Source organism: Cibotium barometz, chromosome 47, assembly GCF_041138505.1.
Source record: "Cibotium barometz isolate CiBa-2024 chromosome 47, ASM4113850v1, whole genome shotgun sequence".
Lineage (NCBI taxonomy): Eukaryota > Viridiplantae > Streptophyta > Polypodiopsida > Cyatheales > Cibotiaceae > Cibotium > Cibotium barometz.
Genome location: NC_141092.1, coordinates 1599811 through 1671899, shown reverse-complemented (window position 1 = coordinate 1671899; position 72089 = coordinate 1599811). Strand labels below are relative to the sequence as shown.

The 72089-nt window shown below is 40.5% G+C and overlaps 1 pseudogene; it reads left to right on the top strand.

Annotated features, from left to right (window-relative positions):
- Nucleotides 1-50988: 50988 nt before the first annotated feature.
- On the top strand, nucleotides 50989-52194 carry LOC147611257 (RHOMBOID-like protein 2 pseudogene; annotated as a pseudogene).
- Nucleotides 52195-72089: the final 19895 nt, after the last annotated feature.

Here is a 72089-nt window from a genome sequence, read left to right as displayed (position 1 = left end):
CCCACGGCATATACTAACCTGCAGACGCTCGTGAAACCTCGTCGCAATCGGAGGAGATGAAGCGGCAGGTGCCGGTGATGCTGCCCGGGAGGAGGAAGCCTGCTCTGATACCAATTGTTGGAATTAGGGTTGCAGGAATGCACACACAACTTCAAGAAGATGAGGAAGCTTGAGCACAACACAGTAGTGTATTATGAGTGCCAAAAATGAAAGATAACAAGCCCTAGAAGATAATAGGCGTATATACAATGCACGGGGGAAAAAACCTCCTAGTGAGGGAAAAAGTGCCCCGGCGGTCCTAAGTGTGTTCACACACATCACTACTATAATATGGTAACATATCTCAGCGGATGGATTCATATAGAGACCTGGATACATGGATGTGTACATGCCTCACAGTGTGTCCGAGTGGTGATTGTTAGAGAGAGATACACCACCATCTTCAGTGGACATCCCTCACTCTACCATATTATGGAGTCGGCATACCAGCGCAAATTTGGCCTCTTCTTTCTAGAGACACGGCACCACAGAGAGACACTGCTATGGACTCATACCACAGGGAGAGGTGGGCGACACCTCCAGCTCACTGATTTCTTCCAGAGATCTATCCCAGTGCTTATTCTAACATAAGAGGGGGTTACACTTCAGCGCGCTACGGACCTCCGAGCCAGACAAAGACCGAGAGCACCAGCCTACCAGACTCCCAGACTACATCAGAGGGAGATCACAGAGATACGGGCTCGACATCAACACCATATCCAGGAGCGGCTAGCTCACTTACACTCACACCTGGAGATCATGCTCCGAGGTATTTTTGCCTCGCCATCGCCTATGTATCACATATTACACCCCCATTATGGTACTGGTTGGAGCTAGACAGATCTGCATTGCATTATTGCATACCCTGCGCATATAGGTTGCATTACTAGCCGTAGTGCTCCATCCATCACACCCCCCCACTAGCTCAATAATTTCATAGTTTATTTCATGTTCATTTTGTACTTTTTTTTTCTGGACATCTAGAAGACATTAACAATTGTACATTGATTTGTCTCATAGGTCGAGTTTGGCCTCTAGTAGACGTTAATACAGCTTTCTTTCTTTCTTTATTTCTCACACACACACACAAATAAGAGAGAGAGAGAGAGAGAGAGAGAGAGAGAGAGATATATATATATATATATATAGTATCTATGTTAGTATAGTATAGAAGAGTAGTAGTATAGTAAAGAAGAAGAGAAGAAAGGGGGAGTTGCCACATGGGGCAACTAGGAGCTGCCATAAGGTATTATAGAAGCAAGGGGAAAGATTTGCTACCTACCAACATCCACAAATAGCAACCATAGTTGTTAGATTATGGGAAGGCATGTGTCATTGTACTTCCCCATGTGTTTTGGTTGTCAAACTTTGTAAGATTCCTCTCAAGTCATTAAAATTAAAATTGGTTTTTCCTTTTTCATGTGTAAATTCTAGAGAGAGAAAATTATCCCAAAGAGAGAAAGTTGAATTTTGAAAGGAAAAAAATCAAAGCAGTGTGTTATTCTCATCAAGCGGAGTCTATCCATATGTTTAAATCTTAATCAGTAGTAGACAATGTTTGAATGGTAAATGAAGATTCGATGACTTTCCTAATGGTCAACTTGGCCGAAAGGGATCATGCAACCACTTGTTTCGATGGGTTCAATCCAAATAACCTGGAAATGAGGTTTGACCGTGGAAAAAGCTCAAAATTGATTAAGTAATAAAAATAAAAATGAAGGTGTGGTTGAGAGGAATTAAATCTGGTGGATTGGCATTAAAAACTTGGGAATGTTAAACTAACCACCATGTCCACTAGGCATTCTTGTAAGAATGGAGGAATGAAAAGGATTATAAGGGGGGGGGGAAATAATAATAATAAATAAACAATAGTAGCTTACAGGGGTGAAAGGCATTGTAGCTTCTTTTCCTCCTATTTTCACTCCTTGATCTCTTTAGCCCATTTACATTCCTTGCCATCTTTAGCCCCATACCTCCTCATGCCTATATAAAGAGGCCTAAACCGAGCTTTTTTAGAAGGCATTAATCACCATCATTATGTTGTCACATAATCACTATGTTCTCACATAATCACTATGAGAGGCACCAAGTCCTTAAAGGAGGAGGGATATTGTATCGAAATTCCCAAGCAAGTACTCATTTCAAGTATTCCTAACTGCAAATCAAAGAGGTACATTTTCTTTGTGTCTTTTTGTCTTAATTTTGTTGAAATTAATTTATTTAATTAATGGGTGATTAAGCTTGATTAGACTTTAATTGTTGTCAGCCCACCTTTGGGACTGTGTAGCTTCTAAGAGAAAAGGAATTCGACCAAACCATAAAAAGCAAACTTGTAAATTTTTCTAAGATCTACAACATTGTCCCCACAAGCCCTTCCAAAATACTACTTGGATTGTGAAATATATATAGCAGTTGGTTAATTTTTGACAGTTTTGAGCAATTTTATGAAATTTTCATGTTTTAAGGCCCATTTTGACCTAGTTTTAGTCATTCTCTAGAGACCTTCAGTACAAACAAAATTGTAGACAGAGTTATGTAAATAAAACTTTTCTTTTAGGGTCACTCACAAGTTCTAACTAAAAATCAGAGCTACTGTTTTGCAGGAGGGTTGTGGTCCTCATACACAAATTCAATAAAATAATGGAAAAAGCTCACTCTACCTCTCCTAAAACACCACAGCTTATTGAGACACAAACTTGCAGGAATATGAAAGAAGAGAAGATGCACGACACATACATTGGGTAGAATCTCCCCCCACTTGCTTGATGGCTCACGCTTTCACGCAAGTGTATTTAGATATCTTTTTTTTATTGCTTCGTGAGTCAAAAATGACTTTTACACTCCACTTTGGGCCTTTCCCCTAAACTTTAGAAAAGTGTCATGCATGAAGTAATGTGAACCATCTTTGGGCCTTGACTTTAGCAAAGTGTCATGCATGAATTAATATGAACCATCTACTAAGGGTAAACAAACGATTTGAATAAATATATCCCTATAACAAATGTGTATGATAAATATGTGTGCCGCCATTTTATGTACAAGATAATGATAGCCACTAAGCCACTACATAAAATGTCGCATAAATATAATTTTGCCAAAAATATAATATTGCCATGAACATAGTGATGCCAAAATATACATATAATATGCATGCCGAAAATGTGTAACCATCATCATGCCGCCCACACTAGCCCTACCACTAATTTGCTATAAAAAACACATGCACAATATTATATCCAGTGACTATCTACTTAACATGGTGCGACCAGTACTTGGCTGTATAAGTCACTGACCATGTGGCAAATCAAAAATAAATATCCACAAAAATATTTCAGTAATTTTCATAATCCATAACATGCCTCGAGGTTGGAAAGAAAATGACCTCAGTTGGTCATGAAGCTAGGAAGATGCCTCAATCAGCGAGTCTTCTTCCTCTACTCGTGTTGCCTCAGTCGGTGAGTCTACACAAAATCATGGTGCCTCAATCGCAGGTGGCGGGCGAGTCTGCATATAAAGAGTGGGCTACCTCAACAATCGGTGAGTCTGCACATAGTCTATTGCCTCAATCGGCAAGTCTATACACACAAATGGATATATGTATACTGCTTCAATCAGTGAGTCTATGCACATAAAGAGTGTGTCGCCTAATCGGTGAGTCTATGCACATAAAGAGTGTGCTTCCTTAATTGGTGAGTCTACACATAGTGTACTGCCTCAATCGGTGAGTCTGTACACACAAATGGATATATGTACACTACCTCAATCGGTGAGTTTGTGCACATAGTTGGAATCAAGGAGACTGTGAATGGTAGGCAGTAATCAGGGCACAGTAGGTGGACAACGATGATTCAGGTAGCCATTGTGCTTCCTCAGTAGAGTGATTCTTATATTTAATCAAGTATAAATAGTACTTGTATATGCGTGGTGGTCTGGTCATGGTCAAGGATAGATTCTGGGACTAAAATTTCTAAGTTTTTTTGTAAAAGAGGCAGGTCATCTAGAACAGGATAAAGTGGAAGAGTTCCCTTAAATGGGTGTAGCAAACTGATATGGAAGGAGTTGTGTATATGCCAGTGAGGTGGGATGTTCAATCTAAAAGCATTGTCATTGATTTTCTTGAGAATCTTGAAAGGCCCATAAAAACATGGAGTGAGTTTAAGCTTGGGGTGCTTTTCAATGCTCTTAAGTCTACGTTTTTCGATTTTTAACCAAATGATGTTATTCTCTTGAAATTGCATAGGTCTTCGCTTCTTGTTTACTTGTTTTGTATGCTTTTTGAATAGATTGAGTCACTTCATCCAAAATCTGGGTATGGTCACAGCTGGAACTTATGTTCCAATTCTAGAAGTCAGAGTAGGTAAATTTTTACCATAGACAACTTTAATGAAGGGTGTCTTTCTTGTGGCAGAGTGGGTGGTATTGTTATAAGCATATTGCAAAATGTGCAAATGCTCATCCCAATTAGAAGGTTTGTTAATGGTATAGGCCCTCAAAAGGTCCATGATAGTGCTATTAGTAGCTTTGGTCTGGCCATTGCTTTTTGGGTGGAAAGAAGAACTAAAGTCCATCTTAGAGCCTAAATTTGAAAACAAATATATCCAAAAAATGATTACAAAAAGCGAGTCTCTATCAGAAACAATTAGTCTAGGAAAACCATGATGAGTGAAAATAGTTTTAATAAATATCTTTGCAACAACAAGTGGAGCAGTCAATGTCTTCTTGCATGCCACCAAGTATACTTGTTTGCTAAACCTATCTACTATGGTCTAAATTATATTATTATGCGAGGAAGTAGAGGTAATCCCGTAATGAAATCCATTCAAATTTCTATCCATGGACCATTTGGAATTGGCAAATGCATCAATAGTCCATACGGTTTTGACACGTTGACAAACAATGCAATCAGAGATATATTTTGTAACATCTTTTTTCATGTTAGGCCAATTTAAACTTTTCACATGATGTCAAAGTAGAAAGTGTACCACGATGCCCAACATAAGGTGGTTCATGCATTTGTTGTAAAACAATATGCCTAAAAGGTACAATAATGCAGTCTTTTCTCAAAGAATAGGAAACCTTCAGCATATGAATAACTATTGACAGTCACTCACACCATGTATAGTCTTGGGAGTTGGCCAGTCTCTAATGGTTGCTATCTTTTTAGGGTCAACAGAAATGCCATCAGCGGAAACAATGTGCCCAAGATATTCAATTTCACTTTGAAAGAAAGGGCTTTTGTCAGGATTTGCATACAAATGGTTCTCTTTAAGAAGTTTAAAAACAATTCTTAAATGGTTTTTGTGTTCTGTTTTGGAGCAACTAAAAATAAGAATGTCATCAAAAAAGACAATCACAAAATCTTGATGGTTCAAAAAGATTATATGCATCATGTGAACAAATGTGGCCGGTGCATTTGTAAGGCCAAAGGGCATTACATAGTGACCAAATTGAGTGCGAAATGCAGTTTTATAAATATCAGTGGGGTGCATATGCACTTGATGATAACCTGATTTTAAATCTATCTTGCTAAAAACACAAGCACCTCAATTTGTCAAGCAAATCATCATCTACTCTAGGAATAGGATAACAATTTTTGACAGTCACTTTATTTAATGTACGGTAATCGGTACACATGTGATAAGTCTTATTGTTCTTTTGAACTAACAAGATTGGTGCTCCAAATGGTGAACTACTAGGTCATATCAATCCTTTATCGAGTAATTCCTTAATTTGGCGTTAAATTTCTTGCTATTGCAAAGAGTTTTGTCTATAAGGTGCATGATGTGGTTGTTGACTTCCTGGTAAGAGCTCTATTTTATGGTCCTCGGGGCGAGAAGTGTTGAGATTCAAGCTCGATGTCAGTGTGAGCCAGCTATGCTATGTGCTGGCAGATTAGGTAGGAACATGTGTGAGACATAAATGACCGCGTGTCCAGCTGGTCATAGTGTGTGTGGACATTACATTAGGTTTACTTTGTAGTGTGGACATAACACTATGTTGTGTTCCCCTTTGTGTGGGTGAGAGAGATGGTGACTATGGCTTCTCTCCTTCTTTATGGTTGATGATTATGGATTAGGGTTTGCTTCTCTTGTGTGTGTTACATCCTGCTCCTGTTTTTTATCATGGTATCAGAGCCAAGAGCTCATTAGCTGAGTTGTGAGAGTGAGTGAGAGAAGAGAGAAGAAGAAGAAAAAGCTGTGAAGGAAGCCATTGGAGCTTGGAGCAAAGGAAAAGCTGTGGAGCACACACCGGCATCAGATCTGAGAGCTAAGGACCATTGGTGAGTGTAGCAAGACCCCCTCTGCGGATTGCAGGTATCAAAGAGCAAGTTCAGTGAAGATTGAAGTGCATAAAGCAAGCAGAAAATTTCTGGTTTTGAAGCTTTCATGGAAAGCTTGTGAAGGAATGTATTTTGTCAAAAGTATTGGTGCAAATACAAAGGAAACACAGAGTTTCTCATGTATTGTGAAAGGGAACATGTATTAGCAACACTGGAGCAAACCATTGCATGAAAATTGATGCATTACAGGCAATTTGTGAAGAAAAAAATTCTGGTTTTTTGGACTCTACAAAAACAGAGAACATATGCCCGGTGGAGGATCAATTGTGGCAATTCTACTCAAAATTGAGTCAAACCCTTCATACCCATGATAGATTAGGTCATTGCTAAGAGACCTATCCACTCATTAGTGATTACCCCTCTCTCCTAGAGCTCCAAGAGAAGGCGGCGCTTTTTGGAAGGGTTTCTTGAAAAGTTTGCAATGAATTTGGTCTAATTCACTCATTTGGACACCAAATTGAATGCTTTAAAGCTTGGAGAGTTTAGCAAATACATTGCTAAGGCCTTGTGATGCTTGGTTGCAGCTCATTTCATGTATTTGGAGCTCATTGAAGTGATTTATCAGAGGTGTGCAGGTTTGCAGAAATTCTGTCCAGAAACAGAGCATTTTTAATCAAGGCATTAATCTTTGTCTATATCAAATTGGCCAAATTCCTCTGGTACAAGTAGAGTCCTATGAGTTGCTAAACTTTTGAATCAAAAAGTTTTGGATTTGGAGAAGATTTGAAGGAGATAGAGCAATTTTAGTGAGAGGTGGTACCTGACAGGTGCAGAAAACTTCAAACCAGAGGTTACAAAAATTGATGGTTCTCATTCCCCTTGAAGAATTGGATCAAACCCTTCTAGGATATGTTGGAGCAATGTGTTGGGAAGCTAATGCAAGTTGAATCATTGCATTTGGACAAGATTTGAAGGATTTAGAGCATAATCTTGACTGGTTACTGGCGAGAATTTACTGGCGAAAAAAAACCAGAAAATTTTTTGTGAAGGAGTTTCATTTGATTTCAACTTTAATCGAGTGTACATTGTTGGTGAACCATTGTGGGATGTTAATGCACACAATTTGCAAGCATTTGATGTGATTTGAAGAGATTTGGAGCATTACAGGTACTTCGTACATTGTGATCGAAAGGGTACATCTACTCTATTTTTTTGCAACAATGGGAGATGGTCCGATACAGATTGTTGGAGAGAAGCTTGATCGCACTAACTTTCAAGTATGGAAGTTTCGAATGAAGAGTTTTTTGAAAGGCAAAGGGTTGTGGAGTCTTGTCTCGGAGGAAGACCCGGAGCCATACCTACCTCCTCAACCAAATAATGCTCAGTTACTGGCTCACAAGCAATGGGTAGAGCGGTCCTCGAAGGTGTTGCATTATTTTTCAATATGTGTAACAGATGCCTTGCTTATTCACATCCAAGATGCAGATACACCGAAAGAAGCATGGGGTATCTTGTGCAGAATGTATGAGACAGACACTGGTGCCAGGAAGATACAACTAAAGCAACAGATTCACAGTGTAACACGAAGGAATCGGAGTATACATGAGTATGTTCAGGAAATCAAGGGTTATGCTGATTCCTTGTCATCAATCCATGCCCCAATGGATGATGATGATTTGGTTGCACTCACGTTGCGTGGTTTAGGCAAAGAATACAAATCTTTTGACACTTCCATCTCAGTAAGGTTGGGAGGAATGCCAGACTTTAATGAGCTTGTGTCATTGCTCATTGTGGAAGAATTGAAGCTTGGCCTTGGTGGTATGAGTGTTACAGGTGGTGCATCCTCGTCAAGCAATGATGAACATGCAAGAAATCAAGCTTTTTACTCATCTAGAGGCTTTCGAGGCAGGGGGAGATTCGCATCACGTGGACGTGGTGGTAATGGTCGTGGATGGCAGGATAGGCCTCCACAGCAGAATTTTCAGCCTTCATATGGTGCTCGAGGTGGTCGTGGTTATGCATCTCAGCGAGGCAGAGGTAACCCCCGTGGACGAGGACGTTGGCAAGGCCAACAAAATTCTATGCAAGATGTGGAATGCCATTATTGTGGCAAATATGGTCATATGGCGAGAGATTGCTTTCGCAAACAGAATGATTTGAGAGGGGGAAGAGCACAACGTGGTGGTCATTATGGTGGAAACTATGCACAACATGGTGGCAACTATGCATCAAGTAGCAATGATGGAACTGCAAATCATTTGTTTGCCATGAAGCATGTTGTGGGTTCTATGACAACAAATGCTGAGAATGATGATACATGGTACATGGACTCAGGAGCATCAAACCATATGACATGTCATGGAGAATGGTTTGAGCACATGAAGCCAATGGATGTGAAGGGCTATGTGGAAACAGGTGATGATACCCAGCATGTCATTACACATGTTGGAAGTGTACCATTGGTCATGCATAATGGTCAGACAAAGTCTATGTCAGATGTGCTGTATGTGCCTTCGATCACTAAAAGCTTGGCCTCAGTTGGTCAAATGGTAGAACAGGGATTACAGGTTAGATTCAATGAGCATGGATGCTTCGTTGAAGACTTTAAACATGGATGTAGAGTGATTGCTAAAGGCAAGAAAGAAGGAAGACTGTTTAAGCTGGATGCTGGAATTCCTGAGCTAAAATCAGCCATGTTCTCAAAGAGCAGGAATGTGGTACAGGATATTGATATGTGGCACAAGAGGATTGGCCATGTAAATATACAGAGATTAAAGAACATGCAAACAAGAGGCATAGTCAATGGATTGCCTAGGTTCAAATATGATGGACATATGCATGTTTGTGAAGCCTGTCAGTTTGGGAAGCAGGCAAGGTTGAGGTTTCCTAGAGAAGGAAACATGAGTAATAGACCACTTGAGATAGTGCACAGTGATGTATGGGGCCCAGCACAAAATCCATCTATCAAAGGCAGTCTATACTATGTTACATTCATTGATGACTTTAGCAGGATGACATGGATATATTTTCTCAAAGAGAAGAGTGAAGTATTGGAAAAATTCATGGATTTCAAAGCTTTTGCAGAAAAGCAGTATGGCTGTTGGATTAAATGTCTGAGGACAGATGGAGGTGGTGAATACACCTCAAAGGCCTTTGAGCATTTCTTGAGGAAGCATGGAATAAGGAGACAATTGACATGCAGGTATACACCTCAGCAGAATGGTGTGGCTGAGAGGAAGAATAGAGTTATATGTGAAGTGGCAAGGGCGATGCTTAATGAAAAGAGCATGCCAGATTACTATTGGGCAGAAGCATGTGCTACTGCAGTGTATATCCTGAACAAATCACCTACAGCAGCCATTCATGGAAGCACGCCAGAGATGCGGCTCACAGGTTATAGGCCAGACATTGGACATCTTAAAGTCTTTGGATGTGTAGCTTATGTTCATGTGCCTGATGAAAGAAGACGGAAATTGGATCCTAAGGCAGAGAAATGTGTATTTGTTGGATATGCACAGGATCGCAAAGCTTACAAATGCTATAACCCTCAAACTAGACAAGTAGTCATCTCACGAGATGTTGTATTCGATGAGCTTGCTAGTTGGTATAAAGCCAAAGATGAGGGAGTCATTGACACACTTGAGGCGAATGTGCCTGTGAACTTGCCATCACAAGCAAGTTCTAGCTCTACTACTATGTCTGGGCCAGCAGCAGAAGCTGAGAGTAGTAGCAGTGTACGTCCATGGTCAGGACGTCTGAGACATGAGAGTGTGAGCACTGGGAGTAGTGCTATGGATAAAGGCAAGAAGAAAGTCGAAGGAATTGGGATCACAGGTTATGAGTCCTCTAGCTCAGAGAGTTTGGATGAGGAGCTAGGGATACCTGTTGTACGCACACCTGGTGTTAGGCAGGACAGATATGTGCCACCACATGCTCGAGTTACAGGTGTACAGAGTGACCCGCATGCATTGCGGAGATCCCAGAGAGTCAGATATCCAGTGGAAAGATTGACATATAGAGATTTTGCTATGCATTATGCATACATGACATCTATGGTAAAGCATGTGGAACCTACATGCTATACAGAGGCTATTGGAGAGCATGTATGGCAGAAAGCAATGGATGTGGAGATGGACGCATTGGTCCATAATGATACATGGGACTTGGTTGCTCTACCAAAGGATAAGAATGTTATTGGATGTAAATGGGTTTACAAAGTGAAGTGCAAATCTGATGGGTCTATTGAGAGACATAAGGCAAGATTGGTAGCAAAGGGTTATGCACAGACCCAAGGATTGGATTATGATGAGACGTTTAGCCCAGTGGCTAAGATGGGCACAGTGAGAGCAGTCATTGCTATGGCTGTAGCTAATGGCTGGGAAATGCATCAGATGGATGTCAAGAATGCATTTCTGAATGGAGATCTACAAGAGGAAGTATACATGGCACAGCCAGAAGGGTATGTACACCCTAGATATCCCACTCACGTATGCAGGTTGAAAAAGGCATTGTATGGTCTGAAGCAAGCACCACGTGCTTGGAGTGATAAGATGAGCAGATATCTTATCTCACTTGGTTTTCAGACTTCTACAGCAGATTCTTCACTGTATGTGAAGAAGACACAGCATGGGATTGTTTTACTAGTCATCTATGTGGATGACTTGATTATTACAGGTGATCATAGTGCAGATGTGATGCATGTCAAGAAAGCTTTAAGTGGGAAATTTGACATGAAAGATCTTGGTGAGTTGAGATATTTCCTTGGCATTGAAGTGGTGAAAGATCATGCAGGTACTTGGTTAGTACAGCGCCAATATGCCTTGGATATGTTGGCAAAGTATGGCATGACAGGGTGTAAGCCTATGAGTACACCATTGGAGCAAAATGTGAAATTGCGGGCTGATTATGGCGAGGAATTGGATGATCCTTCTATGTACAGGAAGATGGTTGGTAGTCTCATATACATGACTATCACACGCCCAGATTTGAGTTATGCAGTGGGGCTAGTGAGCCAGTTTATGCAGAGCCCCAGGAAACCACATTTGGATGTAGTGAGACGCATCATGAGATATGTGAAAACCACAGCACATTATGGTTTATTCTATGAGAGTGGTAAAAGCTTGGACATACATGGCTACACAGATGCTGATTGGGCAGGTAGCGCATATGACAGGAGGTCTACTAGTGGATATGCTTTTACACTTGGCAGTGCTGTGGTGAGTTGGAGTAGCAAAAAGCAACCTACAGTTGCTTTATCCAGTACAGAGGCTGAGTACAGAGGTGCAGCCATTGCTACTTGTGAGGCTATATGGTTAAAGAGTCTCTTGGCAGATTTATGTGAGCCTCTTGATGGCAAAGTTGTCATACATTGTGACAACATGAGCAGTATGCAGTTGGCAAAGAATCCAGTATTTCATGCGAGGACCAAACACATAGAGGTCCATTATCACTTTGTCAGAGAAAAGGTGCTGGATGGTACAGTTGATCTTCACTATGTGAAGACTGATGAGCAGGTGGCTGATATCTTCACGAAGCCACTTAGCAGGGAGAAGTTTGAGTACTTCCGGACTATGTTGGGAGTACATGGGATGAGCTTGAGGGGGAGTGTTGAGAGTGTTGATATCCCAAGCTCATCTACATCTTCATCGGCAGTACATCATGAGCTTGAGAGGGGCTGTTGAGATTCAAGCTCGATGTCAGTGTGAGCCAGCTATGCTATGTGCTGGCAGATTAGGTAGGAACATGTGTGAGACATAAATGACCGCGTGTCCAGCTGGTCATAGTGTGTGTGGACATTACATTAGGTTTACTTTGTAGTGTGGACATAACACTATGTTGTGTTCCCCTTTGTGTGGGTGAGAGAGATGGTGACTATGGCTTCTCTCCTTCTTTATGGTTGATGATTATGGATTAGGGTTTGCTTCTCTTGTGTGTGTTACATCCTGCTCCTGTTTTTTATCAAGAAGGAGGTAAGCGAGGGTTATAGTCATTAACAAAACAATCATTAAAAGAATCAAGAAAGTGTTGTTGATGTGGATATTGTGGCAAATTACTTCGGCAAGTTACCACCTCCAAAGAAACCAACCGTGGTCCACCACATCGAAGAAAAAGCTCATGAGGTCGATGATGACACCATTCCAGAATAGACGGAGGACACTCTTCATGACAAATCTATCCATTCATTATTACGCATGCAAGGTTCTATCGATGGTCATCAAGTTTGTGTTTTGCATAATGACGGGAGTTCACATGATTTTATTTCAGAAAATCTTGTAAGGAAATTACAACTCCACACATCTCCCTCTACATATAAAGTAAAATTTTCATTCCAAGGAACTCATTACAATGGCACTTGTGAAATTAAAGATCTTGAAATTCAAATTGAGTCATATAAAGAGCATTGTGACTTCTTAGTTATACCTTTACATTCCATGGACATCATTTTAGGAATGTCATTCCATCATCAACACAATCATTTTAGGAATGTCATTCCGTCATCAACACAATCATTTTAGGAATGTCATTCCGTCATTCAACACAATCCTAACATTGATTACAATAGTCATACTATGCAATTCACACATAATGACACATTGATATCTCTTTCTAGTGACTCTTCACTTGAACTTTTTCTATTGATTACACATACACAAGCAAAAAGAGCACAAAGCATACATGATTTATGTGACTGAGGTAGAGAAAGTAAATCAAACACTCACCGGCCTAGCTTCAGGCAATGATGGACAAGTAGGAGCAGGCCTAGGTGCTTTTGATAAGACATCGTGAGCACTATTGTGACTAGGCTTGGGGTTTGAATTCACATTTTTAGGAGGAAATGTGGGCGCACATAAGTGTTTAACATAGCTAGTGTGATTTGAAATGAAAGAATTAGGTTGAACAAATCGTCTAAATGGATGATTATTACCCACAAAAGATGATTGTTGATTTGTTGGACTAGGCCCTTACATAGGCCTAACAAACTTGCCGATGGAGCAAAGCTTCTTCTTTGCATCATAAGCAAGAGAAATAGCCTCACAGCAGAGAGAAGAAGGTTTAAACATATTCACCTCTGCTTACAAGCCTTCTTCAAGACCATCCTCATACTTTTGTTGCAAAGTATCATCATGCACATCTTCTAGCATGCGAAGATGTAATAATGTTTGCTAAAAACGCTCAGTGTATTGTGACACATTGTCATGATCATTCCAAGAGAATTTACTCCATGCACGTCGTGCCTGCCAATTGAAACTGAGGTAAGAAAAGACTCTTTGAATTTGTCTTGGAACTCAAGTTAAGTGGTTGGCTTGTCAATAGCATTGCGGAGTATATTCTATCATAGAGATGCTTTATCAACCATGTGATTAGTGGCACATTTAATTTTGTCTCTTTCGGAGAATCTTTCATCAGCAAAGTAATCATCAAATTGACTTAACCATAAAAGAACAATGCGGCCATCCTTTCTACCATTAAATTTTGTAAAAGTGAAAAGAGCGACGACTTATCTTTGATTCCTTGCATGTGCTTTGGGCTTCAAAAATTGCTTTGAGAATCTTGGTAAGGCGATCATCTTCTAGAGAATTATTGGCTCCGCATGCTTCTCATGCTCGAATAACGATTCTGTGTGCATGCGGCATTGTTGCTCTTCTTGGAGTTCATCTTGGATTAAAGAAAGCCTTTGATCAAGTGTGGGCCTAGGAAGTGGAGAATTGGTGAAGCTATGAGAATCGTCCATATTCAAATCATTAATTGAAGAAGAATTCATTTTGAATTTGAAAGATTGGTTACCTCGTTTGCATAGTGCAGATCACGATCGGGTTGAGAAAAGAGATGCCGAGTGTTAAATGTGGGAAGAGGATCACCTTGCTTTGAATAGATCAACGACAAGAGGTAATACATCCATAACCAATCTGCTTCAATTTGTTACTTTTGTACTACAAAATAAAGATTTGAAGGCATTGTTGATGAAGCAAGAGGGTTGATTTGAGAGCAAAATTGTTAATGGAGAGGCCGACATTCACAAGTGCATTGCTTATGAAGCTAGCAAATCACTTTGCACATGAATTAACAATGATTTTTTTTATTTCTATTTAAAATAAAATAGGGGTATAGTGGCTCAAAATGATGGGGTCGATGAGGTGGAGGGGGGAATTTACAGAGGTGAATTTGGAGGTGCAATGTCGATTTTAGAAGCAAAATAGTATAATTTGGGGAGAAATTTGGGGGAGGTGGGTTTATTGAAAAAGTGGGAGGGTGAATGAGAAGAGGGGAGAAGGAAAAGGACAAATCCTATAGGCCAAAACATGGGGAGTGGGAAGAGGGGTATATATAGTGTGTTAGTTTTATTTGCACGTATCCAAGAGGTGAAAGAGAAGGGAGAGAACTTGTGGGCTTTACTCACTTGTTCCTACTAATGACCTTGATCCTCTACAGGTCCTTGGGGCTTGGGGCCTTTGTGGGCCTTTGTTAGGATATACCTCGCTACCGTTGAGTGTACTTGGTTTTGCAAGCTAGGCGTTAGGGGCCTTTGTAGGCCTATGTTAAGATGTACCTCGCTCTATCATGCTGGGTGTACCCGGTTCTGCAAGTTGGGCACACGAGGGGCCTTTGTGGGCCTGTCATCCAGCATGTCTTTGGGATGCTTCTTTACGCAGGAGAGGAATGGTTCTTTGCCTGGTTGATGACACGATTACCAAGGACTGGTAGCACTTCTGGATGTGGGCTTACCATTGTTGCAGGAGGGTTGTGGTCCTCATGCACAAATTTAATAAAATAATGGACAAAGCTCATTCAAACTCTCTCAAAACACCATAGCTTATTGAGAAATAAACATTGGTTCTTTGCTGGTGGGTGGGTGATACGATTACCAAGGACTGGTATCACTTTTGGATGTGGGCCCGATTGGTAGCACTTCTAGATGTGGGCTTTGGCTCTGGTACCATTGTTACAAGAGGGTTGTGGTCCTCATGCACAAATTCAATAAAATAATGGACAAAGCTCATTCTACCTCTCTTAAAACACCATAGAGCTTATTGAGAAATAAACACTGGTTCTTTGCTTGGTGGGTGATACGATTACCAAAGGACTGGTAGCACTTCTTCTGGATGTGGGCTCGGCTCTGGTACCGCTGTTACAACAAGGTTGTGGTTCTCATGAAAAAATTCAATAAAATAATGGACAAATCTCATTCTATCTCCTCAAAACACCATAGCTTTTTGAGAAATAAACTTGTAGGAATATAAAAGAAGAGAAGATGTACGACACACACATTGGATACAATCTCCCCCCACTTGCTTGATGGCTCACTCTTTCAAGCAAGTGTATTTAAATATCTTATTATTATTATTTTATGAGCTAAAAATGACTTTTACACTCCACTTTGGGCCTTGTCCCTAATTTTTAGGAAAGTGTCATGCATGAAGTAATGTGAACCATCTTTGGGCCGCCTTGACTTTAGCAAAGTGTCATGCATGAATTAATATGAACCATCTACTAAGGGTCAACAAACCATTTAAATAAATATGTCCCTATAACAAATGTGTATAATAAATGTGTGCCATCATTTTATGTACAAGATAATGACGGCCGCCAAGCCACTACATAAAATGTCATATAAATATAATGTCGCTAAAAATATAATATCGCCATAAATATAATGACGCCATAAATATAATGACGCCAAAATGTGCATCCAATATGCATGCAAAAAATGTGTAACCATCATCATGCCGCCCGCACTAGCCCTACCACCATTGATTTCCTACTATCAAAAACACATGTACAAGATTATATCCAGTGACTATCTACCTAACATGGTACGACCAGTACTTGGTGGCGGTAAGTCCCTGACCATGTGGCAAATAATAAAAAATAAATATCCACAAAAATATTTTAATAATTTTCATAATCCATAACAGCTACGAACTCCCAAGTTGTAGGGTTGCCGGTTTTACAGTTGAAGTTTTTTCGAAGTCCCAAGCAACGGCCTAGTGTGACACCTATCCATCATAGGGGTGGCATACATGAGACTAATGATGTAAATAGATATTGTAGACATAAAGTGTAATCTTTAAATTATTTTTTAAATTTACTTAATCATATAATTAGAGGCTAATTAGCATAGATTATACCATATTTGTAAAGGTTAAGAAAATGTTGAGCCCAATTAAGGGAGACCCTAAAGCCCTTCATATGCAAGCTCCGAATGGTTGTAGCCACAACATAGTGATGTTGTCATCCTATCATGTGGTGCTCTCTCCCATATTTCTCCTCAAATATGTAGTTTGCTGCTATTCCAAACTGCCCTATGCTACTATTTATCAATCCTACAATATTTCCATGAGTATAAGGATGACCATATATGTACAAGTAGTTAGCACATGTAGCATCCTCCCTTTGCCGAATGGATGTTGCATCACACTACATCCCATACGTAGACATACTAATGATATAACGGTTGAGCTACCTCCACCTACCATAGGTATAAAGTAGACCACAAAAGCTCATGAGGGTCACAATAATATCCAATGGAACATGTAAATCATGTACAATGCATAGACCATGGCCAACACCCTCTATTGTCGAGGGTGCTATGATAAACTGTAGACTTCAATGTCTGAATTCTTGCCAATCACATAGAAGATCATGTGACAGCCAAGCACCATCTACTCTATGATTAAAAGAAGCCTCCTCGAGATGTGGTGGCAAGGAGTAATCATCGTCGCTCGCTAGTCTCGGTAGTTAGAGCAGGTTGTAAAACCTTGCCCATCCTAAATTGACTCAATCATCATCGTATGAACTGCAATGCCATCTGATGTCGTGTCGTCACAGGCTGTCCACCATGTGGTGAAGTGTCATCATCATCACAGGATGCAAAGTCTACTACATGTATGATCTCTAGAGTAACTCAGAGGTTGTCTTAACACTCCTCCTATGGAGGATATCTACATGATAATCAACATAGTATAACATAAGCAAAACACTCAACTCAAACCCACACATCACCCTTCTCATCTACATTTTGAGATTTACATGTCATCATTTAAATTTTTGTTTTATGCATCACCCATCTCATCTATATTTTGAGATTTACATGTCATCATTTAAGTTTTTCATTTTATGTTTATGATCTTAAATTCAGTTATACAAGCATAATTTTAAAAACTCAGCATACCTGATGATCCACCACATTGGTACAATGTAACACAAGAAGTGAAGTGGCAAAATACAAATGTTGAGTTAGCTAGTGTGACAGCTTGTGTGTATATTTTATAAGAGAGAGAGAGAGAGAGAGAGAGAGAGAGAGAGAGAGAGAGAGAGAGAGAGAGAGAGAGAGAGAGAGAGAGAGAGAGAGAGAGAGAGAGAGAGAGAGCAAGAGCGCATAGGAGCCGTACAGCTAGGAAACGGGAAATGGCTAGTTTTATTTATTTTTTAACATTGACACACAGCATCACTCTAATATTTGACACATAGCATCACTAAAAAACTAATGCATAGCATCAAAATTTAGTGATGCAAAAAAAAATGCTATGCATCACGTGGTTGCAGCAGATTTTAATTTTGACTCTATAAGCCTCTATTCCTTATAGTGATATATTAACTAGGTATAGGTCAAGTCTAGAGTATAGGAAGTCTATTTTGTTGGCTATCTGTGTGATGTAGATTAAGTTTGAGAAATTTTATGTGCTTATAAAGCTTTTTATTTTAGCCTCTACATACACATTGGCACGTATGTACTTTAAATAGGATCAGAATGACATGATCTTTGCCATTGACTTTGTTGCTTAAGTTGAAGGTACATAAATGTGCAAGAACTAAGTATTTAGCTTATGTGTTTTTAATAATAATACTAAAGTTATTTACCTAAAAAAATATGCAGGTCCCTTTTGATGGAGAGCTCCTATCTGTGCTCAGTTATTGGTTGACCTCCTCGAGATGGCAAGTCTTCGGTACATATTGTAATCTTTTGTTGCTAATTATTCTTTATGAAGAAGAGGGTCTTGTTTGGTTCATGCATAAGTGAGTATAAGGGATCTTCTTTTTTTAACAGGTTTATTCCTAAATGTGGATATGTTTATTCCTAAATGTTTATATTGAAAGTCTCTGTACGTGATTTGGTTCATGCATAAGTGAGTATAAGGATCTTCTTTTTTTAACAGGTTTATTCCTAAATGTGGATATGTTTATATTGAAAGTCTCTGTACGTGATTTGGTCTTCGATGGAGAATACATTTCGCTTGGGTTTATAAGGTAGGTCTTCACAGGGTTGCAAGCCTTTGCAATCCAAAAATTGCATCACTGTGCCTTACTTAGGCTATCAAGAGCTTACTGACTAGCAAGCTATTGGGCATGGTGATAATGATGACTATATGTATAGCTTTTTCAGGCCTACCCATATGTTTATCCATGAAATTACTTCGTCAATTGACCAAGGTATGTTAAATATTATTATTGCATAATTGTAAAGCTCTTTTATCTAAAAAATGCAAAGTTTTTAATGGGCTTTTATGTATTATATTACCTAGGTACATGTCAATTTGAGAATAGAGCTAGTAGTTTTGAGTATAGGTGTCATCTCGTAGCATGCATAGGATAATGCATAGACATCAATTTTTTGTACGAAGAAGTAGCACACCAAGATTCTGTGGCACCATCTAATTCTACTTAATCATATTATATCTTCTAGTTTAGGGTCATTGTATATGAGTTTTTTTAATGGTTCTTATATAGGTTATGATGACCTTCATATGTGAAACATTTTGGTTATCACATTTCTGTATAGTCTATTATATTCATGAGATTTTTTGGTAACCACCACTACATAGTTTATGGGGACTTTTGTATGTAAAGCATTTTGGGCACCACATTTTCATATAGTTTTCAAATGTATTGTTTTTTTTTGTGTATAATGTTCATTCATGATTCTAATTTTTGTTTTGGTCATTTACAAAATTTTCAAGTTTTGAGAGAGAGAAAGAGAGATAGAGATTGTACGAGATGATGAAATCTACGAGAAAGATTGGATAATTACCTATTGAACTGGAGTGGATTTGTGCCTATGTCCAATCGATCGTCTTGGGATGAACCTAACAAGTTAGTAGTTTTTCTATACTAGAGTCAAGGGCTGCATAATTTGTTTGCGACTTGGTGATGTAAGTCAAGTTACGATCATTGGTGATGTAAGTCAAGTTAGGATCATTGGTGTTATGATACCAATCATTTAAACATTGGCGTTGGATGGTAAGATTGTTATGAGATTGATGAGAAGACGTAAGATTGCATGCAGCGCAGATTCCAACCCACGAACGATCCAGTACCCAGCACAGGAAAAAGTAATCGTGGGAGAGATGCCCAGCTTAGATAGATTAGCAATGCTTAACATAAATTTATGGGTTAATACAGATAATATGGCTTGTGGGTTGCCTGGTGCTCCAGTCGAGAGGAGCGATCGCCTTCCCTTGTCTTGGCACCATCCTTTAAGCTGCTGCACAAGATGGCGATGGTGGCGGATGCGGCTTATGACTGAAATATCGGCCAAAAATTCCTTAATCTCTCCTTGTGCGGATTAACCCTGAGATACACAATGAGGAAGATTAAGCCCAATAATTAAATTAAGTTGCCCCTTAAGTACTGTGCCGCTCTTCATTGTTTCCTTAATCTAACCAGGTATATACTAATCACCACCATAACTAGCACTAAGATGAGCAGCTAAACCAGCTATCAATTGATCCCACCTTACCAGAAGCCGTTACTTGAATACTACTAAAACCCCATGAATAGAGGGTATGACCTCCGTAGTTCGAGTGGAGGCAAAAAAAATCCAACAAAAACTTTCTCTGGCAAGTAGTAGGATAAGTCGATGTAGAGTGAGAGGAGAGGAGATTGAGGTTCTCTTTTGTCCTCTACATCTCTATATTATTTCTATATCTTATTTGAGAGATGCCATGTGATAGCTCCTAGCTGCCCCACGTGGTAGAGTTTCACACAGCTGCCACATGACAAGAATTTGGAAGTTCGTCGGGGAAGAGGGGGAGGGGGTTTGAGGAGGGGTAGAATTTGAATTTGGAGGTTTGATAGACGTGTGAAGCACGTGCCCACTAGTTCTTTTCAATGATAGACATCCCCTTTCCCTTATCCTAAATGTAATATGCACTGGCAGCAGCACTGCTATGAAACTTCCCTGAGAGAGGGGAAAAAAAAGTAATCGCCTCTACAAACGATTTACAACCCTTTCCCATGCCTAGGTTAAAGTAGTTCACTTGATTCTCTCGAAACTTGGTCATCGATTTCTCAATTGTGCCCATTTTAGCACAGTTTGAATTTTCTATTGAAACTAGGCCATTTCCATCATCGTGATGTCATTGTGATGTTGGTTCTCTTTCGTGAAAATGTAATACATTGGTTATCTTTAATGCTCGTGTAACTTGCATGACCTAGTTAATTAGGCCGTGAGGAAAGCCTATTAGGCTATAAAGGATTGCGTCTTGCGAGTATATTTTTCAAGCATGCCAAGTCATTATCCTAAGCACACTTTTTCACTCATGCATGTTTTCTTGAGAAGCATGTCCTTAAAAAAAAAAAAGACTATGACTCAAGGGATATCGTTCTGGAGACATGCCTCTAATATGAAGGTTTCACCACTTAAATTTCATTTCGGGGGCAAAATGTTAGCCAACAAAATTCAACATGGAGTTATTTTCTCAAGGCTCAATTTTCCCATCTCCTTATTCCAAGTGCAAAATGTCTCAAAAGGAGGGTTGAGAATCCTTCGTTCCTAAATGATATTGTAGACTAGAGAGTTCGGGTGAAATATACAAAATTCAACATGCTAAATTTAAAGAATGGAGTCATTAGTATGCATATTGTTGTGCCCTCAACTTTTCATTGCTTATATCCTCTCTAATTACACACCCACCATCCCATACCCTACCAAGCTGACATTAGGATGCTATGAGGAGAAAAGATTCATATGGCAAATTAATCCCCCATTTGGGATTTCAAGCACCCATTAAGAGAGATATATAAATGGCTATAATTATCTTTAAGGGAATATGACCCATCATGAACTTTCATTATATAAATAAGATATTATTAGATACGATTGAGAGCTCATCGCTCAATTCCTTTGGAGCTTGACATGATGATATGAATAATCTCTTTTGCATTATATATCTTTCTTGGAGTAACAAAATTACACAAAGTGTTTTAGTATGTGGAAAGATTTCATGTCATCAATGTTCAGATGGTATAATTATAACCTATAAGGAAAAACAATGAGGCTATTTTTAGCCCAATGGCTATTTTATTTAGTCCTCCAAAACTTGTTGGTCTATTTTATGTAAACAATTCTTAATAAACATTTTTTTAATACCGAGATTCACTCAGTGTTAGCGAATTCGAAAGGAAAAAATTTCCAAAAGCATATTACATGTTCACACATATGATATGGATTACATGTCCACAAATATAACAGAGATTTTAAACTCAAATCTTTTAAGCAATATATATTTGGGGAAGGATGAGATATTCTCGAAGTCCTCTAAGGATGTTATGGGCTACCGCACCTCCCAAGAGAGAACTCTACCCATTCACAATCGAAAGAAGCAACTATCATTGGGTACTTACCAATGCTTTGAGCTCACGTCCCTTGAGGCTCCCCAAGCTCGCTTTTGGAAGCTCCACTCCTCGAATCTCCACCTCCATGCTGTCACCCCCGTAGAGTCGCTCGCACCACAATGCAAGGCAATCTACCTCTCACCCTCCCACACACATGCATAGAAGAGGTACATGAACTAGATCACACCCTCTCTCTCTCTCTCTCTCTCTCTCTCTCTCTCTCTCACACACACACACACACACACACACACACACACACACACACACACACAAGACAAAGCAAGAGCTCTCATAGCACAAAGGGGGATTGTGTTCTTTCATTATGAGAAATCGAAAATCTTGGGTATGTTTTCTTTCTAAAAAGTCAGATGCTCTCCATTCTTTTCAAACATGGCTTGCACTTGTGGAAATGCAAGCTAGGTGTCAGGTCTCTTCTTTAAGATCAGATAATGGAGGAGAATTTGTAGCATTTGAAGATTTTCTTGCATCAAAAGGCATCCATCATCAAACAACCATCCCCTACACTCCACAACAAAATGGTGTGGTGGAGAGGAAGAATAGAACAGTGAAAGAGATGGCTAGGTCTTGCCTATGTGCATGTTCCTTGCCTTTTATACATCTGGCCCCCTTATTCACACTTAGGTGCCCAAAACTTACTAACTAAGGCCTTGGGTGGCCAGTATCTCAAAATGTACAACTTTTATAGTGCCTTTACATAGCACTTATTAATGTCCTCAATTGCAGGAGCATATTTGTTAATACAAAATGGGATTCTCACCTACCTGATGTAGGTTTTGTCCTTAGAACCTTTACCTAGGTCGAAAGACTTGGTCGTCGACCTTGTGTCTGTAGAAGTTTCGGTGGGATTGAAGCTTTTTAAGGGTTCTTCAGAATGCTGAGTGAGACGTCCAGAACCCAGTGTCTACCATATTTTCGAACGTGACATGCATGTAACCCGAAAGACACCTGAGGGCTCAAAGAGGGTATGGTACATATGGCTGCCTCCGTGATTCCATGTTAGAATATGCATATGGAAGGAGCCTTCTGGTAGGTTCAAATGGTGTGATTTTCATGAGCACCTTGAACATGAGCTTGGGCTTTAAGAGGGGGTTGCCTATTTGGATGAAGTCCCATACTCTGCAGTTGACAAAGACTCAAGAACATTTACATCAGTAAAAGCTTGGATATCATGTTAAGGGTGATGGTCATGTACCTCATCGATCAGCCTTGGTGGAGATAGAGTTGGTGCCGACATCTCCTTGGGGGCAAGAGTGTTAGTGGGAAAATCAACGGGGAGAGAAGAGAAGTGAGAGAAGATATAATCGGCCTTAGTTTTGTTAGTAGGAGATACACTAGGAAAGGGATTTAATAACTTACTGGCGATGGAAGAGAACACTTGATAAGTAAAAGAAGTGGAGTTTCCTGGTGTTTCTTCTTGACCCTCTCTAGAACTTGGGGGTGGTAGGCTTGGCTTGTTAGTTTTCATAAATTCTTGGAGGTCAAGTATATCTATTGTAGTTATATTAGGATATTCTATATGCTCCTTGTCAGGGTTGTAAACCACGTTAGTGAGCATAACCTCCAAATGCTTATGGATATTTCAATAAAGTTTTATAATACCAAAAGGATGATATAATGTGGATTCTAAAAGATTTAAATCCTGATGGGTATCATAAACTTCAGTCCAGCCATGGCTAATAACCCATTGGTAGCTACGTGCAACAACCTCGTAGTAGTTGGCAGTTGTCATTGGGATATCATCTGGTAGAAATAGGTCGAGTTTATCGACACTGTCATCCAGGATGTCTGATTGTTTGCAGCACCTGACACCAACTACAAAGGTTTAGCACTATGGGATGTAAGGGAAAAAAGAAAATATCAGTTGGGTTGGTTAGAATTATATTCCACCCTAGGATTCCCATTATTATGGTTGGGTCTACATCACTTTCCATGTTCTGATGAATTAGGGTTAGGTCTCCTAGACTGAGGTCTTCGGCTAGGTTAATTTTGTATTAAAAAAGAGAGAGGGTTAGTGTAGATAAAAACAATGTTAGAGTCTAAGGAGGGGCCCCAGAAGTTATTGGCAACAAACCTATCTCCGAGGCACGTTTGATGAGTTGGCGTCATTCATTTGGTTGATCAGTTCTTTGAGATCTTTGCTGGAGGGCGAGCTAGTATTCCAGTTCCTATATCCTGGAGTCTTTGGTGGTAAGTAGTGTGGAGATGGCTGCTTCCCGCTGTAATGCTCCTTGCATCAATATCTTGAGGACTTGTAAAACTAGAACTTTGATCCTCCACACAACCATATCCCAAATGGACCCTAAACACATGGTTATATAGGCCTAGGTGATGCATGACCTTCCAACTTCAGCCCCTTGACATTTTAATGGGCCCCAGGCATGGCCCTTTCACTATCCAATGCCTCCTCAACTCCCCCTAGAAGGGGGTGCCTACTTTTGTGACCTTTGGCCTTCCCTTATGTACCATCTACATCCCTTTTACATTGACCTTAATGCCTATTAACCATTGCTTTAGGTATTTTCGATTTAAAATCCCCTGAACCTTATTTATATGTAAACCTTTTACATATAAATAATATTTTCTAGCCTTACCTTATAGTGTTTCCTATCAGTCTCATAACATTTCCTCCCCCTTGAAAGAAAAGTTTTCATCCTTAAAAACAAACTAGGGAAACCTTTTCTTTAGTGTAGCCACTCAGCTTGGAATAAGTTCTCTTTTATAAGTATTTCAATTATAGAAACACTTCCTTTAGTAGAGGAATATTACTTCCTCGTTCATGTGTTCTTAAACTCCCTTTCTACGAGAGAGTATATTTTCTTTTAAAAACACCTATCGTCCATGTAAGTGTCATTACACCATACAGATCTAAGATGGTGTTGAACTTTATGTTACCCTTATAACAATGAGGTTGGCTTTAATATCTTCTTCTAAGATAAATATTTTGTTCTGGTTGATGCTAAACACTAGGACAAACTAATATGATTATGTCCACCAACTGTGCATATGTCCTTGATGAGAGACTTGTATGCAGTTAATGACTTTTCATGCTCTTTTTTACTTCTCAAGTGTCATGATCACTCAAAAGCTTTACCTAGTTACCATCAACCCTTTTCCTAGTGTACACTTGTATACATTAACTAGAACCAATCTTACAGATAACCTCCTTTCCGTGAGACATAATTCCCAAATAAGATTGTTCTATTACCTTTTAGTACCTTACGTACTAGTTGACCGACCTTGCATACCATAAGCAATGAAGAGTAAAGTAACCATTTACTCCCTTGGCCAATTCCTTTTACTTCTCGACTGTCGACTCAATCAAGAAATTATTTTGGATGCGACAACCTCAACCTTGCTCGGTCAACTCTTTTCAATTACTCGTATGTTGGCATAGCACACATCAGTATGTGTCTCATTCCACCTAGTTGCTCCCCCAAGTACCTTGAGTAACTAGTCATTAACACTAGACCCTGCCTTTTAAAAATTTGGAGGTGTTTGAATTTGGATCTAGGTAATAACTTCTTTTTCGTTACATTTTAATAAGTGAAACAATGTCCACATAGACATTTCTTTTTATTTGTAGACCTTTTTCAAGAAACTTATTTACTTGATAACTTTATATGCATATATGGAAACAATTATAAGGTTCCTTGTACCATGTCTACCATTATGGAGTTCATAACCACTCGTAATAATGCCTCTCTTTAATATGGTCAAATTTTCTTTTCACAAATGAGTACATGTCATTACTTTGTTTTACAATCACATACTCATACCTTTACGATGTGGCCAAAGCAAAACATCACTTTATTATATCACCACCATGAGAATTTATAGTCTTTCCTCTTTTCCAAGGATTTAGACTCTTATTTATAGATAGACATGTCGGTTTTACCAGGCATTAATGATCTTTTTCACTTTTGACCCTTTCTTAAGTGATTCCTTTGAACCACTATCTTTTTAAGTGATGCCCTTTTATCACCAGCAGTTGCATTTTCCTATTTGAGAGTTATCTCTTTTAATCAAGTAAGTCCAAACTACTCGATAGCTAGGGTCATTAGCACATTTTTCTTTTAAGTGAGCCCCAGCAACTCACTTTCTAGTTGAGTAAAACTTAACTCATTTATCATGGGTGCTCGACTTTGAGAATCTGTCCCACTACCTTAAACTTTCCTTTTCTATATCTAATTTGAAAATCAAACTCTTGTAGGATTTCAGCCCATCTAGCCTTCCTTTCTTTTAACTCCTTTTGAGTACTTAACCATTTATGTCTTTCATGGTAAGAAAATACCAAATTGGCACTATATAAATAATGACGACACTTTAAAAAAGCATGCCCAATTGCAAATAGTTCTTTTTTAAAAGTTGAATAGTTACTTTGAGCTTTGTTCAACTCTACTTTCAAATAATTTAGTTTTTTTAATACCAAATAATTTATTTTTCCTCTATATTTGAAATACTTTTCTAAGGTGCTCAATATGTTCTTATTCATTTTGTCATCAACAAAAACTACCACATATTTTCCTAAATATAGAAGTAGCGAGAGCATTAGCTAGACCAAAAGGCATAACTAAAAACTTAAAGTGCCAAAAGATGTCCTAAATGCTGTTTTTAGCACATGTTCAATTCTAACTTTTACTTGATGATATCTAGCCTTTAAATCTATCTTACTAAAATATTTAGCACCTTTGAACTGATCAAACAACTCATCTATTCTAGAAATAGGAAATTTATTTTTTACTGTGATTAAATTTAATCTATAATAATATATGCAAAAGCGCATATATATGCATCTTTTTTCTTCGCCAATAATATTGGTGGTGAAGTCTAGAGAGACTTACTTGGCCTAATAAAGCCTTCTTCTAAATATTCAGCTAACTTCTTTTCAACTTCTTATGTTTCAGTAAAACTTATTCTATAAGATGACTTACTAATTGGCTTTGAATCCTTTAAAACGTCTATGAGATGATCTATCCCTCTATTTGGAGGTAAACCTTTTGGCAATGTTTTTGGAAAAACATCTTTAAATTCTTATACTAAATTGTTCAAAGAAGAATTAACTACTTCACAAATACTTGAGTCAAACTTTTCATTAAGGTTTTCAAAATGAGGCATTGCATAACAGAAAAAAATTTGTTCTATTCCATTATCTTGATGAAGCTTTTCGAGCTTAATATTACATATAAAAGGAGAAGATGGTACATTGTGTTCTCCTTGCAATGTAATAAATTTTCCTTTATGCTCAAATGTTAGTGTGTTATGCAAATAGCTTCTTATACAAAATTATTTTCCCCAATGAAAATAATTGAAATGTGCATTCCTTTAGGCTTATCATTACCATTCCCAGTAGGTTCTTGTCCTTGGGACTTAGGACCAATTTCTTTTATCATGTCCCAACTCGAGACAAGAGAAACAAAGTTTTCTTTAATTGCTCTCTCAAAATCTTGCTTTTTTAGAAACTTACTAGGATTGGATTTTTACCTTTTAATAGCTTCTTCCTTTTTAAAGAAAAAAACCTTTCTTTTTTGAGAACCAAAATTTTCTTCATGAGGCTTATATGAATTTTTTAAATCATTTTCTTTACGAGTACCGTTACCCATGGTATCATTAAGTTTTTAAAAAATTTTATAGCCTCATCTAGATTTTTTGGCTCTTTGGAGAGCAAACTTCCTTCTTGTACTCCCTTTTTAGGCCTCTAATGAAGCCCCTTACTTTGAAATATGTCTATTCCCTTAAGCTTTAAGACAATTTCTCTATAGCAAGCTATATATTGAGTGAGATTTAAATTCTTTTGTTCCATAGAACAATTATCCCACTCCTCCCAATTTTAATTTTCTTCATTTTCAAGAAGATATTCCTTTAATAATAATTCCTTAAATGAATCCCAAGAATCGGGTACTTGCCTAGCTTCTGTGCTAAGCTCATTCACCCCTTATAAGGTTTGCCTTGTAAGGACAGGCTAGCTTCAATGGGGCGGTTATGATCAGGCAACTTTCTTAAAAGATGAAAATCTTGCCATTTTTGTAGAAAAATATGGACTAGATCTTTATTTCTCTCCTCTTCTCCACTAAAAGTGGGCGCCTTCAAATCTTTGAATAACATACACTGGTCGGTTATGATCAGGCAACTTTCTTAAAAGATGCAAATCTTGCCATTTTTGTAGAAAAATATGGACTAGATCTTTATTTCTCTCCTCTTCTCCACTAAAAGTGGGCGCCTTTAAATCTTTGATGAATAACATACCCTAGTCTCTAATTTTAGGGCCTTCTTCAACTATGGTTTCATTCAATCATTTTTCTAGAGTTTTATCCCTTTCCTCACATCAATGTTAGTTTTAGATATTTCTTTTACTCCTAATCCTTCCCCTCTCATTAAGGAGCTAAGGAGATCCATCATTTTCTCAAGCTTATTCTCTATATTAGAGATTTTTTCTTTCATTTCATTCATTTCTATATTCTCATACTCATTAAGATCTAAATCTTGCATATCTAAGGACTTGTAAGACTAGAACTTTGATTCTCCACCCAACCAGATCTCAAATGGACCCTAAACACATGGTTATATAGGCCTAGGTGATGCATGACCTTCCAACTTTAGCCCCTTGACCTTTCAATGGCTAGGCATGGCCCTTTCACTATCCAATGCCTCCTTAACTCCCCCTAGAAGGGGGCGCCTACTTCTCTGGCCTTTTGGGCTTCCCTTATGCACCATTTACATCCCTTTTACATTGACCTTAATGCCTATTAACCATTACTTTAGGTATTTCCAATTTTAAATCCTATGAACCTTATTTATATGCAAACCTTTTACATATAAATAATATTTTCTAGTCTTACCTTATAGTGTTTCATGTCAGTCTCATAACACCCATGTATCTCGAGTAGTGACCAGCTCTTCATATCTTCTTGTAGGTTCCTCCTTTGCCATCCTAGAAGTGGTGGCTTGTAAATCACATATTTTTTCATTGTTTTTAAAATTTGGTGTGGGGGTATTTAGATTATTATTTTTTAGTGTGTGTGTGTGTGTGTGTGTGTGTGTGTGCATGTGTGTGTTTTTTGTAGCAATTTGGATGTTCATATCCAAATTGCTACAAAAATTTCACCTCTTCCCAAAAATAGAGGGTTCTTTTTGTATTGCTTTCTGCCTACGCCCTTTTGCGCTGGAGCCTCTGCCTTGTTCTCTCCTCCTTCTCTACGCATGACACACCCATAACGTCAGTCGATGGGTTTAATGCGCTAGATTCTAGAGATGGCTAGGGGCTTGAATCCAAATCAAGACGATGATCCAGCTATTGGAATAAGGGAGGTGCTGAAGGTGGACGCATAGGACTGCTCTTTGCAGGCTTCACAATTTCAGCCAAAAAACTCAAACTTCTGTCTAGCAGTCTTTGAAGCCGAATTGATGGTATCTTTGTTGGGGGTGGACATCGGGAGCAGCTATTGTGATGATGTATGGCATGCCAAAACCTGAGGCTGAGGCCTTAGCCAGCTCGAGGTGGATCAGATGAGAAACTAAACCAGAGCGGTTGTGTGTGTGCTTAGGCTGTCGTCCACATCAACAGCACAACAATGGTAGGAGAGGATAGACAATGTAAATAGTTAGCTTCTCCCGAAGGGCGACAATAGTCTTAGTCTTCGATTCCATCTCATACACCATGTTGAGCACATCTCACTGCAAAATTTAAGGTTGCTAATTAAGGTTATGTTTTACTTTTTTTGTTATGCTTGTTTTGACCGCTCTTGTGCATTAATTGAGCTAAAACTTCATGAGGAGATAGCCCTTATGAAGTGCTTTTCTCACCTAAAAGGACTTCACTCAATTATGAGGGGAAGTCGCTTTCTGTGTTTTTATTCAAAAAAGTATACTGGTTTGTGCTAATTGTTGTTGTCACTTGTACATTACAAATCGGGATGAGCCCTTCAAATTGTGGATAGAGTCGTAAAAGAGATTCATTTTGATAAAAAAAGGTTTTGGATTTAGTTGAATATGAAGGGAGATATTAGCAAAACATTGAAAGCTACATTTTTAGTGAAAGGTGAGAGGAGGGCTTTAACAGGAACCTTGTGCTAGTATAAAAGGTGAGAGGAGGGCTTTAACAAGAAGCTTGTACGATATCAAGAAAAGAGTGATGATAAGGTTAGTGAGCTCTATAAATCGAGAGGACTAGGATGTAGATGAAGGCTAGGGTTAGGATACATGGCTCTAATAGGTCATGTAGGAAATTAGGGGAGGGGGGTTTTTGGAAGGGGGAGCTTAAACTTATAAGTTAGAGGGCAAGGGGTTTTTATGGTGGGTGGCGGGGAGGGCGAGGAAGAGAATGAAAGTAGGGAACAATTTTTAATTGTAGTTTACCATGTGTGATCTAGTGGTATAGGTTCAAGACTTGATTAGTTTATTACTCTTATAAGATGACCACCCATATATATAAGTTTATGAGAATACATCTTTGTTGAAATATACAAGTGAATAGGGTGTATGCGGGAACAAGCCCTTGGTTAGAGGTTATAAAAGAGAATCTGTAAATGTGAGAGAACCTGTGAAAAGGTGAGAAGAATCTACTGGAAGAGAATAAAGGGTAGCATAAGAAGATTTAGGAAGTGTGGAGATATTCTGGGAGAGGTGGAGTGAATCAAGAGAAATCAATGGGATTAGATGCTTGGATGTAAACTCTATAAATTGAGGCATTGGCCTAATGAGAATTTGCTGATTTTTGATTATCCATGCCTACATTAAGCTATTAGTTAATTACTCTCACTAATCACATCTTAATTATCATCTAATCACTTTGTTAATGATGTTGATTCTAGCATTTGATCCACCATCGCTCATCACATTGCTGTAATTTTAACATGGTATCAGAGCCAAGCCTAGAATCCATCAAGTTTATGAGCCCATTATCTAGTTAATTAGGATTAGTAGATAATTAGGAAATAAATAATTTTTTAGTTATTTTCAAGCACCTTTCTGTACCCCCAGCTAGTTGGAGGAGCTCCCTCTCCTTGTAGGCTCAAAATTAGCCCAAACCTCTTTAGCCACACATAGCCAGCCTCTCCACGATTCAGCCAAGCTAATCAGAAGCGCAAACCGCCAACGCAAACTGCAAAAATTCACGAATGAAGAGGCATCGTTTTTTTGAGGTGAATTTGATTTCTCTACTGCTCCAGATCAAATGGGTCTAATTCCTCTTAGCCTCAGGGGTTTTCAAGCATGCTCTACAAGCTGGTGAAGTCAGAATTTGATTTGATCAAGTCTACAGTGAGATCCAAGCTCTTCATCAAATCTGCAGGTGACTTTGGTAAAACAGAGATTAAGCATTCAATATTTGGTCAAATCTTATGTTTCTTGGCTTAATCCTCTACTAGACTAATTGCTATTGATGTCCTTGAAAGGATTTGAGCTCATTTGAACTCTAAGGCCTCAGATCTGGGCTCCCCACATACTCTGTTTTTTGCACACAAAATAGAGGATTAATTTGCTAATCAGTGCTAATCATTGTATTTTGGTGCAATTGAGGGTTCAAATTAATTAGTTATCTGATACAGATCCCTATAACTTTAGATTGCAATTCGGAGTTGGTTTGATACTCCAACCATTCTGTACAAATTGGTTACCCTTGATTTAATGTAATTTGGTAAAATTATGCTGATAAAATTATGGTAATCATCATTTTGCATTTAACCCTTGGTTAACGCCTGCAAATCACACTCAAATTCAAGATTATTCACAGCCAGAGTTGCATTTGGGAATGTGCATAAGAATGAATGCTATATGCATTATGTATTGGGCACATTACATCAGTGTAAAAATGGGATCAGACACTGCTCTTGTCTAGAATAAGGCAAGAGGTAAGACCTCCCGCATAGATTTGTGTTTGCATTGCATAGTGACACAAGATAAACATCAAAAGCCCAAAAGAACTGTCAACAAAACATTTAAACATGCTGCTCACATGGAGCAAGAAGAACTGACAGACAAGCTCATGGCCCCAGCCATGAAAGAAGAAGAACATCTCTTTCCAAGAGGAGGATCCACACCAAGAAGAAAAGCTGAAGGAAGACATGGACACGAGAAGAGAAGCTGCCACAACAAGAAGACTGAAAGAAGAGGAAGACATGGATGCGTGGAGAGAAGCTGCCATGACAAGAAGAATGAAGACAAGAGAAGATGTGAGGCTCCAAAGAGTGAGGAGCCACGTGAAAATCTCTGAGAGAGAGAGAGAGAGAGAGAGAGAGAGAGAGAGAGAGAGACCCCACAACCCAAAGTAACCTGCCCCAACAAAGTAAAAACCACCTCTGAGCCACCGATGATGTAGGCCACGTGGTAAATGTATGTGTGAGTACTTTAGTCAAGGTCGTGGGCACTTGTAGTAAGCCTTGGACACATTGAGAGAGAGAGGGTCAAGGACTACGAGTTTAGGGACTTGAGGCACTGGTCGTCGTCTCGCAAGCTATCAAGTAAGAGAGAAACTTGGTACAGGGTCTAGGTGTGCTAAGTTCACTTGAGGGGAGGTGTACTAGGCACTGGTCCGCGGACTATCAAGTAAGAGGGAAACTTGGTATAGGGTCCAGGTGTGCTAGGATTATTCACTTGAGGGGAGGTGTTGAAATATACAAGTGAATAGGGTGTGTGCGGGAACAAGCCCTTGGTTAGAGGCTGTAAAAGAGAATCTGTAAATGTGAGAGAACCTGTGAAAGGGTGAGAAGAATCTACTAGGAGAGAATAAAGGGTAGCATGAGAAGATTTAGGAAGTGTGGAGATATTCTGGGAGAGGTGGAGAGAATCAAGCAAAAGAGGTAGAGTGAATCAAGGAGAAATCAGTGGGATTAGATGCTTGGATGTAAACTCTATAAATTGAGGCATTGGCCTAATGAGAATTTGCTGGTTTTTGATTATCCATGCATGCATTAAGCTATTAGTTAATTACTCACTAATCACATCTTAATTATCATCTAATCACTTTATTAATGATGTTGATTCTAGCATTTGATCCACCATAGCTCATCACATTGCTGTAATTTTAACAATCTTTGCCTTTGTGCTTAAGTAAACTACATGCTTCTATTATACACCTATGCTGCTTACATCTTTGCATCTTGCCACTCTTGTGCACGTCTCACTGCAAAATAAAGCATTTTATAAACATAGTTATTTTAAAGATAATTCAAGTATAAACAATTTGATATATTTTGAAGGCAGTGCTTTGATTTACTTTAAGTTATTGAAAATTTAAGTAAATTTTAGTCTTTTTTGAGAATCAAGTTATAAATTTCTGTCTAATACTAAAAAAAGATATATATTTTCAATATTTGGAAGGGAATCTTTCCAAGTAGTCTAGGTCAATTACCTACTCTACTCGCAAACGTGTTAAGAGAGAACTCTTCCAACTATCACAATCGAAAGAAGCAATAGACAACAACTATCATTGGGTACTTACCAATGCTTCGAGCTCACGTCCCTTGAGGCTCCCCAAGCTCGCTTTTAGAACTCCTCCAATCTCCACCTCCATGCTGTCACCCGCGGAGTCGCTCGCACCACAATGTAAGGCAATCTACCGCACAATCTCCCACACACATGCATATAAGAGGAACATGCACTAGATGACTCTCTCACTCTCTCTTTCAGACACACAAGACAAAGCAAGAGCTCTCATAGCACAAAGAGGGATTGTGTTCTTTCATTATGAGAAATTGCCTTTTATACATCTGGCCCTTATTCACACTTGGGCACCCAAAACTTACTAAAACTAAGGCCTTGGGTGGCTAGCATCTCAAAATGTACAACTTTTATAGCGCCTTTACATAACACTTATTAATGTCCTCAATTGGAGGAGTATCTTTGTTAATCCAAAATGGGATTAACAAAGGATGATCAGATTTGAAAACATGATTAGTAGGGAAATTGATGAGGGAACAACATGTGGATAGAAAAGTTAGTTCTTTATCCCCTATTCACATATTTGTGTAATTGAGCATTTTAAATTGTTTGTATGTATTCATTTTATATGTAAGATCTAGATTCACTATAACTAGATGGAGGCCTAGTAGCTCTTATAGCCATGGCTTAATAAAGAACCGGGGAGGAAAAAGCATGCATGCACACAATGTTGCTACCCTTGCTACTATGGAAACACTATTATGTTTGCTGCTCAGCAACAAGAAAAAATAAAAAATGATGTGCAAAAGAATCAAAAAATGAGAGAGAATATTATCTCCCATTATTATCTTATATTTTTAAAAGTCATTATGTGAACACTTAGCATTGAACATAATACAATTTGAACACTTAGGATTGCACAAAAAATTTAATGATGAAAGTTGCAATGCAAAATATATTTCATCAATGTAATAAAAAAAATTACAACCCAAAATATATGTTCATCCAATGCCTATAAGTTCATTTATAATTTTATCTAAAACCCTAAAAAGGTATTAAAAAACATGAGGATCTATGTGGCCCATGGCTCATTTGTCCTCTTCCTCCTCCTCATCATCATCACCATCATCGTCATCGTCTTCATTCTTCTTACCCTCCTTTACTATCATTCTACATCATATATAATAAAGCATATAAGAGCATTAAAAATTGGTTACCTTAAGCCATCAAAAAACTATAATCATCAAAAGTTATACTCACATTATTTGTACCTACGTATGATCAAGTCTAACAAAGTCTAATTATACTCCCCTGGATACAAGCCACTGCCATGTACTCTTGCTATTGTTTTCATGGTGGTACTTATAGTCTACCTTAGTTAGTGAATGTGAAACCCAAGGAAAAGTAGTGGGGGGGGAGGGAGTATCGACCACTTGAATATTTGTTACCTATGTTACATGTCCATATCAAAAACATTGCAAGAATAACATGCCATAAAACAAGGCAACACCAACCAAACAAGGATAACATTTCAAGAACAAGACAATTACATAAGACCCTTACATAATAAAATAAAACAAGGCAACACCAACCAAACAAGGATAACGTTTCAAGACAATTACATAAGACCCTTACATAATAAAATATGTAAAACACCACACACTAAGCCCTGTGCATAAGAGGGCCTTTTGCATAATTCTATGCACAAGAGGGTGTTATGCCTGCAAAGCAAAGACAAGAAAAAAAACCATGTTGATTGAGGCCTTATGCATTAGGCTTATACACAAGGGCCATCAATAATTGTAATTTATAGGACTTGTGCATTGGGGAAATCCATGCATAGGGCAATTTATAGGGCCCATTAATTAGCCTTATACATAAGGGTAATGCATAGGGTCCATGCATAAGGTCATTATATAAGGCTTATCCATTAGCCTTGTGCATAAAGAGCAATGCATGAGGCATTATACATCACAAAACACCAAAAAAAAAAAAACAAGGCACTCAAGAGTACTAAATGTAGATGTAAGAAAAAAGAGGAAGAAGATAGTCTTACCTCTGCAATGAAGACTGACAAGAATGAAATGATGGCTGACAATCGGGTAAGAAGAGACCTCTAGAAAAGAAAACATAAACACCAAAAGCTAAGACTTGTGCGCATAAGAGGGCCTTATGCATGATTCTATGCACAAGGATTTGTTAGGATCAAGTGTCACACCCATAGTGCATTGCACATTAAACTAGGCATCATATTTCAAAGCTTAGTAGATTAAGGTTGTCAAAAGGGTCAAAGGGATTTAATAGATTCATGCACCTTCTCTTGGAATCTATAAGTTCCATTAGGGACAGAATCATGGAGTAAAATTATCATTATAGCCTACCTTATGTACAGGAGGTGGAGAAAATCAAGGATCCTTTTATAGGAAAGAAATTAGAGCTATTACTCTTTAATCCTTTGTACTTGGAGCCTATATAAGGAGGAATTATCTAATGAAACATTAACATGTTTTAGAGTCACTTTGATTATTAATTACTCTTGGTTTAGAGTAACCTATGCCTAATTATCATGTTTAATGCCAACATTTATCCACTATAATCTAGTCCTATCCCTAATGCTTGCCTACTTAGAATATGCTATCAGAGCTTTGATCCTCTACGAAGGCCCATATAGCATTTTATCATCATGTAATAACATTAGTAAGAGATTATTCTCACTAATCAGTGCATTTCTCACTAAGTTGTTACTGTCAGCTTTGTAAATCAGCTCATTGCACCAATACAAGAGCTTTCTGCTAACAATTAGGGCCAAAATGGAGGTCAAAAGGGCCAACATTTAATCTTTTTGGCTAGGTGAGGATTAAGAAAAGGGTCAATATAGGAGGGCACCATCTATACACAAATATGAAAATGGTGGAGCAATTGGATGATGGTTTTATCTTTCTTATTGGTATTCTATTTATAGAATGATGCTCTTAATATTATTTATTTTTTCCTTTATTTAGTTCTCTCAGGAACTTTATTCAAATGACTATGTGTGGCTAACTCGAGCAACATCAATTCAAACAATGTTAGCTACTATCATAGCATTGGATCAAGGAGAATATACAATAGATGTAGATAGAATACCAAAGAGAAGAAAAGGAATTCCAGTGCTTCTTCATCTTCAAGAAATCTCTTTGAAAAATACCCATAGAAGACCCCCAAAAAAGTTGCACCATGGAAAACCCTAGGAAATAGTTTTGTAAATAGTTTTTCATATAAACAAAATCCTATTGTAAAATAATTCTGAATAACACCTAATCAAGACCATGTATTATTCCATTGATGTTGTTTGAGACAAATGCTTTTATTTCAATGAGATTATGTATCAATCACACCAATCCACAATCTCTAAGATGTGGGGGGGTAATACACTATGTGCAAGTGAAGGAGTGCTCAAATCTGCTCCTCAACTTCTTACCATCTAACTTAAAATAAAAATTCGTAGGAGGGTCACTCAACATCAAGGACATCTCATGTCTAAGAAAGGCTAATGGCTAGTGGCCTTCCATATTTACTGTAATCATTTCATGCTCTCCCTAAAGAATGTTCAGTTTTGCCATTATAGAATCACTACATATATCTTGATCCATGCTAAGCCATTCCCCTTTTATAAGTCTCCACCCACCTCCTATAGACAAATCACATAAATAATGTTTGTCGCGAGTAATAAAGTACCTATTCATCATATGATAAAAAGTTAAAAAATCATACTTATTATACTTACTAAAAAATAGAGGTTATAATCACACTAACCAAGTTATTATTGAAATGTAACATAAGATTTTGAAACTCGATAGTGAACTATGTCATCTTGATAGGTTATCTTTGTATCCCATTACTCACCCAAGAGATGTTTCATCCTATCTTCAGTTGGACTCTTGCAACTATATGTAATCTTTGTTTTCTTCAATTCTTTATAAGATGCAAATAAGTGAACAAAATAGCTTAAGGGAATAAACCAATTGAGATGCATGTCTTTTGAGCCTCTATTTGGTTTCATTGAAGCTTACACATCATTTGTAAGTTTTACCTTTAGAAGCTACAATCACATCTATAGTAGGTTATGGCCATTGGAGACTTGACAATAATGGGAGTGACATGGGCTAATATTCCTAGTTGATGGAACAACATATAAGGAATCATAGAAAAATATACATTATGATGCTAAGTAGCTAGCATTCTCTCCCTCATATGACAAAGTTCCAATTTCAGCATGAAAAACATTTAACTTTCCACTTAAGCACTTTATTGCCATTCTTCAATTGTTGGTGGATATAATATAAAAACAATCTGCTAATTAATTAGAAAGCCATTTCTCTGTTCTAGTCCAGGGACGGCTTTGGTTGTCCGTAACCCCAGATTAAATAATGAAAAACAAAAACAAAAAATTAGAAAGTTAGCTTCTCACCACCATTAGGCTTGTGTTTTGTAATTTGATTATTCGGATGCAAGGAGAATTCTTTATGCATTATACATTTGGGCTTTGTCCAATCCCCTTTGTGAGAAGTGCAAGAGCTTACCTAGGCTTGTGGTGGCAAAGATGAATGGATATACGTTGGCATAGATGTAAAACACCAGCAATGTACACCGAGCTTCATCGCTTCAGAGACTAATGGTGAGGAGCTAATGGCTCTCCAGCCAAGTTTTGAAACCAGATTTAAGCCACGCCAATGAGAAGGTCAAGACCAATGGCAGGAAGTCGATGTGGGAGGAGATTTGAATGTCAATGGGCAGGGGTCGACGGTCAAATGGACACAAGATCCAAAACCAAGGCAATGAAATTGAGGCCGTAAACCTTAGCTCTGATACTAATGTTGGATGAGGGAGAAGATGCTTTACAAACTCACACATACACACATGCACACACAACGACGACAGAGAAGCTTAGAGAGGAAGAGAGACGAAGCTCGATATGCTAGAAAGTATTCGATAATGATGATGAATGAATGAATGGAGTACACGAGTACAAATAGCCCTAGCCCTAGGGTTGATGTGTCTAACACACAAGCGTGTGTTCACACGGGGAAAAAACCCTTGTCAGCAGCACAGGGTAAAAAGTGTCCATGTGTAGGGATGTTGTCACGTAGGCTGTAACGCCTGTGACCGACGACAGACCGGATGGCCAGACGAGGCTTTAGCATCAACGCCTCGGCCAGAGCGCCGAGGACGTGGCCATCCAGGGTTCAGTGGGAGAGGACGCCCATGCGGAGTCATGGGCGGCCAGGCTAGTGTGGACGACAGGCCACACACTATATAGCCTGGGGGATGAGGGGCAATCCTCATTCTTTCTCTATGGCTGTGTGGTGAGCCAGAGGCCGTCCCCTCTTGTGGTAACGCCCATAGTGGTGTTACGATAATCCAACATTGGTATCAGAGCGTCAGTTTCGATTTGGTTAGGGTCCGGAGCCCACTCAATGGTTTTCAACCATTCAAAAAAAAATCTTATCCTTATCTCTCTACAGGGCACAATTGACTGTGTGGAGGGAGGCGACCATAGCTGGAAGGAAGAACTCTCTCTCTCTCTCTCTCTCTCTCTCTCTCTCTCTCTCTCTCTCTCTCTCTCTCTCTCTCTCTCTCTCTCTCTCTCTCTCTCTCTCTCTCTCTCTCTCTCTCTCGGATTATAGTAACACCACTACGGGCGTTATGCGATAATCTAACATTGGTATTAGAGCGTCAGTTTCGATTTGGTCCGGATCCGTGCATGACCGGGGACCGAAGCCCACTCAATGGTTTTCAACCATTCAAAAAAAATAATCTTATCCTTATCTCTCTACAGGGCACAATTGATTGTGTGGAGGGAGGCGGCCATAGCTAGAAGGAAGAATTCTCTCTCTCTCTCTCTCTCTCTCTCTCTCTCTCTCTCTCTCTCTCTCTCTCTCTCTGTTGAACACACCCAAGCGCTCCATTGTAGGTAAGCAATTTCATTTTTTTTGCTTTGGAGCTTGTCTGCAAAAGAAGCGTTTTTCGTCTGGTGTAGAGAGAGAAGTCTGCTGTGAAGAGAGAGAGGCGGTTGGAGCTTTTTGTCTGGTGTAGAGAGAGAAGTCGGCTGTGAAGAGAGAGAGGTGGTGCTATCTGGAGCTGAAGGTCGACTATTATCTAGAGCTGTGGAAGGCTGAGGCCACAGCCGGCGCGGCGGCCAGCCAGCAGGCCAGCGCCGGCGCGGGCAGCCAGGCCAGTGTCGGCGGCCAGCTAGGCTAGCGCAGCCGCCGGCGGTGGCCAGCCAGTTATTTTTTTATTTTTTATTTTTTATTTTATTTTTTTATTTTATTTTAAAAAAATAAAAAATCAAACAAACACCTCTCTCTCGGCAGTGGAGGGATAATCCCGGAGGTAAAGGGATAATCCGGGGTGGTTCAGGCACAGGTTCCCGTGGGGATTAATTTTTTTATGAGTTGTAGGGAGTAGCGACGCTTGTAGAGGCTCGCAGCGCAACACAAATCGGTAGTCGACGAACGACAGTCATAGGCGACCGTAAGGGGGTGACTATTCTCTCTCCACCACTGCTCATTTTATTAGCGTTTTTGTAATTTTCGAGTTCTCGCATTTTTCTTTGTGCAAGAATTAAAATATGTTTGCTAGGCGTAGTGTGTCCCCACCGCCTTCTACTTCTCTAAGGTTTTCAGGTCTCTTGTCCTCGGTCGCGGGTTTGACCCCGACCGAATTGTCAGGCCGTATACGCCCGACCGTTGTCCGGTCCAGAGTGCGCTCGTCGATCACGCGTGATCTCCCAGCGCCCTCGTCGTCTATTGACCCCGCCTTAGGACCCAGCGAGCCTGCAGCGGTCGCAGTAGTAGCAGATGACCCCTTTCTGGCCGATGAGCCAGATGACATGAACATCGACGTCGTCGAGGGGACCGAGGAGGACCTCCTGGAATATGACGACGATGATTATGACCTATTGGACCCTGCCGACATCCTGACAGAGACGGAGCTCTCTAGTGGACTTTTTAAATATCTTTATGCAAAACTAAACAATATGGGTAAAGTCCAGGCTGACTTCGTCACGATGCTACTACAGAGCATCTCCACACGGTTAGATGCACTGACAGCCGCCTCGGCTAGTACTCTGACTCCTCGTGGTAGCCAAGCTCCTGCGGTCTTGCGGAACGGGTGAGCGTAGCCTCGCCAGTGGTTGCTAGAGTCACACAGGCCGATGCGCTTGTGGGGCCGTTCGTAGAGACAGCTTCGTCGTTATTGAAAGACTTGAAGCCGCCTAGTTTTGGTGGCGAGGAGAAGGAGAGAAACAAGGACTTCGTCAACATGTTTCTAGCGAAGTGGTCAGACTTGCACGCGCTGCAATAGTAGCCTAGCCAGATACAGCCCATTGAGGCTAGCCTCTCATTAACCGGCAAGGCATACAAGTGGTGGATGAGTTTGATAACTCGTCCTACCACTTGGATGGAGTTTGAAACGATGTTTCGAAAAGAGTTTTTGCCTGTTAATGAGGTGGAGAGAAGCTGGGAGTTATGGGACAAGTGCTCGATGGAGAACAAATCCCTGAATCAGTACATCTTAGACTATAGGGAGATAGTACTCAAGCTAAAGGGGATCGATGCATTCCAGACATTGCGAGGCTTTAAAAGAGGCGCCTCAAAGATGATTACCTTGAGTACGTAGAGCCCTTACAGCCTAAAGACTTAGCAGAGGCAATTAAGTATGCGCAGATATTTGATGACATCAAGCGTCGTAGTGCGCGTGGTGGTTCGAGCAGGGCCGAGGGTAGTGAGAAGAGGAGGCCAGGCCTTAAAAGAAAAGGGTTTCGCAGTGATAAACAGGGGGATAGGATGGACCAGGAAGGATAGGGTGGTCATTGGTCTAAAAAATCGTGACCATCCAGGAAGAAAAGAGACAACGAAATCCAAAAGAAAGAGTAGTATATAAAAGCGCGAAAGAAAAATCGCTGCTTTAATTGCAAATGATGTAGGGCACACGAAGGCTGAGTGTCCAAAGCCTAAAGCCAGCACGAGTGGCAACGAGCCCAAAAGAGATGGTAAATCCTCTAGGCAGTTGCATACAGTGCAGAGACTCCCTCTCAGTTCTGCAAAGTTCAAAGCGCAAAGTTCAGAGAGGTGACAGTGTATCATTGTGATGAACATCACGCTTGTTCAGTGACACCAGCGATGTGGCAGCCTACTGTAGGTCCGCATGACATGGTGCGCATGTATGGCACCATAGATTGCCGTAGAGTCATAGTTTTTATCGATGATGGTGCTAGCCACAACTTCTTGAACTACTCGTTAGTCAAGAAGTTGGGGTTGACTGAGACCCAGAGCGATCATGAGTATACTGTTGGCCTAGCCAACGGGTATGACAAAACGGTATGGAATACCGTAGTATTGGGGGTCCCATTATCTATGCAGGATTACGAGGCTCCACTTGACTTTTAGGCCATGCACTTAGCTAGAGCAGATGTATATCTAGGTAGGGAGTGGCTGTATGGCTTGGGCCCTAGTCTAGCTCAAAATTACCTACATAATACGCTACGTTTTGACCATGGAGGTAGAGTCATTACCCTGCAGGGCGACCGTATTGTCCTCGCCACACCACTTATTTCCTCCATGGAGCTGTGCACAGCGGTCCGCAGAGACCAGATAGATAGCAGAGGTATATGCTTGTTACCCTCTTTTAAATTCTGTTTCCGTAGATGAAACTATAAATGATGTTTGCATAGACAAACAAGGAAAACAAAATAGCCTTGGATGAGACCCACTGTTTGAAAACCCTGTTTGGCATGTATGCGATTCAGACAAGAAAAAATCCAAGGCGAAAGAGACATTAAAGAAAAAGTACGTAGATACTTTAATGAATTTATTAGAGGAATTTCAGGATGTTTTTCTTGATGATTTGCCAGATGACTTATCACCATCTAGAGAAGTAGACCATGGCATCGAAGTTATGCCAGGATCAAAATCTATAACTTATAAGCAAACCTGCTTATAGATTAAGCCACTCCAAGGCACAGGAGGTGGAAAAACAATTGACAGAATATTTGAACAAAGGCTTCATTCGGCCTAGTTCAAGTCCGTGGGCATCACCTATTCTTCTGGTAAAGAAGAAAGACGGATCTATGCGGATGTGCATAGACTATAGGGCTCTTAATTAGATAACGATTCAGAACAAGTATCCAATGCCACGCATGGATGAGTTGTTTGATCAACTCTATGGATCGAGATACTTTACAAAAGTAGACCTGAGATCAGGGTATCATCAGGTTAGAATTAAAGTAGAAGATGTTGCGAAGACAGCATTTAGGACCCGTTTTGGGCATTTTGAGTTTTTGGTTATGCCATTTGGGCTAACCAATGCTCTAGCGATGTTTATGACGCTAATGGACAGCATTTTACGTCCATATCTAGGAAAATTCGTAGTAGTTTTCCTAGATGATATTCTTGTGTACCGTAAGACACAGAAAGAACACATAGAGCATTTGCGTCTAGTGTTCGAGTTGTTGTGAGAGCACAAACTATTTGCAAAGAAGAGCAAATGTGAATTTTTTGAAATAGAAATTCACTACCTTGGCCATATTATATCCGCCTATGGTACGCGGATGGAGCCAGAAAAAGTAGAGCCTATTCTTAAATGGCCAGCACCAAAGAATCTCGAGGAACTGTAGATTTTTCTTGGCATGTCGGGGTTCTACCGACAGTATGTGAAGGACTACGCGAAGATCGCAGTCCCGTTGACTGACCAGTTTACGGTCAAAAACTAAAAACATTAGTTGGGGGGAAGCCCAATAGAACAGCTTTGATAAGCTCAAGGTGACCGTAGAGCAGCTGCACCTGTTTTGACTATTGTCGATCCAAATGAGCCGTTTGTCTTGGAAATAGACGCTAGTAAAATGAGGCCATTGGGGCCGTACTTATGCAAAGGGGACGCCCAATTGCATTTGAGAGTAAAAAGTTAGATCGTGCACAGCGTAACTACTCGGCTTACGAGCGAGAGTTACTAGCGATAGTTCATACACTGAAAAAGTGGAGACACTATTTGTATGGTGCTTCGTTTGAGGTCCGGACGGACCATGAAAGTCTGAAATGGCTTTCAAGTCAAAATGAACTGAAGGGTAGAAAAGCTCGGTGGGCGGAGATTCTACAGGAGTTTGACCTTCAGATACGTTACCAGAAAGGTAAGTATAACGTGGTGGCAGATGCACTTAGTCGCATGCCACAGATTAATGAACTTAGTTTCTCAGTCTTCAAGAATGATTTCTTGGAGTCACTACGTGGTTTATGTAAGCACGATCCATCTTTTACAGAGGTCTGGCGTGTTGTACGCGTATGCACTCACAGACGCGACCACCTCCCTCGTTGGCACGGATTGCTAGTTCGGAGAGACTGGCCGAAGGTGCAGCAACGGGAAGGGAAGAGAGAGTTAGTACGGAGAGACTAGCCGTGTCTTCTGGGTATAGTTTGGAGCCGGAGAGCTCTGACGTAGGCCCTTCATCACCTTTGACTACCATGGCTTCAAAGGGGAGTGATAAACTTCGTCGAGGGGAGAAATATGCTAATTACTCCATTGACGACGAGTACTTACTCTACAAGGGTAGAGTATGTGTACCAACTATTGGTGACTTTCGGGCCCAAATTCTTAAAGAAAGTCATGATAGTCCAAGTACAGGTCATCTCGGGATTCAGAAGACCTATGCACTAGTAAAAAGACAGTTTTATTGGCCTAGTTTGTTTAAGGACGCCTAGACTTATGTGCTGAAATGCAGTAAGTGCCAGGTCAATAAACATGAACGTCTTAAGGTTGGAGGACTACTCCATCCGCTGGATTTCATTACCGGTTTACCCAAGACGAGTCGAGGGAATGACTCGGTGTGGGTGGTAGTGGACAGGTTAACTAAAATGGCAAAGTTTATCACCACGAAGAAAACTGTTAAAATGCCAGAGTTGGCAAAACTCTTTATTGAACATCTCTACAAGCTATATGGCCTGCCTGCTGATATAGTGTTGGATAGAGATAGAAAGTTCAATAGTCATTTTTGGAGGGAAGTCTTCAAAAAGTTGGATACTACTCTGAGTATGAGTACAGCAGATCATCCGGAGTCTGATGGTCAAACTGAAAGAGTGAACCAAATTCTAGAGGATACATTGCGTTCTTATGTTAGTAAGAAGCAATCTAATTGGGAAGAGTACTTGCCCCCTTATTGGAGTTTGCTTATAACAGCTCCAAATACTCAGTGAGATTAGATTTACACCATTCATGTTAATGTATGGATTCCAGCCGAGATCTCCGATGGCTGTAGGCCTAGAAAAGGAGAAGATTCAATCTGTCAAGGATTTCCTTGAAGATATGAATGATATGCTTAGAGCCACACGTGAGAGCATTCGTAGCGCTCAGGATCGTGCTAAAACTTATGCGGATAAAGGACGTAGAAAGGTGACCTTTGCAGAAGGTGACTTTGTATTCCTCAAGGTTCTGGCGCAGTCAGAAACCATGAAAACGGGAAAGTGTGATAAACTTTCTCCGAGATATTGTGGTCCTTTTAAAATCCTTAAGAAGATTGGGGACGTAGCATATAAACTTGAGTTACCGGAGAGTTCTCAAGTCCATCCAGTCTTCCATGTCAGTAAGCTAAAGAAATCAGTTCACGGGTTAGAGAACGCAGTTTCTCCAAAGATTTTGGTGGACTTGATAGAGCCACCAAAGATACCACATGAGCCTGAAAAGATTCTAGAGTATCGTGACAGACAAACCTGACATAAAGTGTACCAGGAGGTACTTGTTAAATGGACATACAAGGATGAGGAGGCAGCTACTTGGGAACGCCGTAGTGCAATTTCCAAGAGGTTTCCCCAGTTTGTTTTCAAGGACGAAAACTCTTCTTAAGGGAGGGGTAATGTCACGTAAGCTGTAACGCTTGTGACCGACGGTAGACCGGATGGCTACCAGACGGGGCTTTAGCGTCAGTGACACCTCGGTCGGAGCACCGAGGACGTGGCCATCCGGGGTTCAGTGGGAGAGGACGCCCATGCGGAGTCATGGGCGGCCAGGCTATAGTGTGGATGGCAGGCCACACACTATATAGCCTGGGGGATGAGGGGCAATCCTCATTCTTCCTCTATGGCTGGGTGGTGAGCCAGAGGCCGTCCCCTCTCTAACTCCATAAGTCATTAATCTAATCCATCCCAACCTTGAGTCCACTTGGGTTAATTCTTGATGCATGTTTTACACTTTTTAGGTAGTTATAGAGAAAAACTCGGGTTTAGTGTAGTTCTAACTCCTAAAAATAAAAAATACGTAAAAAAAGTAAGCTTATTGAAATCTTAAGAGGTTTTCCAAATAATACCCTAGAGTTTCATAATGGAGGGTTTGTTACCATTTTGGTGGTGGAGACTTTTTACTCAAGGGAGAATCCAATAAATATATTTTTTCTACCTTAGGATTTAGTTTACTTCTCACTTCATCTGGCACCTTGTTCTCTTAGGAGTTGAGCTTAGGATGTGGTGCATTTAGGCATAGCTTGCTCACTCTTGAGCACTCCCCATGTGTGAGAGGCTTGAGCTTGTGTGTGGGTTTACCATCTTCTCATTGCCATGTGCTTGTCATTTACCTGAGCTTAGTTTTGTGAGTGAGAGGTGAGTATGGAGTGAGGGTGATGAGATGGTACGCTGTGTTGTGTTGCTTTCATTTTCCTTTTAGTTAGGTTTATTCCCCTCTTGTTACCCTCTTTCTCTTTCCTCTCATTTCCCTTAGATTAGCTTATTCATTATCCATTCATCTAGACTACAAATAAAGATCGGCAATATTCCTTCATTCATTATTCTTTGCTTGAGGGCTTGGGTGAGAGACAAGCGTGTGAACACACTAGGACCACCATCGGGGAAATTTTTCCCTCTTTAGGAGGTTTTTTCTCCCCTGCTAGTATACACCCATCTTGGGGTATACTAATCACATTTGTGTAGTGCACATTCATTATCTATCTATCATCTCATTGTGTGCTCCCTTGAGCTTCTCCACTCTGTGTGTGTGTGTGTGTGTGTGTGTGTGTGTGTGTGTGTGTGTGTGTGTGCATTCCTGCAACCCTATTTCCAACATTTGGTAACAGAGCATACGCTCCTTGCCCCTATGCTACTACCTCTACCCTTCACCTCGAGTCACATGTCTTCTTGAATCGGATTAAGGAGCCCTTCTAGGAGAAGAAAGAGGACCGTGAAGTGTGTAGTATATTGTATTGAAGTTTTCTAGTCGGATTTTTGTTATGGGTATGTTTTGGGGGTTATTCGTGCGGTTTTTGATTTTCTACAAACATCTTTGGGGACTGGATTCATATTGTTCTTCATCAGATTCTGGAGAAGTTTTGTTAGATCTACTACAGAAGGGGATGCAGATACACAAGAAAGCATCAATAGACACTCACCACACCAGATGGGCTTCACTTCAGCGACATCGATCTCTACATCTTACAAGTAAAAATTTTACTCACTATACTCTCCATTTCTTTTATACACCTTGCATGTCTCCATTGTCAGCAACCTTATTATAGCAACCACCTTGGTTGCATCAAAGGAGTACTCAACACTTTGTAAGTTGCGTGATTACTTTCTTGGGTATTATCATAACAGACAGTGATGTATTTCGGATGTTATCTACTGTGGATAAGCTTGATAGGACCAAATACCCATTATGGTTCTATATGATGTGGCATGTATTGGTAGCTAAAGGCATGTGGAATTTTGTGGTCGATACTAAGACATGTCCTGGTTCCTTTGATGAACACGATACAGAAGGCACATCTACAGACACAGACTCAGTTTCACATGGTGCATTACCACAACATAACATACCTCCTACGTGGGAACAAACAAAGTGGGATGGAAGAGATGCGTATGCACATGCATTGTTTGCTTTGTTAGTCAAAAGGAGTATCATTCATCACATTTGGAATGAATATTTGCATGAGGAGGTCTATGTATCTCAACCTTATGGTTTTGTTCAGGAAAGTTATGAATCAAAAGTATGTAGATTGAAGAAAGATTTATATGGTCTCCCTCGGAGCATGTTACGAAAAGATACATGCATACTTAGTTGCACAAGGTTAAGGATGTTTTATTGGTCATCGCATTATACGTTGATAACATGTTGCTCATAGGACCCAATGATGATCATATTTTAGCCTTTATAGTTAGCTGATTTAGAGAAGTCTTTTGAGATGTCAGATCTTGGACCGTTGCACTATTATTTGGGCATTGAGCTTTGGTAGCATAATGATGGCATTGTTATGTTGCAAAGGAAATACATAGATGCATTGTTGAAGAGGTTCAATCTTGAAGACTATAAACATGTGGCTACACCTATGGAGCAAGTTTTACGATGACTAAGTCTTGAAGATGACTCTTTTGATGTTGGCTTGTATCAAGAAGCTATTGGATGCCTTACCGTTTTGTGTAATACTAGGCATGACATTCAATATGTGGTCTAAATATTGATGAGTAGATTTATGCATAGCCTAGGCACAAAGCATTGGTAGTCTGTCAAACGGGTGTTCCGTTACCTAAAGGGCACCAAGCATTGGCATCTGTCAAACGGGTGTTCTGTTACCTAAAGGGCACCAAGCACTTTGGGTTATTTTATTCCAAGGGGGTAAAGCACAGCTGCATGCATTTAAAGACTCAGGTTGGGCTAGATGTTATGACACATGAGTGTCCAACGAGTGTTTTTTGCGTGAACATCTTAGTGATTCATATATATCATGGCCGAGCAAGAAGTAACACATTGTGGCCACTTCTAGTTATGAAGCTCAGTACAAGGTAGCATTTACAGCTACAGCAGTGAGTGTGTTTGGCTGAGGCGCCTTATTGTTAATTTAGGTATTGGCGAGTCGCTAGCCACTATCATCTTCCCTGATAGTCAGAGCACTATGGCAGAGGAATCTAGTTTTTCATGCTCGTACAAAGCAGATTGAGGTGGTGCACTATCATTCAGTTAGGGAGAGATGGTTTGCAAGGGAAATCATCTTAGTTTATGTGTGAACACAGGACAACTTTTCCCCTCTTAGGAGGTTTTTTCCCCCATACTAGTATACACCCATCTTGGGGTATACTTATTATCTTTGTACAACACACATTCATTATCTATCTATCATCTCATTGTGTGCTCCCTTGAGCTTCTCCACTATGTGTGTGTGTGCATTTCTGCAACCTTATTTCCAACAACATGGGTATTTCATCGACCCGTGAATATCCAAATTAGAGAGTACCTCGTCGGTGGCTTAACTTTTTTACTCATCACGATTTGGGATAGACTATCAGACATGATTACCTATAGCAACATTCTTGCTCACAATTTGGGATAGAGAGTACCTCGTGTAGGGCTTAACATTCTTGCTCACACGATTTAGGATAGACTTTCAGACATGATTACCTACAGCAACTAACCAAATAATGCTTACAAAAACTTTTGCACTTACAATAAACCTTCAATGTCCTATACAACATTACTATAAACCTATTATACTCCAACTATATGTGAGCTTGTAACCAAATTTATGTCACAACTTTACACTGAACGAGAATTTAGGCACATACACAATCAAAATCAACACTTTCATATAGAGTGCGTACTATAGAAAACTTGCAGAGCCAAAATGGGACTGAAAATGGCCTTGAATCTAAGTTATGAAATTAAGACACCCCTTTGCTTCACTACAAAGGGTGGCACAAGATGTGACAATACACCTTATTGTTGTGCCTGCGTACTAGTAGCTACCTATAGAGATTTGCTTCCAAATTAAAGGTAAAGGGATGAAGTTACCCTTACCCATATACTGTTTCCTTTGCTTGCCTCTTGAGTTCTGTATGCAAACTGGAACTATGATACCATTAGAAGAATATGGGGGAGAGGGTGAGCCTTACCTCGTTTGCAAGCAAACACACACACACAAGACAAACACACAAGAGAGATAGATGGCTTAATTTTCTTCTATTCTTTTCTCTTCTCTACAGTCACAACATAAAGATAAGAGTACATACTATAAGGGAAAGTACTCTCTTGCTATAACATACAAAGGTCGGTTCATAGTGTGAACTCGACTACACAAGTTGGCGTTATAACTATGCCATAACTCTAGTACACCAAAGTGGTTATCACATAGCCTGTAAACCACTGGCGATATATCACACCCATAATCTCACTGAGATCTCACTAACCATGCGAGTGGGGTGTAAGTGTAAAGTTGTCATCCTGGGTGTCACTACTTGAGCTTGATATCTCAACATTCCCATGCACTAAGAATGCCGAATTTGCAGTTCTAGAAAGTAGCCAATTGGCCTTTACCTCAAAAGATTTATGCCACATACATTGCAAGAAGATTGGCCTTTCAAGTATAAGAGCAAGAAATGCTCACTTCCCCTTTCAAGATGATTTGCCTGTCATTCTTGTAATAGAGGAGAGAGCCATGTTTCGCACTCATGCTACCATGCTGGCCATGTTGCGGGTGTTTCTTGCCATGGTTTCCTTTTCCACCATCCATGCCTAATTTTACCTTAATTCACCAACTCCTTGACAATTGGAGGCCCTATGAAGTCGTGGGCTCGAAGCCCTAATCCTTTTGCACATAGAAAACATCCAAAAACTTGAGTATGTTTACCCTAATTTCTTAATGTCCACGATTCCCCCCACCTGTTTCCTTTGATCCACAATTGGACTCATGCCATAAAACTGCTTAAAGCTCCCACCTTTTATGCAAGAAGGACCTCTTTTCATGCAAATCATTTAAATGAGAGCTATGTAACATTATAATGCACGTTAGCTTTTGAGAGTTACTCATATTTTCTTGTATCAAGTCTTGGATTTGCAATGGTCTTTGGAGGGAGGTGTTTAAAGGATGAAAGTGGTACTTGAGAAAGAGGAAAGGGGAGGTGGCTTTATTCCCACCCATAAGTCATTAACCCGAACCATCCCAACCGCTACTCCACTCGGGTTAATTCTTGATGCATATTTTACACTTTTTAGGTAGTGCTAGAAAAAAACTAGGGTTTAGTGTTTTTCCAACTCCTAAAAATAAAAAATACGTTAAAAATTAAGCTTGTTGAACTTTTAAGAGGTTTTACAAAAAATACCTTAACCTTTAGAATGGAAGGTTTGTTACCATGTTGGTGGTGTGGAGACTTTTTTTAGAGCATTGGTTTTAGGGCTTTTGGGAAAAAGAACAGATAAAAATACATTAAAAAAAACCTAGGGCAGAAATTAACCGACCACCCCCAAAAACACACGCACGCACGCAGCGCGCGCGCGCACACACCCCCGTGACCCGAGAACGTTCAACACACACACACACACGGTGCTGAGGCAGCGGTTGTGGAGGGCAGTTACGTCCAGCACTAGTCTTGCATGGCTTTTACGACGACGTCGCCAATCACTTCTCACTTCCCAAGCTGCAGCAAGGCAGGGGTACAGGTGCTCTCTCTCTCTCTCTCTCTCTCTCTCTCTCTCTCACACACACACACACACACTCTGCTCTCTCTCTCTCTCTCTCGCGCGCGCGCGCGCACACAGCAATGTAAGAGTTCAGGTGCCTCCTCTGTGCGTGCGTGCGTGCGTTCGTGTGTGTGCGTGTAGCTGCTTATATTATGCATTGAAGGGCTGCACATGGTTTTTGAAATCTGTGCAGATCAATATCAATGGGGGCTCAAAAGCAAGGCCAAACCTCGCAAAAGCATGGATCCACAGAAGATGATGACCAGCGTCGATCTATTAATATCAGCACAGCTAGTAATGCCAGCAACAACGCTGCTAATAGGAGGTCATTTGAGATAATACAAGCAGCGGCAGCGGCGGCGGCTGCCGCCGGAGGCAACACACCCATCATACAGATGAACCACAGGCAGAGGTTTCCCTTCATAGTGCTGGCGATTGTTGTGATGAACCTGGGCATGTTCATCTTCACAATGTACGCCAACAACTGCCCACTGAACGCCCCATCGGCCGGCTGCAGCCTCCCGTTCTTGAAGAGGTTTTCCTTCCAACCGCTGAATGAGAACCCTCTCCTTGGCCCCTCCGCCTCAACTTTGCTCAAGCTAGGCGCCCTTGAAGCAGAGCTAGTCACAGAAACAAAGCAAGGGTGGCGCCTGCTATCAAGTATGTGGCTGCACGCAGGCCTTTTCCACCTCTTTGTGAACATGCTTGGTCTCTTCTCCATTGGAATCCGCCTTGAGCTTGCATTTGGGTTTTTCAAAATTGCGCTTATCTACATAATGGGTGGCTTTGGAGGCAGCCTCGTCTCAGCCTTGTTTATAAAAAACAATGTTATCTCAGTGGGTGCATCAGGTGCTCTCTTTGGGCTCCTCGGATCCATGGTTTCTGAGTTTATGATGAATTGGGCCGTCTACACCAACAAGCTCCTGCACCTCTCAAAGCTCCTCTTCTTGGTGATCATCAATTTAGGGTTTGGCTTCATGCCCTTTGTGGACAACTTTGCACACTTTGGAAGCACTGTGGCAGGCTTCTTGCTTGGCATTGTGTTGCTGGCTAGGCCTCAAGTGCCATGGATAGAGCGTTGCAGCAGCTACATTCTACCCCCCACCACCCCTCATCAATTGCAACTACTTCACCAACAACAACAGCAACATGAGCCCACATGGAAGCACACTCGAAGACTCTTGCACAAGATTGTGAGGCTCATTGCCATCAACTTGCTCATTGCCTTCTATGCAGCTTCTAGTGCTCTCCTCTTCAAGGGCTTTGATATCTCCTCCAAGTGCAGTGCTTGTAGCCACCTGAGCTGCATTCCCACCTCCTTCTGGACTTGCCCATCTGCTAGATCGGTGGCTCTTTTTTGAACTCTTGCAGCTTGCAGAAGTCTGCAATTGAATGCCAACATAGTATCCCCCCCCCCAATCTCTCTCTCTCTCTCTCTCTCTCTCTCTCTCTCTCTCTCTCTCTCTTACTTTGCAATATAAGTGATTAAGGTTCAAGTATGTGTAATAGTACCTTTAACGTCATGAGGTTCCCAAATCACCTCTAACTTGCTAATTCTTGCATAGGGTCCACTAGTTTAGCTTACTCTTAATCACATGTTTTCACTTTAGCTTTCTCTTAATCACATGTTTCCACTTTAGTTTACTCTTAATCACATGTTTTCTTTTAACAGTACCTTAACTTCACATTGTACATGTTTATGCTTTAGTTTATGCCTTAGTTTCACAAATGTTTCTTCTCATTAAATTTGAGACTTTCTAAGTATGCAAAATTTAAGTTCAATCAAGTAATGTATCATTTGCAAGGAGCTTGCAAGCTAGCAATTAATTTCAAGTATTAAGTGTGCTAAATTTGCAGATGGAGTGGTCACATCCGTTTCTATCAATAAATGTATACCTGAAGATTCAAAAATTAACTAACTGGTTGCCTAGATGTTCCAAAACATATCATCAAAAGTGCTTGACATGATCTATGATATCAAAGCATTGATTCTGAGATTAATTTCTCCATGATGTAGCTAGGTTGAGGCCAAGATATTACCTACCTAACTAAGAGAAGCAAGGGAGGGGGGTGTTTGTGTGTGCGCATGCATGCATGCATGCAAATGGGTGTCCACGCATGTGTATTTCTGCATGCATGGGTGTGGGGGGGTGCATGTATATGTGCACACATGTGCGCACACACACACGCACCCCTTAAGTGATAGTATGATACCCCCCAAAAAACATTTGGAGCCAATATCACATGGATGATCTCTCTCTCTCTCTCTCTCTCTCTCTCTCTCTCTCTCTCTCTCTCTCTCTCTCTCTCGTGCTTGCTAGGCAGAACTATGTATCTTTATGGTGGAAAATGGTTGAGCAACACCATTAGGTTAAAGCAAAGCTTAGTTTTTTTGGCTTTAATTATGGTGGAAAATGGGTGCGTAACACCATTACGTTAAAGTAAAGCTTAGTTTTTGTTGTACTTAGTTGTGTTTGCCACATCATAAAAATGTAAAAATGATAGAGTAGAAATACAAATTATTGTATCTTGTCATTGAGGTTCAAGAAAAAAACCTTTTTACAAAAAGTTAAATACATAAGATCCACTTTACATTTATTACATATAGTCTAATTTAGTTGATTACATGTTTTTTTAACAACTCAAATTGTAAAATTACAAATATCCATTAATATTTTTTTCTAAGACTAAGGAACAAGTTCAATCTGCCATATGCAAGAGACCTATTTTCTTTTGCTTTTATGTTTGAGAAAATCATGAGCTTTTTAACTTGACAATGTGCTCTTTATATTTAGAAACATCATGATCATTATTATTATTATTATTTGAGACTTATCAAACTATCAAAATCATGGATTCTATCAAGTAACATATTATTTTTAAGATATAACTTAATTTGAAATAAAATTTATGTTATATTTGTGTTATCTATCTATTTAAGATCTACTTTGAATAGATTAGCATAAGGGAATTCATCATCTATGCATGTGGTTGGCTCCCCATTTGAAACCATTTGGAATTCTTGACATATAATTTATGAGGATATGTTTAATTTCCTTGTGCACTATGATCGTGAAGTCAAATTCCATCAACAAGAGTTTCCTTGTGCATTATAGGATTGTGAAGTAAAATTCCATCAACAAGAATAACCATCTCGTGGTGATGCGACCCATCATGCGACGTTTGTTGACAAGATACAATAAATCTTAATGATCCACAAACAATATAAACTTGGTGGCATTTCTTTACTGCATATACCATTGTTAATCCCTCTCTCTTAAAAAGTGGTTATGTAGTCCATCTCAGCTTTATTAGTTGTTGACTAGCAAAATAAATATGGTAATGCATTTTGTATTCCCATGGTTGTGCTAGGACACATCTAATAGCAAAGTTGGAAGCATCAAAACATGTACATGGAAGATTAAGTCCCAGTTCGGTTGTCTCATAAATAGATACATCAACTAGTGCTCTTTTAAGCTCTTCATATGCTTGTTAACATTCATCAGCCCACTCAAAGACTATCAATAGTCTATACAATGGTCAAACAATCTCTACATTATTGCACCACTTTTGGTGGCACTCGCTTCATCTCTGTATACTTTCAAGCAAAATAATCCTTGAACTCTTCGAGGAGATATATCATTTCCTTTTTCTTCTCGGGGGGCCAAATCTTTTGTAATGAATACTAGTTTGGGGTCCTCACCAAGTTCTATGTAGTATCTACCTCCTTTCCGTATGTCCATCATATTCCTTCTTTCTTGGGGGTCAAATCTTTTGTAATAAATGCTGGTTTGGGGTCCTCACTATGCAATATCTACCTCCTTAACCTTTGCATACATGTTTGTCATAAGATATTCCTTCTTATCCTTCCTTAGAGCACTTCGGCGAACAACAACCCTTTCATTTTAAAATGATTTGAGACTAGTCTTAGATTAGGTATTAGATTTGTCATCTTTTTCCTCCTTTTGAGCCACAACCCTCTTGGCTTCCCTTTTAGCTTCGAAGGGGCTTTATTTCTTTGCCTTCTCTTAGATCTAGAAAGCCAAGGTTCTAGCCTTCTGTATTTATTTCTTATCTTTGAGACTAGTCTTAGATTGGGTCTTAGATTCGACATCTTTTTCCTCCTTTTGAGCCACAACCCTCTTGGCTTCCCTTTTAGCTTCCAAGGGGATTTATTTGTTTGTCTTCTCTTGGATCTAGAAAGCCAAGGTTATAGCCTTCTAGCTTCCAAGGGGATTTATTTGTTTGTCTTCTCTTGGATCTAGAAAGCCAAGGTTATAGCCTTCTAGCTTTATTTCTTCTCTTCTCTCGGATCTAGAAAGCTAAGGTTTTAGCCTTTTGGCTTTATTTCTTCTCTTCTCTCGGATCTAAAAATTCTAGGTTTTAACCTTATGACTTAGATCACTTGTTGTCGCTTTCTCACTAACTCAACTCTTCTCCATAGTTCTTGGCGAATTCTTCATGTATTTCAATGGCTTCAATGTATCTTAACCACGGAGCATTCTGTGTGAGCATTTTCTGTGAGCATATCCCTAGTTCTTAGAGAATTCTTCATGTATTTCAATGGCTTCAACATATCTTAATCCCTAAGCATTATGTGTGAGCATCTCCCCAATTGCTAGAGAATTTTTCATGTATTTTAGTGGCATCAATGTATCTCAACCACTAAGCATCTATGTGAGCATTTGTGGATATGTCGTAAGTATCAATATGACTATCTTGGTTGAATTTTCTCAACCATTTTTGCAAGTGTAAGTCTTGCAGAGCCTCACCCTAGATGACATAGAACTATCACTATCTAAGCTACTTTCACTAGATGTATTTGTTTGAGGTTCTATAATAAACAACCCTACACTATTATAGAGTTTGATAACATACTATATTAACTCCTTCTTAGCATACCTTGTTCCTCTAGGGGGTAGTAGTATGTCAATGGTAGCAAGCATCCAATAGTTCTCAAAGAAATCTTGACTTTTAGAAGTGGAGTATACAACTACTCTTCTTAAAATTAGTCTGGCTCTAGCTCTTTTACTAACACACATACTTGAACTTGTGTGTTGTTTGTACGATTGTTGCATCTGGATCATTCCCAAATAACCCACCATCCATTGGGTGTGTTTGCCACGTTTGCAAGTCTACCTTTAGAATTTGGGAATCCTTTCACAAATAAATATGAGATTAGATGATAAATCGTACACTAATCTAGCTTCCCTCATAAAAGGTCTACCTAAAAGGACATTTTAAGAACATTGTAAGGGTTTTGTTAATGCAAGAAGTTCATCACTACACATGTATGATAATATTGGAAGGTAAATATTTTCATCTTTATGTCCCACTGGACTCCCATGGGCTTGGTTACACATGTATGACAACGTGGCTTGACTATCATTGTACCATCTGCCATTTTTACAGTTAGAATATATTTATTTCAAGGAAGACTTTTGCCACATTTCTTAATAATTTTGGTGATAATGCTCACCTAATCTCCCCCATCTGGGATTGTGATACCTTGTAGAGTATTGCTTTATGAGAGAAAGTGACTTATATACAAGGCCATAAGTGTTCACACATACACTTAAAATGTGGCCGACTGAGTGCCCATAGCGTAAACTCATAATACATAAGTGAAGTACATTATAAGGACATCCTAGCTTACTACCACATGCTCTTAGAGTAGGAAGAATTGCCATAAGTATTCCGCCATGCTATTATGAGTATATGTTCAAGTTATAGATTTGGACACTATTGCTTTTAATATCTTGATCATACACCCTTTTAGTGTTTGTCTTTACTTGCACAGAATGGGTTAACATCCCCCCCTTCTTGATTGAGTAGATTACTCTATTATGGGGAATTGAGAAGCTTGTTGTTGTTATATACTAATGTTTAATGGTCTTTGTTCCTTTGGAAGGAAGGCTCGTTTATAATTGAAGAAGTTAGTGATTGGAGGAGTAATGGGGATGGAAGCTTGTGCGAGTGATTACATTTTCTTATGTTTTTGTGAGCTCTTATTTTTTTGTTTTGTTTATATTTTATCACTTTCTTTTTTGGCAATCACAAGCAAGATTATAATGTTTTATTGTTGAGGTTAGCAAGGTTGTAAGGCTTGTTAGCAACAATAGAGGAGAAGACATGGGAGGTGGTCCGAAAAGGGATGTAGACACGATCATCAGAACAAGAGTGTGAATCTCAATTCCTCATTTGATACATTGAAGAAATGTAAGATAATAGCTTCTCTTTGTTGATGCTTTCCTTATTTTGCAGGGATTGTTATCAACTATTATCAAATAAACTTAAGGAGGGCATATCCTTTCATTCTTCATCCTATGTGCTATTTTAAAAAAAGTGCATTTAAGTTCTCTTACAACAAGTAGATATACAATGAAGTGCATGAAAGCATTGTGATATTTATTGTAAAGAGGGTCTAAGAACTTGTATGTAACTTAGAGTTCTTTAATATATAAACTCTTTTCTCAAAAAAAAGGTAAAGTCATTCAAACTCTTGATATAGTTGCTGATAAGGTCAAAACCATTAGAGAGGCTAATGAAAGAATTTAATCAACTTGTGAGGATAATGGAGAACTTCTTCACTATTATTGAGAGTGGAATGTGGGGTTCTATGGTGAAGAGGCATTACTAGCAAAGTTTGGGTTGTTGAACAATATAGACAACTTATTGTGTTTGCATCTTTTAAGGAAAATTATTCGATGTGTCATACCATGGACCAAGATTTCACGCACCATGGTCCCCCTATCTAGAGGTGCTTATGAACTTTGTAGTTCTTTTGCCAATGGTGGATGAGTAAATACTTGGTTTACTCATCATGGAAAGCTACTATAGTAGTTAGCCATTTGAAATGAAGAACGACAAAAGCTAATTAGCTCGTCCATTGATATGGATGGAAGATTGAGCTTAGTAGAGATTATGGATGAATATTTGATATACCCATATGGACTTATGGGTTAAGTGACTTATGGGTTAAGTGACTTATCACAAGCATGAAAATCTAGAGACTTTTGTAGGCATGAAAATCAAGAGATTTTCATGGTGATTTCATGTGGTACTAGGTATTGATCTCCTCACCTTGGAGCCATAACTCTTAATGATGTTACTCCCCTTGTGGAGGTTTCTTAATGATGTCATATGGTGATTTTTTAGGTGAAACTTTTGAGGTGTGCGTAGATTTTGATCTCCTCACCTTGGAGGCATAACTCGTGGAGGTTTCTTAATGATGTCATATGGTTATTTTTTAGATGACACTTTGAGGTGTGAAAAACTAGTTTAGTTTTCACAGCATAAAAAACCTAAGTTTTTCATGATGTTAACGTTAAGCTTATTTGGGATTCTTGGCACACACATGATGATGAAGTTAGATAGCCTCCTTGGTGTGCGCTTCTGCCGCACGAGTCATGGCTGGGGACTTGCCGACGGACACCGTATGCGAGCCACGAATGGCTGCAGGCATACAACCAGGAAAGCAAGCTCAAACAGAATACAAAGGTGTGTCACTCACCGCTAAAACCACCGCCGTGAAGGATTCCCGCGTCGCAGTGAAGAAGGAGCCGCCGTCGTCGCTCTACCGCCTCGCCGTCGTCGTGCCGCTACACAGTACTCGATCGCTCTCTCACTCTCTCTCTCTCTCTCTCTCTCTCTCTCTCACACACACACACACGCAGGAGAAGGAAACCAAGAAGATAAGGCAAGAGCACTCTTGTATTCAACACATGAGAATGAGGGTTTTAGGGTTATATTTGACTCTTATAGGTGACTTGGTCGTTCACACATGGGCGCCCATACATGGCTGGCCGATCCTAACCCTTATCCTATTGATATTCAAGGTGTGCCTCTCATCGGTGATCACCCAATCCCTTTATCCTTTGCATATGGTGCCGACAAGCCCGGCCCATGACTCAGAATACTTAAACTAATTACATGACGTAAAACATAGTACGTCTCAATGTCCGTTCATAGGTTAACATGCCCCCCTTCCTGATGTAGATTCCGTCCTCGGAAGCTATGGTATGGTAAGCTCGATAGGGTTTGTTGTGGTAGACCGCCTGCAAAACAGGGAAGTAGAGTGAAAGTATGTTGGAATTCAAAAGATATAAAGTGTAATAAATTCAAGCATGTTAGACTACAATGGATGTTGCTATGAGAATTTAGTTTAAGGGGTCACATGAATGAGCTAGTGTATCCAATTAACAGGAGTTTAAAATTATTGAAAGTAAATCAAGAGTTAGTAAGGTGTCAAAGGTTAATCAAGGTTTATAACTGGCCTAAGTCAAGGAAAATAACCAAGCTTAATAAATAAACAGATGACCACACTGTGTCTACTCTAAGAACAAGTTAATACCATGAGCCTAGGGACACAAGAAACATCAGAGTTACAGGAGCCTTTTGCCTTTATTTCTTTATGCACGTGACAATTTTTACACACAATGGCGACCTCCCTAAGGCAAAACTAATATCGATCTTGGTACCATGTTTAACACAAAGCATTATCCAGGAATCTATTAGTTCACCTTAGGCAAGGCTACCCCCTACCAACCAAGGCATCGGTCTGGAGTAGAATACTCCTCGCCTACTAAGTATCAATAAGGCGATAGGCCAACATTAAAGCACATCATAGACTTGTATTGCCATTTATTGTAGGCTTTTTTTTAAATTTATTTCTTTTGATCTTCGCTCTTGAACTATAATTTGTCTTGCATCCTTTCGACAAAGGGGTAAAAGCTATGTCCTAGAGGTCAACACACACATGGCCAGGTGTCAAACATTAAGATGGTTTGACCCTAGACCTAAGACAATCGTATTCCAAGGTTAACTAAAGACGTCATGCTGCCTAGGAATATATCCAATAAAGTTAAGCTCATTAATGATTTACACTAGCATGCAAGCAACTTCGAAAACTAAGTAGTACATTAACAATTTTCATGTGGTCATGCATTATAGTTCATGCAATTAATTGAACAGTAAAAACGAAAGAGAGTGGGTATGGAAGAATTACACCTGTATTTTGGAGATCTCCTTGATTCGATGAGAAAAATGCCTGCAATTTGATGAGATATTTATGTATGAGTGTTGCGGCTATCTCAGGACTTGAAAGCGAACCCACCTCAAACTTTTCCACCTGTACAACCAACTAACAAGCACTATACCTCGAGAGGCACATCAGTGTGAAAAATTAAAGACTCGTTTAAGGAATCCAAACTAGAAAAAACTAGAAAACACTAATCTACCTACCAGTCACCACACTACTACTGAGGATACGGTAAGAGGATGTTGTAGAGTCCTGGCTCTAGCCCTAAGGCTAAGCCTCTATCCGCATCATCCAAATAAATAAAGTCAACCTCAGTAGTGCCATGAGTTTCATCCGTCCATTCATCATTGTCAGATATTTCCTTTTCATTTTTCCATCCACATAAACTCATCAAGAATGTAACCATGCGAGGATAGTCATCTTGTGGAAAAGGAAAGCATTGGGCTATCGGGGATATGTCCTCTACGGAGTAGGGGTCAGTCGTCATGGTTAATAGGTGAATTAGCCATTCTAATTCCTCAACATTTTTCTCTCTGGCTAGTACATCTATATGATCCCATTTAGTTTCAATTACAGGATAGCATATGTGAAATAGCTGAGAAAGGTACAGATGATACCTCTCACCAAAGGTGGAAGTGGATGAAGTGTATGATGATCGTGCATCTGCCATATCTGCAAACACAGATATAGCATCAGTAGGTTTATGATGACAGGTCAATCTAGTTCCTGATTGTATACGGATATTTCTCCTCTTTTTGTGCTCTTGCTCTTTTTACTATTTTTTGTTTTTCTTTTCTTTTCTTTTTTTATGTATGAACCTATATATATACATCCCCTTGAATTTAGCAATTACATGGTCAAGGGAGAAGGTTAGGGAGGAAGCATTAGAATGTCGAGCGTGAGTACATGCTCCCCCTTTCCTTGGGTAGATCATATTTTTTACAATGATGTTGCGGCCTCTTGGAACCAATTTGTCCAGCGGGGGTCATAGGTTGTGATGTGGGCAGATAGCTTTTTATGACCCTTGTGGCCACATCCAATTGTAGAGATGTTAGTGTACGCTCCCATTGACGAATGGAGGAAATGGTTTCCGACGATACTATTACAAGGGGAGACGTAGACTCATCGGTCTTTTGTTGGGTGTTGACAAGAGTAGGTGTAGAGCATGTAGAAACTTCTATATCAGCGTGTGCCTGGCATGAGGAGCTAGAAGCTTCATGTGGCTCCCCCTTCTTGAGCTAGGTGGTATTGATCGATATCGTTTGGAAATCCAAACTAGCTCTGGAAGAAGTGGTGCGGAGCACTCTGTTACCTTTCCTTTACCACGGTCTTGAATTGTCGTTAGGGTGGCAACATTTGGTTTGTAAGGTTTTACAAGTGATATAGAGGGATTCAGCTTATGCTTAGGGACCCAAATCTGGTCATTCCCTTCGTAATACCCTTGGGCTACTAATAATTTTTTAGGGATCCATCGTGATGTTACATTGCCCTTTTTCGGGTGGGTAGCTGCTTTCCTTCTACGAGGCTTTCTGTCTGAATGAGATTGAGCAGGGGAAGTAGCTGTTAACGAAGCTTTTGGGACCCATTTGTATGTACTCTTTGGCATAGTAAGCGAAGCTTTAGAGACCACCCTGCATGTTTCCACTCTTGGCGTTGAAGCGTTAGACGGGTGGCAAACAATCAAAGATGGTTTTGCCAACTGGACTTTGTGATTTTTTATTATCTAGCATTTTGTCCAGAGTTGATGGCTTAGGAGCGGGATTTTGAGCGATCAGATTGAGTGTTGGTTCTTGCGTTGTGACTCGTCTAGTTGCCCAATCGATATTGCACTTGGTGGCCAACATCCATTTGTGCCCCAAGTTTACAGTCCCTTCCATGGTACCCGCAGGCATAACCAAAAAACTTTGAATTACGGTCCCCTTGTCATAGGCAACCGGAGTGTGCAGAATTCCTGAGACAGGGGTTTTCTTCTTGTTGATTCCTTGAACTTGGATAGCACTCTTGGATAAAGGTGGTTTTCCAAGTTGACACCACATGCCATATGATAACAAATTGTGTTGAGCTCCTATATCCAATAATGCATTATACAGCACCTCCCCGTAAGGACTCTGTAACTCAATTGGGTATCTTAGAGGCGGGTCAGATTCCAGTGAATCCTCGTCTGCCTCCTCGAAAAATGCTTGTGTAATCCCCAAGTTGGCTTCTCGTTGGTGCCTAGCATGCTGTTGACGTTCTTTGGCCTCAACTCTCGCTTGTATCTTCTTAAGCTCAGCTTGTTCTTTAGCTGCCTTCTTTTGATGGATTGCATGTAACTCCTCTTGGCTCAAGGGGTCATAGTATCTTTTGAATTTACTCCCATTAAGGAATCCAATGGTTTCAACTCCGTCGAGAGTCTCCACTCGGATGGTACCTTGCGGGGTAATTTCACATACTCTATACGGTCCCTTACCAGCATATTTGAGCTTCTTCTTTTCGTTACGCACTCCATACATCAGGACTTTATCCCCAACCTTGATGTCCTTGTCCTTCAGGTGGCGATCAAACCATTTTTTCCTTCTATCTTTCTCCACAAGGGCATTGTACACAGCCAATTGTCTTTCTTCGTTTAGCCGCTCAAGGATATACAAACGCTCTACTAAGGGATTACCATCCCAACCCTCTTGAGTAGCAACACGAAGACTAGGAATGACAAATTCCCACGGCATGACTGCTTCTTGGCCATATACCATCTTGAACGGCGTGCAATTAATAGCCACTTTGTACGCAGTACGATAGGCCCATAAAGCTGTTTTGTAAGCTTTAGATCCCAATCCGTGAGATGAGCTTCAACTGTCTTTGTCAAAATAGAGATTGTCTTGTTGGTACTCTCGGCTTGGCCATTCGCTTGCGGATAGTAAGGAGTAGATTTATGATGGGATATCATGAATTTTGTTGTGAGCTCCTTAATCATTTCATTTATAAAATGCGTACCATTGTCGCTCACAAGTTCAAAAGGACAACCGAAGCGTGTGATTATATTTTCAAAGAGGAACTTGGCTGTTGTCCTTGCATCTGCCTTACGTGTCGCCTTCGCTTCAGCCCATTTGGTCATATAGTCAGTGGCCACAATAATATAGCGAGATTGTGTGTTTCGGGCCGCTGGGCTAATTGGACCTACAAAGTCTAAACCCCACTTTTCAAATGGTTGGATTACTTTGATCGGATGTAGGGGCATCTGATCTTTCCACTGGGGTTTCTTGTATCGTTGGCATTCATCACAACCCTTTACAAAAAGTGATGCATCTTGGAACATAGTGGGCCACCAATACCCTGATTGTAAGATCTTTCACGCAGTTAAGTCTCCTGAGAAGTGACCACCAGCTACGCCCATATGTGCCTCTTGCAAAATGTATAGATACTCATCCTCTCAGGCACAACACCTAAGAACGTCATCCTTTCCTCTTTTATAAAGAGTCTCGGCTATCAGGCAATAGGGTTCGCATTCTTTGATCCGCTTTCAAGCTATCAGGCAATAGGGTTCGCATTCTTTGATCCGCTTTCAAGCTAGATCTTGACGAAGCTCCTTGGGTGGAAAGCCATTAACCAAAAAGTTAACAATCTTCTCACTCCATTCAGGCATTGTCTCCACCATGAATAGGGAAGTGTCAGGTAAGTCATCATCAACTGCCGTAGGAGCCTCACCATTAGGTATGTGAGACAAATGATCAGCCATAACATGTTTTTTGCGAGGTCTCACAACAACAGTGAAATCAAACTCAAGAAAAATCAATAGCCATCGTGTGATTCTTCCTGTGGAGCATGGTTTGTTTACCAGATACAACAACGCTTTTGATGATCCACATAGAAAACAAACTTGGTGGCAAGGAGGTAATAACGAAATTTCCTTACTGCATATATCATTGCCAACCCTTCTCGCTCTGTAGTGGTGTAGTTCATCTCAGCATCGTTCAACTGGCGAGCGACTGGCAAAGCTAATGGGGTAGTCTAATTTGTGTTCTCCGGGTTGAGTTAACACACACCCAATAGCAAAGTTTGATGCATCAATATGCACATGGAAGATTAAATCCCAGTTAGGCATTCGCAAGATTTTGGAGCACTCGCCAAGGCCTTCTTTAATAGCTCATATGCACGGTCACAATCTTCAGTCCAAATAAACTCGATGAGAAGCTTATATAACGGTCGAGCTATCTCCGTGAATAATAGAATAAACCTTCGATAATAACCAACATGGCCCATAAAGCATTGGACTCCCTTATAGTTGGTAGGTGGGGGCAATTCCAGAATGACCTTGATTTTACTCTCATTAGTGGAAATCCCATTTTTGGACACTATATGCCCTAAGATAACTCCGTGTTTAACCCAGAATTGGCATTTGAAAGGATTCAAAGAGATGCGATATAATCTACACCTTTCAAATATTTTTCGTAAACACATCAAGTGCTCGTCCCAAGAGGAATGAACACAAAGATCATCTAAGAAAGCTTCACAAAAGTCCCTTAGATATTCCTTAAAGGCCGTGTTTATCAATCGTTGGAATGTTGCAAGGTGCATTGGTCAAGCCAAAAGCCATGACGCGAAAGGCAAACACTCCAAACTCCGTGATAAATGCTGTTTTAGCTTGGTCCTCGACTGTAATTGTGATCTGATCGTAACCCGAGTACCCATCTAAAAAGCTATATGCCTCCTTGTGCCTGCCACTCTTTCAAGCACATGTTCAGAATATGGCAAGGGGAATGATCCCTTCTGGTGGTTGCATTAACCTTTTTGAGATCAAGGCACACTCTGAGTTTCCCATTCTTCTTTGGTACGATGACTATCGGAGAAACCCATTCTGAGTGCTCAATAGGGTATATGAATCCACATTTTACAAGCTTTTCAATTTCCTCTTGTATAATCTTTGCGTACTTAGGATTCATTGGGTAGGGATGTTGCTGGACTGGTTTAGTAGTGCTAATCATTGGAATCGTGTGTTGCAACACCGAGGGTGGAACACCCTTCATATCACGATATGTCCAAGCAAATATGTCCTTGAATTCTTTAAGAAGCTTCTTAAGTGCAGCTTCTTCCGTCTTGGTGAGGTCTTGAGCAATAAAAACTGTTTAGACTCCTCACCCGGATCTGCTAAGTCTATCTCCTTAACTACCACAGGGCCATCGTAGACACCGCTACTCCCATTGGTAGGCGTTCGTTGAGCTTTTGTGTAGACCACTTTACGTTCCCCTGTGGTAAATGATTTGAAATGCTCGGGTGCGGGGTGTAAGTCTATTGGTTCTTGTTGTGCCAGGCTTTTTTCTTTCAATTCCGCCTCCTTTTGTTGCTAAGCTAACTCTTGGTTTTGCCGCCTTCTTGCAGTACGACTTAGTTTTGGCTTCTCTTCGATTTTTAATTGGGGGACGTCTTGAGGTTGCGGAATACACCACATGACACTTTGGAGGTATTGTCCCCAATTATCCACTAACTTCCGATGAGCATCAATAGCTCCTACATAACTAAGCCATTCTGCAATGGATCTCTCCTTGTTTATTGTGGTTCGCACATTAGCTCGATAGCATTGGCGCTTATGTCTCGTTTTCTTCTTACCAAGTTTTTGATTTTTGTTTCTATCAGATTCAAACTCACTTGGTCGATCTTCACTTGTGTCCCCCTCATTCTCGGATGAACTGTAGGAGGTCACTGTCCTAGGCCTTGAGCACCTTGCTTCCACATTTGGGTGAATATTTGATTCATCCCCCCCATAAGGCTCAGAGTCAGTTTGTTCTTGAGATTCATACTCAGAGTTGCATTGGTCAGAGTCTTCGCCACTTTCAGTGTTAGTGGAGGTTGCCGCTTTCTCGCCATCAGGAGTCAAGTGCATAACACCTATCATGTTTATTGGCACTAACGGTGGCATATCTTGCCCCTCAGGTGTTACCCAACTTGTGCCTCTATTTCCCTATGTGTCTATGGTTGCCGCTAGGTGTACCCAATCCACGTTATCCGACTCAGTCATACCCGGTAGAACATCCATATAAGGAGAATCTTTCCCATCATCAGTCTCTTTTTGCATGTATAGCAATACCTTAATAGGGCGGAGTGAATAGTGGTATCCATCAATGATAACCTTGCTTCCTAAAGGATGTGCACGACCATTCTCAAGATCAACTCGAATGACAGAGTCCTGGAATTGTAGGTAAACATGGTTTTTCGACCAGTCATGCATCATTTGTGCTTCCCTCATGAAAGGACGTCCTAAGATCATTTGATATGACATAGGATGCTTGGAGAAATCTATTACAATGAAGGTATGTTTTACCTTGTATCCCAGGACCTTGATCTTAAGGTCCCTTAACATCCCAATAGGTTTAGCAATAGTTCCGTTTGCCATCTTAACCACTATGTTTGTGACTTCAAGGTGAGGTCTTCCCATAGATTCCCAATAGTTTTTAGTCACAATGCTCACTCCAGCACCACCATCAAGGATTCCCTTTAGAGTTAATCCCTTGGTAGTAATGGGGAGGGTTGCATTAGATTCGTCACCTTCAAAGTACTGTCCCAACTTGTTAACAGGTATTTCAACGACCGAGTCTTCATCTGGGTTGGGTTGTAGATCCCAATGTTCCCCATCATCTTGAAGTGTGTCGGGTCTATCCATATTTGCAAATTGTGGTAATCCTGCCTTTAGTTCTCCATTGAGAAATGCCCGAAGAGCTAAGAATAGCTCAAGATCTCCGTATAACTTAGAGATGATCGTGGTTTTGATTTCAGAGGACATGAAATCCATTAGCTTGGACACATTCAACGGTACTTTTCGAGACATCGCCCCTTAACTAGGGACTGGTGAAGATGGAATCACTTCCTCTTCAATGGGGTCAGGCATTCCCTCACTAAACATTCTTTCCAGCAAGAAGAGTGTTTGCCCACTTCCGGATGTCCTATCCTCACTTTCTTCCCGAATGATACTCGGTATAGCTAACGGTTTATGGCTCGTGTGAGGCTGAACTTGTGTAGGAAACACTGTGTCTGGAATTTTGATTCTTCTAGGGTTTGCTGGCTCCAGTTCTCTTTGTGTTTCTTCCACCAAACCCCTTAAGTGTTGCACTTGTTCAATCTCCTCAACTGGGTTTGGGTAAGTTCCAATCTTTTTCTTGAGGGTTTTTGGCCCACGTGGCTTGTCTTGGGGAGTCTCAGTCAGTTTGGGTGGCCGAGAGGGCATTAACTGACTTGGTTGTGGGGCCGAGGAAGTTTCCTTCTGTTTTCCTTTATTTATGTATTTGCTTGAGTCTCCTTCGTTGAGCTCCCGAGTGGGATCCTCCCTTAAGGTAGTGGCTTTGGTCCCCATGGTTTCTATTGAATCAGAATCATCTTTAGGATCATTCATATACACAGGGTCATCTCCTGTTCCTATGTTAGTCTTTGAACTAGGCTTGGAGCTCGTGGCATTAAGCGATCTCTTCCGTCGCGTTTTCTTTTTCTTTGCTCGAGCAATTGATGCAGTATCCCTCTCTTCGAGAATGTAGTTTTGATTTTGAAGCATTGATCGTGTAACTACATTCGCGGGTACAACAGGTATGGTTCCTCGTGCCTGGTTGGTGACCTCAACCAAATTCAATGGCGTAATCTTGGGTGCATTAGGATTATGTGGACATTGAGCAATCAAATGATCTATGCCATTACATGTAAGTACCGGCATTCTCGATGTGCTCCCTTGATTTGGTTGCATCTGAATAGCGATCTTCTGTAGCCTATTAGGGCACTCCGCTACACGATGCGGTCCACCACAATCAAATGATCTATGCCATTACATGTAAGTACCGGCATTCTCGATGTGCTCCCTTGATTTGGTTGCATCTGAGTAGCGATCTTCTGTAGCCTATTAGGGCACTCCGCTACACGATGCGGTCCACCACAATCGTAGCATTGAAGAGGTGGTGTCCTCGCCGAGGTATTAAGGTTTTGCCCTCTTGTGGTGAGGGCAGCCGCTTGATATACAAGCTTGACTTGCCCGAAATGATCCTCCATGTAGTACTAGGGAATCAGTTCAAACGTATCAATCCCATATGGAACAGTGGGGTCTATCTCCTCTTCATACTCCCCACACGCACTATGTGACTCACAACCCATCTGGTTTACAGGGGTAATCCTGGATGTGGAGGTTGCGGTCCTAGCACTGGTGGTGGTAACGGCATAGACTGGACTACATTTGGGTTCCTTGGAACTATGTGCTGTGACGGTTGCTCGACAGGTGGTGCAGGCATCAGCGCGGGTACTTGAGGTGTGTTTGACCAGGCTAGTGGTGCATGATTTGCCAACATACGCTTAAGTACTAGGCAATCTTTAGATTGATGGCCATACTTACCACATGCATTGCAATTCCCATTGAATTTGACTCTGAATGTGGGACATTCACTCGTGCTATGTGGTCCTAAGCAAACTGAACACCATTGTTGCTCTCTTCTTGGGTACATATGGCTATTTTGAGGAGCTCGATTACCCCTAAAGTATTCTTGGAGAGCCTTAGTAAGGTCGGTCACAGACATTTCAGATATTTTGGGCTCCTTGGCAATAGGTTTTACCGTCATTGGCTCGTGCCCAGATACTTGCGAACTAACGGATTTTGTCTCCGAAGACACCTTTTTACCTGCAATCATCAAGTTGTCTTCTAACTAGATTGCAATCATCAAGTTGTCTTCTAACTAGATTGCATTGGCAGTGACTGCTTCCCACGTTGTAAGACCTCTAATGACTAGGCCATTGTATATGTCCTCGTGGCGCAATCCTCGGCGGATGAATCTATCGAGCAGTTGGTTGTTATTAAAGCGCTCATCGGGAGTGCAGCGAGAATTTAGATGCTTCAATCGACTTATAAAGTCTCTCACTGACTCCCCTTCCTCGCGTTTAGCTTTTTGGAGTTGAGATGCTACTCCCCAAAGCACACCCTCATGTATGTATTCTTTCAAGAACAATCTCCTGAGAGTGGGGTAGTGAGTGCGCTCTTCAACCCTTAAGGTTCGATACCAATCTCCGGCCTTCCCACTCAAGGTTAAGCCTAAGGCTTTACACTTATGCAGCTCATTGTGCTCTTCCAAGGAATCACGCACGTGTTCAAAGACTCCAATGTGCTTCCTCACATCTTCGTTACCACTGAAGTTTTGAGTGAGCTTGGCCACTTGTACAGCCTTGCTTCTAGGTTCTCTCTCAGGCATGCCCCGCATGTTTTCCGCAATGGATTGTCCGATCGTCTGAGCAAACGCTGCGAGATCACCTAGGTGAGCAGGCATAGCTGGTGGAGGCACTTCTGGGATAGCTTGGTTGATAGGAGTTGGCGTTGGTCTTGGTATGTAGGCAGCTGACGTAGGATGTGATATGTGATTAGGCCTAGCTCCTCTCGGATAAGGGTGGTGATAAGGCGATCGTGGAGCATACGCCATTGGCATACTAAGAGGCGTAGGAGCTACATGAGCATGAGTAGCGATAGGTACATATGGTCGATAGGCACTGGCACGCACTGTTGTAGGTACTGTTCCACTAGGTAGTGGTGTCGTACTAACTACAGTGGTAACAGGTGCGCTTTCTGTCATGCTCATCATTGGGGTAGGCATTGTGGATTCCTTAATGGAAAGTGGAGCCAAGGTTGGAAAGCTAAAGTTACTGCTCGTGGGCTCAACCTGCATTGAGACTCCAGGCAAAACAACATACGAAGGGTCTATGGGACTCACCAATTGTGATAGGGTTGTTTGTTTGGCCTTGCCCGTATCCAAAAACCTCATAGGGCCAGTGGAAACTAGGTTCACTCCCCTATTTTGCCTCTCAAATTGGATAATTCTATGAATAACCTCACATATCATTTGTTGTTGCTCCTCTAGATTAGTGGCGCTAGATGTAGATCGTATGACTTCTAACCAACCTATATGGTATGTGTAACCCGTGTATAGGTCCGTTAGAGTCTCTGTGTGTAGATCATATTCCCAATTTTCATTGAGAAATATCCCATCCAGACTTGGTGTGCCAAAGGGTTCTCTTGAAGTGGACGCAATGTCACTTCTTATGGATTGACTTCTTCTAGGGACCTCTACTTTAGGAAGCGCGTCGGAAGGTGGTAGCTCAGTAGGGCCCTCATTAAACGAAGTGGGTAGAATATCCACATGGACACTCTTTGGGAGGGTAGGGTCCACATGAGATGTGAATGGCGAATCCACTATCCCTCCTTCTTCATTTACTTTGCTTGTCGCATGTTCAGAGCATGTAGCTCTACTAAAGGTCTCTATTAAACGACTAAACATGCTAGATCCGGGTTGTGGAGCCCAAACTGGCATGTTTTGGCTTGTCTCCTCAGGGTTCTTGGTAGGGTGCCCTTCCATGGCTTCTGGAGGACGAATCACTATCTATTCGTGGATCTTGGGTTGCACTTCCCTGGGTTCCAACTGAAGGCCAAGATGCCAACGTGGAGGGATGGTGTGAGCCTGCGTAAACTGAAACGCTTTCTAGTGGCTCAGGCTCTAGTACCCGACCATAGCGTAGATGCATGTGACGTGGGTACCCTACGGGCGTTGGTGACTACCTTTGAAGCCCACCCAAGTAGTCTCTCGGGTGTTTCACACCCCGTTTTTACTTGTTTTTGTATTGTTTTTAACTCGTTTCTAATCCCCTTACTTATGGTCGAACTTGAACTAGGGCATGTGATAGCTCGAAACGAGCGTATCGTTTAAAGGGTCCTAGCGTGCTTTATAGCACCGTGTTCGCCTATCCAGAGCTCTTGTGGTCCTCAAAACAGTCTGTTTCCTTGTGGGAGAAAGGGTGAAGGCCTATTTGCTTGTGGAGGAAAGGGTGAAGGCCTATTTGCTCTTGTGGAGGAAAGGGTGAAGGCCTATTTGCTCTTGTGGAGGAAAGGGTGAAGGCTTTATCCCACATGCTCACTTTACTCCTTGGGGAGTGGGCTACATATAGAGCTCAACTTCCCATAAGCTCTCACTTGAAAGAAAGCTATGGAGGCTCACTCTCCTATATATATATATATATATCAAAAGACCGAGGCCGGGGTCGGGGTCAATTGGGGGTTTTTCTTTTCAAAATTTTTTTTCTCCAAATAAAATTCTTTCCTCTCCACATGTTTGGTTTTTTTCTTTTAAAAAAATTTAATTTTTTATTTTTATTCTTATATATTTTTTTGTTTGGGATAAGTTTTCTAGGGTTTCTTTTTGGGATTAAGTCTTTGCCGCGGTGCAGTTCGCACACAGCGCAGGCTTTGGGGATTCAGAAATCCTCCCTCACACGCAGAAAACCAGAGAATAGAACGCACGCCCACACACGTAGAGCGGAAAAATAACAAAAGAAACAGAAATGCAGAAGACAAATTGCAGAAACATATTGCAAAATACGGAAACACCTCAACAACAAACACAGAGTCGCCTTTCCTACAGTGTAAATTTCACTTCACACAGCAGCCTGAGCTGCAAACTGGAGCTTAGTGCAGGGTAGTTCTCCGGCAACGGCGCCAAAAATGTGCCCTTCTACCGCGCACGAATCGTGGCTGGGGACTTGCCGAACACCGTATGCGAGCCATGACTGGCTGCAAGCATACAACCAAGAAAGCAAGCTCAAACAAAATGCAAAGGTGTGTCACTCACCGCTAAAACCGCCGCCGTGAAGGATTCCAGCGTCGCAGTGAAGAAGGAGCCACCGTTGCCGCTCTATCGCCTCGCCGCCATCGTGCCGCTACACAGTGCTCGATCGCTCTCTCTCTCTCTCTCTCTCTCTCTCTCTCTCTCACACACGCAGGAGAAGGAAACCAAGAAGATAAGGCAAGAGCACTCTTGTATTCAACACATGAGAATGAGGGTTTTAGGGTTACATTTGACTCTTATAGGTGACTTGGCCGTTCACACATGGGCGCCCATACATGGCTGGCCGATCCTAACCCTTATCCTATTGATATTCAAGGTGCGCCTCTCATCGGCGATCACCCAATCCCTTTATCCTTTGCATATGGTGCCAACAAGCCCGGCCCATGACTCAGAATACTTAAACTAATTACATGACATAAAACATAGTACGTCTCAATGTCCGTCATAGGTTAACACTTAGCGTATCATGGTGATTTTTTTGGATGACACTTCCTAGCATGAAAGACTAGTCTAGTTTTTCCAAGTGTGAAAAACCAAAGTTTTTCATAGTGTCAAAGTTAAGCTTCTTTGGGCTTCTTAGCATACATGATAAAGTTAGATAGCCTCTTTAGTGTGCACTATGGTGATTCTTTTGGATGATACTTTTTTTGTGGCATGAAAAACA